At 29.7% G+C, this 71,178-nt stretch overlaps 8 protein-coding genes across 13 annotated transcripts; 3 read left to right on the plus strand and 5 right to left on the minus strand.

Moving 5' to 3' along the window:
- Window positions 1-849: 849 nt before the first annotated feature.
- On the plus strand, window positions 850-4,435 carry LOC113847187 (dof zinc finger protein DOF5.4). 2 transcript variants are annotated; one of them, XM_027476115.1, is made up of 2 exons: window positions 850-1,922; window positions 3,897-4,435. In XM_027476115.1, exons 1-2 carry the CDS (start codon window positions 1,091-1,093, stop codon window positions 4,016-4,018), a joined length of 954 nt encoding a protein of 317 aa, XP_027331916.1. In that variant the 5' UTR covers window positions 850-1,090; the 3' UTR covers window positions 4,019-4,435. The 2 variants fall into 2 exon arrangements, with proteins under 2 accessions (XP_027331916.1, XP_027331917.1); XM_027476116.1 differs by lacking the exon at window positions 3,897-4,435 and having other exon boundaries at window positions 850-2,111.
- Window positions 4,436-6,594: 2,159 nt separating this feature from the next.
- LOC113847700 (protein MICROTUBULE BINDING PROTEIN 2C) lies at window positions 6,595-10,679 on the plus strand. 2 transcript variants are annotated; one of them, XM_027476944.1, is made up of 5 exons: window positions 6,595-6,890; window positions 7,216-7,310; window positions 8,854-9,187; window positions 9,737-9,958; window positions 10,350-10,679. In XM_027476944.1, exons 1-5 carry the CDS (start codon window positions 6,702-6,704, stop codon window positions 10,518-10,520), a joined length of 1,011 nt encoding a protein of 336 aa, XP_027332745.1. In that variant the 5' UTR covers window positions 6,595-6,701; the 3' UTR covers window positions 10,521-10,679. The 2 variants fall into 2 exon arrangements, with proteins under 2 accessions (XP_027332745.1, XP_027332744.1); XM_027476943.1 differs by having other exon boundaries at window positions 7,216-7,299; window positions 8,837-9,187; window positions 9,737-9,955.
- Window positions 10,680-12,812: 2,133 nt separating this feature from the next.
- LOC113874798 (protein BREAKING OF ASYMMETRY IN THE STOMATAL LINEAGE) lies at window positions 12,813-14,316 on the minus strand. Its single transcript, XM_027513012.1, has 4 exons — window positions 14,247-14,316; window positions 13,754-14,088; window positions 13,342-13,652; window positions 12,813-12,921 (listed from the first exon to the last, which is right to left on the minus strand). Exons 1-4 carry the CDS (start codon window positions 14,314-14,316, stop codon window positions 12,813-12,815), a joined length of 825 nt encoding a protein of 274 aa, XP_027368813.1.
- A 2,573-nt stretch (window positions 14,317-16,889) lies between these two features.
- LOC113846972 (isoaspartyl peptidase/L-asparaginase-like) lies at window positions 16,890-18,730 on the plus strand. Of its 2 annotated transcripts, none has more exons than XM_027475772.1 (4): window positions 16,890-17,156; window positions 17,217-17,450; window positions 17,535-17,621; window positions 18,074-18,730. In XM_027475772.1, the coding sequence occupies exons 1-4, from the start codon at window positions 16,995-16,997 to the stop codon at window positions 18,557-18,559; spliced, it is 969 nt and encodes a 322-aa protein (XP_027331573.1). In that variant the 5' UTR covers window positions 16,890-16,994; the 3' UTR covers window positions 18,560-18,730. The 2 variants fall into 2 exon arrangements, with proteins under 2 accessions (XP_027331573.1, XP_027331574.1); XM_027475773.1 differs by having other exon boundaries at window positions 16,905-17,153; window positions 18,074-18,696.
- Window positions 18,731-21,530: 2,800 nt separating this feature from the next.
- Window positions 21,531-25,691, minus strand: LOC113846866 (probable galacturonosyltransferase 11). 2 transcript variants are annotated; one of them, XM_027475571.1, is made up of 2 exons: window positions 24,959-25,691; window positions 21,531-23,417 (listed from the first exon to the last, which is right to left on the minus strand). In XM_027475571.1, the coding sequence occupies exons 1-2, from the start codon at window positions 25,112-25,114 to the stop codon at window positions 21,963-21,965; spliced, it is 1,611 nt and encodes a 536-aa protein (XP_027331372.1). In that variant the 5' UTR covers window positions 25,115-25,691; the 3' UTR covers window positions 21,531-21,962. The 2 variants fall into 2 exon arrangements, with proteins under 2 accessions (XP_027331372.1, XP_027331373.1); XM_027475572.1 differs by having other exon boundaries at window positions 21,706-23,433; window positions 24,972-25,475.
- Window positions 25,692-26,661: 970 nt separating this feature from the next.
- On the minus strand, window positions 26,662-27,775 carry LOC113848348. Its single transcript, XM_027477815.1, has 3 exons — window positions 27,448-27,775; window positions 27,030-27,115; window positions 26,662-26,949 (listed from the first exon to the last, which is right to left on the minus strand). The coding sequence occupies exons 1-3, from the start codon at window positions 27,773-27,775 to the stop codon at window positions 26,662-26,664; spliced, it is 702 nt and encodes a 233-aa protein (XP_027333616.1).
- Window positions 27,776-30,810: 3,035 nt separating this feature from the next.
- Window positions 30,811-36,588, minus strand: LOC113848464 (truncated transcription factor CAULIFLOWER A). Of its 2 annotated transcripts, none has more exons than XM_027477985.1 (8): window positions 36,108-36,588; window positions 33,459-33,537; window positions 32,945-33,009; window positions 32,759-32,858; window positions 32,624-32,665; window positions 32,277-32,318; window positions 32,073-32,182; window positions 30,811-31,146 (listed from the first exon to the last, which is right to left on the minus strand). In XM_027477985.1, exons 1-8 carry the CDS (start codon window positions 36,290-36,292, stop codon window positions 31,068-31,070), a joined length of 702 nt encoding a protein of 233 aa, XP_027333786.1. In that variant the 5' UTR covers window positions 36,293-36,588; the 3' UTR covers window positions 30,811-31,067. The 2 variants fall into 2 exon arrangements, with proteins under 2 accessions (XP_027333786.1, XP_027333787.1); XM_027477986.1 differs by having other exon boundaries at window positions 30,875-31,146; window positions 32,624-32,688; window positions 36,108-36,528.
- Window positions 36,589-50,546: 13,958 nt separating this feature from the next.
- LOC113846391 (MADS-box protein EJ2-like) lies at window positions 50,547-56,357 on the minus strand. Its single transcript, XM_027474586.1, has 8 exons — window positions 56,127-56,357; window positions 52,637-52,715; window positions 51,960-52,018; window positions 51,734-51,833; window positions 51,502-51,543; window positions 51,375-51,416; window positions 50,804-50,943; window positions 50,547-50,664 (listed from the first exon to the last, which is right to left on the minus strand). Exons 1-8 carry the CDS (start codon window positions 56,309-56,311, stop codon window positions 50,589-50,591), a joined length of 723 nt encoding a protein of 240 aa, XP_027330387.1. The 5' UTR covers window positions 56,312-56,357; the 3' UTR covers window positions 50,547-50,588.
- Window positions 56,358-71,178: the final 14,821 nt, after the last annotated feature.

Consider the following 71,178-nt stretch of genomic DNA (forward strand, 5'->3'; position numbering starts at 1 on the left):
TAAAAATTACCAAATTTAAAAGATTAGGAATATATATAAAAATAAATAAAATTATATTTATTGATTATATTTTAGTGCATGATTTATAATACGTGCATTATTTAATTAAATGATATACGACAAACAAACGCAGTATTTAATTTATAGTTTTATAATGTACGTATTATTAAACTATTTCACGGTATATTATATACTTATGTCATAAATAAATAATGGATAAACCTTTACTACACTTTTTATTTATTTATTCAAAATACAATGAAAATAAGTTAACAATGATGTCACATTATATTTCACATCATGAAAACATAAAATAGTTATTTCTTAAAATCAAAATCAAGCTATTCTACTATTATTATTTTCATTAAACGAATAAAAAAATATTGTAAATGTTCAAAATTATAATTTATTATTTGAAATATAATTTTCATCTAAATAAAACGTGTATTCTAAAATAATCTTAACTAAACTATTTAAACAATAAATAAAACTATCAAACACTCGTAATGTGTACTATCTTTTAATAAATAAAATAATTATAAAAATAACAGTACACTCACGCTCATAATGTGTACTATCTTTCAATAAATTTTTTAATAAAAGTGATTTATTTATAATTAGTATTCGTAGAAAACTAATTAGCAGGAATTTAATTTTGAAGAGAAAAATAAAAAAAAAATGAAGCAACAAATTGAATATCCAGCAAGGTGGCAATAATAAAGGGAAGAGTTGGGAGAAAGAGGTAGGGATATTTTGGTATATTTAAAGAAATTGGGGGGTTTGGCTGCGAAAGTAGTTATGAGTATGTTAAAGGGCTGGTTGGGTCAATTCACTCAAAATCCAAAACCAAAACATTAGAAAATGGAAGATAGTGAAGTACGTTGGAGAAGGAAGGGATATTTGTCAGTCACACTCCTCAATTTCTAATTCCAGCGCTCTCTCTCTCTCTCTCTCTGTCCTTCGTTCTTCTCCACACTCTTCACACAGCACATGTTACTAACTTCTTAACACACTGACACAAACACCAGTCTCAGGTGCTCTTCACTCATCTCATATCATCATTCTCAACACACGCAAACCAACAGTTTCAATGCAGGAAATACATTCCATCGGAGGACCCACCTTTTTCGCCGCACCCGGAGACAGAAGGCTAAGACCCCACCACCACAACCACAACCACAACCACAACCACCAAGCCTTGAAGTGTCCACGCTGCGACTCTCTCAACACTAAGTTCTGTTACTACAACAACTACAACCTCTCCCAACCCCGCCACTTCTGCAAAAACTGCCGCCGCTATTGGACCAAAGGCGGCGTCCTCCGCAACGTCCCCGTCGGCGGAGGTTGCCGTAAATCCAAACGGGCAAACAAGATCTCCAAAAATTTAACCTCCTCCGATACCCCCGCCGCGACGACCACCGCGCCGCCGGCCGAGCCGGAGCTCAAGTCCAACTCTCATTCAAGCAGCGAGAGTTCAAGCCTCACCGCCGCGCCCACCGCGACGGAGGCGGTGTCGGCGCCGTCAACGTTGAAGACTGATTCCAACAATAGCATTCAAGAGTCGAAGTTGTTGATCCCTGTGGAGCCTGTTTTGGAACAGGGTTCTCTGGAACAAGGAACAGGGGACTGTGGTGGGATTTTCTCCGAGATTGGAACCTTTACGAGCTTGATCACTTCTGCTAACGAGGCATTGGCGTTTGGGTTCGGTAACGGTGTTCCTGATGCGTCATCGTTTCAGTGGCAGCAGCAGAAGGTGATGAGCATCAGTGGGGAGCCTCATCCACATGAAGAGGATTTGAAGTTGCCGGAGAGTCTCGCTGGTGGCTCTTTGCTTGATCATAGCGTTGATTTGTCGGGGTTGCACGGTAAGAGCGCTCACGGAGGATTTGGATCGCTGGATTGGAACGGCGGTGCAGATCAAGGTTTGTTTGATCTTCCTAACACCGTTGATCACGCTTACTGGAGTCACACTCACTGGTCTGACCAGGACAATTCTACTCTCTTTCATCTTCCCTGAAATGCCCTCAAACTTTCTCACCTTTTTTTTTTATAAATTTCTTATGAAATTAACTTTAAAGAAGATCAAAGAAAATTTGAAATCTAAGCCAAAGCAAAAAAAGAAAAAATGGGAAAGAGAAGGTGGAAGGGCTTGGTATAATTAATCAAGAGGTGTATATTGTTTTTTTTTTTTTAATTTATAAATTTGGGGGGTGATTGAGCTTGATTTTAATTAGTGATGTGCATGCACAACTAACATTCATGTTAGTTTCTATCTGATATTTCTTTTGTCTTCCGAGTTCCCGTTTTAATATATGTATGTGGAATTTGATTGATTAACAGAGAAAATATAGCAGTGTTTTAATATCGATCCATGATTGTTTATTTGGTCGGTTATTTAGGTTTGTAATCTTATTTTGCTTTATTGTGAGACATTAATATATACTCCCTCCATATTACTAACTAAGCGGGCATGATTATGGCAAAACGTATTATTATGTAATGGATTAAACAAGAAGAAGCTGTGGCGATGCGCTGAGGTAATGAGAAGACATATAATTGCTTGTGTTAAATTTAATTTAGTTGAATTTTAGAGGGAGTTTGAAAGTAAGAAAATTGGGAGGGAGAGGGTAGGTTGGGAAATGGGGAGTGGGGCTTACATAGTACAGTGACCTCTTGCATGCGCGATGATGAGTAGTAGGCGTGCGGAGAGGGTAAGGTTGTGAATGCAAAGGGGAGACACGTGGGTTAGTGTGACAAGACAACAATGTGATGTGAAGAGCCTGTTAGGTTTCTGTTGTCTTCTGGTTATGCCTTATTATTCTGGGCCTTTCTTGTTTATGCCATAGTCATTTAGCTAATAACCTATCATAAGGGCGAGCATGGAGTGGTGGTGGCGAAGATTTAGCAATCGCATTGATAGTGGAGCATCAACTCAACTGTTGTTATTTGGATTGCGTCGGTCTTGATCAGAAACCAGGAACAGTTGAATTGTGGGACGGTGGTGGTTGTTATTGTCTTCTTGATGATGCCAGGTGGGTGGGTCCCTTAAAGCCATTTGCAAGCGTGACTCGGAACACACCGTAACCGTGGCATGATATTCAAACATCACAGTTTCCGTTCGAATCTTGTTCACACTAGCTCATCGTGTTTCTCGTACGCATAACACCTAGTAAAATATATTAAGGCATGATTGCTTTGCTACTTAGGAATATCCCACTAAAATTACGTCGACAAAGCCAAATTAACAAATTGTGTATTAAAATTGATGTTATTGGGGCTAGAGGGAGTCATTGTCAGGACGGTGTGGTACAGTGTTACATGCACTTTGCAAGTTGCAACCTGACTCGAACAATTAACAGTTTGAAGTTATTAATTATTGCTGTCCGAAAGTCACCGTGAAATGATGCAAGGGGGTTGATCATTACAATTAATAGCGAAACGACCGACCAATTTGCCTGTATCTACACATTCAACGTCAATGTCGTGTTGTGGATGGTGTGAGTTAAATTTAGTATATATAGGAGTGGTAATAAACTTAACACGTACGTAGGAGGGGAACTGGGAGCAAAGGGATGGGCAAATGTATGATAATATGGGAAGCAATTGTTACGGGGTGTGCAGAGTGAGCCCATATTGTTGCCAAAAATGGTGAGCGAAAGATGGACTAAGACTAGGGACAACTGGTACATGGCGTGGCCTTTTAATGTGACAGAGCAGCGTGGATTACGACTGCACCCATGTTAGGGCCTCAGAACTAGGCACATGGTTTTCGTGGTCCATCTGTGTTGTCATAGGTGCCCCTATTCAACCTTGACGTCTGAACTTGTGCATCCTCAACATTATTGCATGCTTACGCCCACTTATCACACTCCAACTAATATTATTATATTCGACAGGGGAACTGAGTCGGAGTGAGTATATTACAAGACTCTATGTGTACAACTCTGGCGATGATGTTAATGTTCATTCTTTGATATTCTGCCAACATATTTGCCACGATCTTTGCCCTTTATATTAGTTACGTACCATTGCTCCTGCTTCTTTAGATGGATGTATCTGTGCTCTCCTTAATACCAATCAAGGAATGTTTTTACTCCACTGGAGTGCCATCATTTGGACTTGGACGAGGTTTTTATCTACTCCGGCCTCAACTGCAAATCCATATTCAGCAGAATCATCAAAGTCAAATGTTATTAATGCTCTAGTTGCTTCACCCTGTTGAGTATATATGCCTATGGTGTTGTATGGACTCTTACAATATATGCGTATTCTAAGTTAGGAACTAGAGTTTTTAAGTACTGCCCATCAATTGTGGTATGAAGACATGGATTTTATACGATGTGTATCAAGTGAAGGTATTCAGAGAATTTGTAAGCATATTTACTTCTGGCAGGGCACATGCTGATATACATCGATTTCAATTTCATGGATTACTTGGATACCCATTGGTGACTTAGACTAAGCATACATAACACTTAATGCAGACACAGCAAACGACTTCTCTATCTTTAAATAAATGGATGTGGGGCTAGTATTTGATCTCTTTTTTCCAAGTATAAAATATCTCTAAAATCCATATCTTGTTTTGGAGAGAGAAAATATCTTTTCAATTGGCTGTTTGCAAGAAAGAGTGGGGGGGAAAAAGTTGCACGACGAGCTCCAACCACATGCACAATTCTAACATGTACAGACCAGAGCATATCTATAAACTAGAGTAATAAGTATTGTATTTGTAATGGAAAAATAATTTATATGACCACTAGCACCCTATGATACCATGAAAATGAAACAAGGCACTGCAAAATTTTCTGCATGTCATACACTATACAAAAGATGTCCAGAGCAAAAGGATTATTGATTAGTGCACTCAAGAAAATGAAAGAAAGGATTGTCTAAATAGGGATCAGATCTCCGCATATTCAAAATCGAACATGAGAGTCATGTTGGTGTATTTTTATAATTTTGTTTAAGCGAAATTTTTTTCGCTCAAGCTTAAGCAAACTTACAAAAATACACCAACCCTATCTTCGGTTTTGAACATTAGAGATTTTTTTCCGTCTAAATAGCACACTGTTAATTGTTACTCCACTTCTTGAAAAAGATAGATACGTAAGGTTATAGAGTATTTGTTTGCACAAACGTTCTCAGTCTCTCTCTCGCACCCACTGAGATCGAGTCACATTCGCACTCAAGTATGATCAAGGCATGCTCTGAAGTACGATTTTTTTTTATTGGGAAACGATAAGAAACTTGAGAGATAATTGGAAAAACAAGGAAGAGACTTTGGAAGCTTTAATAGGATATTGTACATAAATTTGATTTCATTTAGCAAAAATAAAAGCAAGTCATGCGAAAAAAACTTGGTAATATGACTCGTTTCGACGCGCATTGACGAGTCAATGCAGGTTGACACATCGAGTCATTTTTAAAATTTAAAATAATTAAATAATCTTATTTATTTATTAACCATTACTAATTTAAATTTAGTTATTTTATATTATTTTTATGCGAACCGTTTTTAAATTTTTTTAACGGGCCAACCTGTTCTTCAAGCTTAAATAGGCCGAGCTAATATTTTGGCCCATTTTCAAAAATAAACTAACCCACGTTAATACAAATTATGTGCAAGTTGAGATAAGCCAACCTTATTTATTTATTTATTTTACTACCCCTAAATTGATATCTTTCAACAAATTCAATTGTCATCAGCATTTTATATTAACGAAGAAAAATATAAAAAGCCAATTGTAATCTACCTATCAACCCCAATTCCCAAATCAATGGATTCTAATTCCCTCTCCGTTTTTTAATGCTTCTCCCTCCATCTACTTCTAAACTCAAGAAAATGTTACAAATTCAAAAGATACTTCTAAATTTAAAAAAAGAGCGATGCACTTCATAATTTTTAGCGAACTATGTTCCATTGAAAGAATAAAATCCCACTTAATATATATATATATATAATAAATTAAAATGCTTATAGTCCTTAGACGTAGTTGAAGGGTCACCACAGTTTGGTGTTCCAAACAAGCCAGCAGTCGTTCACCTACACTCTAGTCTACAATGTTACTTACGTTATTTTGTGTTGTGGAGTCTAGCATGTCATAACAAGATGAAGTGAAATTAGAAAGGGGTTATATCAGTTTTTATTTTATTATGTTATCTATGTTATCATAAGCTTTTTTCTTTCTATTTTTTTTTCTTTTAAACGAAATGTTGTAAAAAGAAAATACAATTATCTACTTCTCATTAAAATTTACTTTGTTAATTAATATACTACCTTAATTTTTGTCACTTTTTAAGAAAAAATATTTTTATTTATCGATCACTTTTAAAAATTTAAAATGGAATTAGTAAATTTTAATATTACCCTTAAATTAAAATACATAAAAATAAATAAATAAATATAATAAAAACTATAAAATATTTTTAATAAAAATAAAAACATTAAACGTTAAAACAACAAGCAGAAGAAATGTTCAGTTGACGAATGGAAGACGGAGGGGCAGGGGCGTCATTTTCGAAGTTCGTGACCGAATAGGATATCCGTTGGTTTGTCTGCAAACGGGAATCCATTTTCAAAGTGCAGTCACTTCTGAGTCTCTCTCTCTCTCTCTCTCTCTCTCTCTAACTTTCTCTCTCCTCCGCCAGCAAAACACTTGGCTCTGCTTCTCTCTCCGATCCTCCGGCGAGGAAGCAAAATGCAGCATTTTGTGGATTTGCAAGAGAACTCGGAGTTCGGTGACCCGGATTCATGGCTTTCAGCGCAAGACCACTCCGTATCGTCGCTTGCTAACGCCTCCGCCACTGCATCGGCACCCAATGCCAATTTGGATCGCGTTCTCTTCAACGACCTCGTCGAGATTGTCCCTCTCGTTCAGTCACTCATCGTAATCCCTTTCCCTCTTTTCTCCACTTTTCCTTTACTCAACTCTTCTTTCATCCAAATTGAAGGTAACTGAAACAAATTTCTCAAAAAATAGGTAACTATAATGATTTTATGTGGAAGAATAAAAGGAAACAAGTTTGAAATAATGTAATTTGGACTTTACTGTATTTGCTTGTGTGTTGTGAATATACTGAATGCTAGTGAGTGACTTTTGAAACCAAAGCACGTTATAATTTTTCCCTTTTTATCATACGGTGATCCTGTGACAAGTGGTGCTCTTAATTGTGAATTTAATTAACTTAATTATGTGGTTTAATTATGATTAGGATCGCAAGGCAAGCCGTTCATTTACCCGTCGTGGTTCCATGATCTACACCAAGACACCTACAAGAGAATCATTGTCTAGAAGAGTAAGACCGGGGTGCTTTTTCCCCCTTTTGTGATTTGAATTTTCTCGAATCTTTTTCAAACTGTTCATTACTGTTAGGTTTACTGTAATGTTCATAAATCTTGCTCAATATGTTGAATCGTGCAAGCAATTAAGGATTTCCTTCAATTTGATATAATTTGCAAGTATATGAGATTCTCTAGTGTGGTATTTGGAGCGATGCAGTCTCTTTTCGTTGTTTTCCTCTTTCTCTTTGAACTCTCAGTTGAATCAGTAAGACTTGGGTTTTTAAAATAGGGTTGAAATGCACCTAATTTTGAGTCTCTGATATTAATATAAGTATCCTTGTGCGGTATAATTTTTCCTATTGTGATTTTGCTTATGAGTGGTAGCCAAATATGAAAAATTGTGGAACAAAGGTATTTCCTTGTCAAGCTCGGATACCATAAAAACCCCTGCATATTTCTGTCATACCACATTGAATACTTTCTTTTGCTCCTTTAATGCATGTTATGCTACATATGTGTCCATTATCATAAATTAATACCTAGTCACAGTTACTTGGGGAAACTATTAGTTTATATCATAGCTTATGTTGTAAATGACATTTTGTGAGGGACACATAACTTTTTTATGCTTTGTTTTGTCTCTTCAATCACTTGATTAGAAATAATAATGTTAGTACTGGACTCATGGTGATATACGGGGCATGGAATATGAAATATATTAGATTTTCAATTTTGTGTCTTGTGGAAAATATTACTGCATTGATGACTATCCTTTTTCTTTTTACCCTAATAACAATCTCAAGAATATTTTCATGTGTATTACCTTTTGCATACTTTATCACTTGATTAAAACACTTTGTTTGAATAGTAATCTCCCCAGCCACCCTTTTTATTTTGGTGAATCCATGAGGTATCCCTATTGGTTGTTTGGCCTTTTAAAATTGACCATGAGACTAATCCCTGTTTGACCATGGGAGCACAAAGGTTATGCTGCTTCCTTAAGAAGTTGAGATTCAAACTTATGTTCTCGTTTCATGTGGTTGAGAGACTGCATACCACCTTTGCTCTCTCATTGTGGGTTGAACCATTGAACAATAAAGTTCTTTAATTTAGACTGAAAAACGCTCAGCATGATGGTTTGCAGAAAGTTTTCTTTGTTTATAATGTGATTTTCCAATGTTATCTAACATTAGTGAAGGATTGCTAGGCCATTGGTATGATTCTGGAGGTGTAATGTTTTGTTATTCCAACCTGGAGTTTATCTGACTGACCATATAGTGTCTGTAACTTGTAGTGCAAGTACTCCGTACTTCAGTCCTACTTCCAGATGTTGAAGTTCAATTTTATTAATATCTGTATCTGTGTATCACTTTCTTGCCCAAAATTGGACTTTCTTATTATTATTGTGATAATATCTTCATTTTTTTCCCCTTTTTCTCCTTTGTCCTTCAAATGGCAATCTGTAACTATTCTTTCAAAAAAATAATTTCCCATGTAACTTAAATTTTCTGTGTTCAAATCGTTATGCCTGACATTTACATCCTCTGGTAGGCAACGGATTCCAAAAGTAGGAATGTTGCTCAATCTATTCCTGCCAAAAAGAAAAGGGACCATGGAGAAAAAGAGCAAGGAAAAAATGGTAGCAATGATGCTGATAGCTATTCTATGCTTTCATCAAGAGATTTGCCATCAGAAAAGGACAGAGAAGAGTTAGCTATATTTAAGGAGCAGGTAGAAGAACTTCAGAGGAAATTGTTAGAGAAAGATGAACTTTTGAAGTCAGCAGAAAACTCAAGAGACCAAGTGAATACTTTTAATGTAAAACTTGACGAACTGAAACACCAGGCTTCGGAAAAGGACACTTTACTGAAGTATACTCAACAGCAGCTCTCTGATGCTAAGGTACTGATTTACATTTTTCTTCATTAATAATTTTAGGAGTTTCTAAATCATTTACAATGTGAGCAGCATTCATCTCTTTCAATTAGCAATACCTATTCACTAAATACATACGCATCAGATGTCTCTGGAACATGATGCGCATGGCGTTTGATTGTTGTTAAAAGTTGGATTCTAAAGTTCTAGTGTATTTAAAAAGGTGCATGCTTAGAGAATGTTAGAAGGCTTTGTAATTGTAAATAGTTTAACTCTGTCAGTTTTCTTCTAGTTTGATTCTACTCAAGACTAGTGTTATTTTAGAAATTAGGGTAAAAAATTTGATGTGTTGCCCCGCTGAAATTGTTCCATTAGTTTTTTGGGATTTTATGAAGCCTTAATCAGAATGTGTTGAAATTATAATGTTGCATCCAGAATTCCAGATCTTATTGTGCTTTGTCCAATCTTAGGTTCTGATAAATAATATAGGGGGAGAAAATGCTCATTTCCTTTGGGGGGAAGTTTTAAATTTTAAATTAGTTCTTCTCAGACATTAACAGATCTCCTTTTCTACAGATAAAGCTTGCAGACAAGCAAGCTGCTCTTGAAAAGATACAATGGGAAGCAATGACATCCAACAAGAAAGTAGAGAAACTCCAAGACGAGCTAGATTCCATGCAAGCAGATATTTCTTCATTCACGTTATTACTTGAAGGATTGACAAAATCTGATACTTCTAAATATGCTGATGATTATGACATCAAGCCATATGATTTCAGTCACCTGCCTAGTATTATTGTAAGTTTATACGAATATTATTCAAATCAATGTGTGCAGCATATTTTTTATTTTGCTGCTTTATTTGGTGACAATTTCAACACAACACTATGATTTGGATTGTGTTCCTGGTTCAAGATACATGAATATCTTGTTTACCAATGCGCATGGCTTCCACTTCTGCATGCATGCAAATTCAGTTATTTAGCATTTGGGGATTCTATTCATACATCTTATAACTTTCTCTTAGTAGTAGCGGGTATCTGGTAAGATGTGCATCATGGAACGGCATATCACACTATACTTGTCTGATTAAAGGAGATCTTTGCTTTTAAGAATAGAATTGTGTCAGTATGCTGTAATACTTAATCCTTGAATGTTGACCTTCCCAATTAATCATCATTTTGAACAGGATAATTTGGACGAGATGGAATTGCAGAAAATGGAAGAAGCAAGAAAAGCTTATATTGCTGCAGTTGCTATTACCAAGGAAAAACGAGACGAGGAATCTATTACTGCTGCTGCCAATGCTCGGTTACATCTTCAGTCCTTTATTTTCAAATCTAAAAATTTTAACCTGTAAATCACTTGTTTTATTCAACGTGTTTACACTTTAGGGGCCCCTTTAGTCAAAATGGTAAAGCGCTTATCCTGTGTGTGAAGATTTGATTGATTTACATGTCTGTTTATGAACAAATATGTAAGTTTATGCCATTTTACGTGAAAAAGTGAAAAACTAGAGCATGTTCAATGCGTTCTCGCGAATTATATCAGACCTGTGCATCGGGTTTTGAAAAGGAGAAGAGTCAATTATGGTCTGAGGAGTATTAGTTTCCCTTTGAAGTGGCATTCAGCAAATTCTCTGGTAGCGGCTGATTCTGATTGGCAGTGTTATCATGTTGTACACCGCCGTTATTGTTCACACCAGCAAATCGTTACTGTTACGGCTGACTCTTCAAAAATACACGTGTGCACTTGCACGTGCGCTACCCCTAACACCCAGGGTGCCTTCCAGTTCCCTACTTCCGTATATGGTCCACATATTGTACCGACAAGGTGGATCTTGTACCATTTATGATACACGTTTTATGATGTGGGCAGGGTATATTTGTGCTTGTACAAATTCGAATAAGAAGTTGAAAAACCTATTCTTTAGTTGATAATATTATTTTTCTCTAATGAAAGAAATTAAATGCAACCTTGAAATATATGCACACCCTACATTTAAGCTGGGCACCTCATGTATAACGTGTGCGGGCATAGTAAACACTCGTGTAATATGGGCAATACAAGCTTAACTGGCATAAGCCCTTTCTTATGATCTTAAAAACATTGCTCATCTACCTACCAAACTCATTTAACAACAGTTATCATGCCTAATACAGTTTTGCTCTCCTTGTTGCGGTATTGCCCATGACTTGACTATGTGAATTACATAAAGTGTAGTCCCTCTGCCAAAATTAGTGAATGTGCCTATGATGTTTCTAATTCTGCCTATACCTATGGGGCTCACCAAGATCAATTACTATTATTGTCATCCTTGGTTCTTGTAAACACAACGGTCATGTACCTTGCTGATACCTCGGCTGAAGCATTATTTAAACTCAACAAGCCAAAAAAACAAAATAAACTCAACTAAGCCTTCGCCAAAACTTGATTTTGTCTAAGCTTCCATTCCTGAAGTCGTGAACGCAGATTGGGGTAACATCAAAATAATTTTCCTTAAGTGCCATTCATTTGCTTTGCGCCACTTAAATTTATTTTATACTAGAAAGTTAAACAGTCCTCCACTCCAATGAATACCTGTACTCGTGTGTTTTACTCGATCGTGAATTATATTCAAAATTTTCAAGTAGTATATTATATAGAGAATTTAATCATTCTAAGCTATTTCGCCAAAACTTAACTCGTAGCAGGAGTAACTGTGCATTCTTGTGATTTACTGAGTCTTACATGGTATGGTACTTAGTACACTCACTCTAGTTTAAATACCTGAAACATGGCTTAATATAAGTTTATCCTTCAAGCTTAAGGAAGGACAATGAATATATCACGTATGAAACAGTTATACCGGTTATAACTTACACCCTCTTTAATCCCTAAAATGACAATTACAATCTTTTAAACTCTTCAAATAGCCGTTTCCCAACATTTTAGCCCCCAAATTAATTTGAGATGGCAAAATCATAATGTCACCCATTAATAGACTATCATAAAGTTAATGTTAGAGATGTATGAAGGGGGCATCTTCACCTACTAGGGATTCCTTGATTTTGGCGTATGGTCAAGTACCTGATCATTAACTCTTACTTTCAAAATGAAATTCTTCTTTTCTTTTTTCAGTTCTTGTTAAATAGTTGTACTTTCTAATTCTGTAGTGTGTATATTTTGTGTTTTTTTATTTATAAATAAAATCAGTGAGTTGGAAAATTTTTACTTCGTAGTATACTTATCTGCACTGTGTTTTTGTATATTTACGTTTTACATTTGGAGAAAATATGTAAAAAAATTTGGAATCATAAATTTTTTTAAAAAAGAATGCAAAAGTACCCGTTAGTGTCATATCTATGGAATTAAATTTCTGCACTTTATAGTATTTTGAATTTGAAAAGAAAATTTCTGCCATAAAGAAAAATAAAGGAGGATTGAAATGAGTTAATGGTAATGATAATTGAAACAAAGATATAAATGGTAATGTAAGTACTAAATTTTTCAAGCAAACTAAAGATGAAAAGGAAACAATCTCTGAACAATATTTATTAGTCTTGACTTATTATTCTGTATTCAAGAATGGCATTCCTAGCTAACAACTATCTGGACAAAAGAATTCACTCTTGGGGAGTAAAAAAATAAGAAAGAAGAGAATGTGCAGGCATCAGAATCTAAAGCACTGAAGAGGCACAAATCGGGCCTTATGCTTCTTTAGATGCAAACCTTCTGACTTAGGCATTTGTACAGGGCTTCCAATCCATTCCCAAACCAACCTGCATTTTTTAAAAAACAAACCACCCAGTCCTTGACAACATTAGACAAGGACTCCCTTCCACATGGACCCTTGATATTATTTAACAGCACACTTCAATGAAAAAGTAAATGTTAAATATATTGATTAAAGAATTTGAAAAATGTAACATGGTTTTCAATAAAAAAATTATATTTGTTGGTGAAAAATGTTATATCCTCTTGCTACTTCAGCCTACAAGTTGTCTTACGAAAAATATTAACTTTTTTCTCTTTAGAGACACGCATCAATTTTATATGAATAGAAAAATCTGTAGGCTAAAATAGTATAAAGATATAACATTTCTCTTTCTTAATTCCTTAACCAACGTCCTAAAGGTACAAGTTAACAAGAGATTAATGAAAATACCAATCAAAATTAATCACTAACATGTTTAACTTACACGGGGAATGCAAAAGAACCTCTACTTCCTTCTTCAGATTCCCTTGATTCTGCAGACACCATCCTATGGTTTTCAATTCCTAAAACATGGCATGCCCTTCTTATGCTGTCCCTATGCTGCTGTGTGCTACTCGTGTGTGCCATCTCTTCTTTCTCTTCTTGCAAGGAAAGGTCAGGGTGGTGACAATGCACCTCTTTATAAGGGGCTACACAATCTTGATCTTGTTGATGATCACTATGGTGCTGATTTGCATGTGATCTCTTCTCATGAATGTTTAAGTCACTATCTTGTTCATCCTCACTATATTCCAACTGCTTTTCAGTCACATAAAGTAACAAAAAAATAATCCAATTTAGACAGTGAAATTTATCTAATAAACAAGCTTTCATGAAGAAACGGAAATGATAAGTACCTTACGATTCAGAGGCCTTGAATTTTTATGCATTCTATCGAGACCCTCAAACTTGACACCTTTGTTATCATTCACTACATCAAGTGCTCCATCCTCTCCAAAGCAGAACACTATATAATTTTCATCTGCGGAGAGTGACCAACTTGAATGGTTAAACCTGTTTGCAATTGGAACCCCATCATCTTTATCCTTTATTATTATTGGAGTGTTTAACTGTCTCTTGTTGTTGCATTTTTTGCATGGCCTTGACAAATTGTTGTTACATATACTATTAAAGCCTTGCTCGTTTTTCTTGTCAAATGCCACGTGAGGGGATGAAGTCAGTTCATGATCATCTACAAAGAGTTAAGAAAATCATGTGAGAATATGACATGGGATTGGTCATTAAAAGTGAAAAAAAGTGCTTTTTCTGATGTTCTCAAAATGTAAAGCTAGCAAATACTAATGAAGAAAAAATGAAAAGAAATTAGGCTTATCACTTGTGTAGATTTACCTAAGGGTAGCCTGCAAACAGAGAAACACGAAGCCCAGTCTCTAACACTCCATCTGACAAGCCATGCCATTGTGCTCATCTTTGTATGCTTTATTTGGCTTGGTCCCTTTGTTCTTTGTTAGGACACAGCTACAGAGAAAGGTTAAGTGATTCATTGGCACAGATTAAAAGAGGGGAATTTGGAAAGGCTCATTTAATACCAAGGGAGTTACAATATTCAACCCACAATGAGTAATGACTCGGGGTGAGAAATTTGTCACAAAAACCAGCTGCCTTTTTATTTGCCTATTGAAATTGAAAACAAAACTTAAAAAGGGCATTAATGCCATTACCATAAATTTACATAAATTACGGGTAAGGGTCTCATAATTTGGGTCTTAAATTCCGATTTGAATGCCCGTTTAGTAATAAATAATGAAATATGGTCTTATTTTTACAATTATTTTAATTTCATTGTGCGTTCGAATAAATGGTAAGCATATCACTGAGTATGTTGATTAGTTGAGAGGAATTGTTTTGATTTAACTTGTAATCTGGAGTTCAAGTTATAGTAAATACAATTATAGTAAATATTTAGAAAAAAAAATCACCTATAATGATCCTATCCAATTTGAATATAATTACTTTTAGCAGAAGATACCTGTTATGTAGAAAAAAAATATAAATATATAATTTTATAAATCCCTTACTAAATTATGTTATTTTGTAATAAATATATTGTGTTAAATACTTAAATGAAATTTTTTTTACTCATAATATTTTTGTAATGTAGGAAAAAAAACATAAATATTTAATTTATAGTTTTATGACTTCACATCCTTTACCAGATTATGTTATTTTGTATTTTTTAGACTATAAAATATTATTTAGAATATTTTTCATAAGTATTTAAAAGTTGCTAATTCTTTTAGCCGTAGTTGATAAAAAATATGACTAAAAGAGTTAAATTATATCTTTTATCTTAAAGTGAAAAAAACTTGAGAAATATTTATAATATATTTTTTTAAAGTGTTTTTATAAACAATTAATTTTTAAAAATAAATAATTCACAAATCATATAGTACATAAATATATGTATAAATATTGAGATTTTCATGCCTAGTAAAGAGTTTCTAAACACATCTATTGACATGAAGGAGTAATGTTTGTAAGTGGTGTGGTTCGGTATCTTGACAATTGTGTTTTTATTTTTTTAAGTATCTTTAACTAGAAACAATTTTGTTCAATGTATTTCAATTCTATTTATAAGAAATAATTATTAATATTTTTTTATCTTAATTAGGAAAAGTAAAAATATATTTTAAATATATTAATTATTAAATCCATTTTATATTATTATCTATCATAAAACTTATATTAGTGAGATATTGATATTTTATCTATTTAAGTAGATATACCTATTTATTTAATATATACGAAATAAATTAATAATATAAATATTTTTAAAATAAAATGTAAATTTATAATATATAATTACGTTTTATTAATTTTAATAAATTAAATATTTATTTCTCATAAATAACCCATATTTTAGTACGCTGAAGCAAACTTATGGATTTATTTGGATCACACTTAGAAAAGAAAAATCTCATCTGAATTACTTAGTTTCAAGTGAATGATAAAAAAGAAAAAAAGGGCAAAATGGAGAGCAAGCACAGGGATTATTGTGTTGAGTAGGATTGGAGGGTAGTGTTGATGTTGCATTGTTGCTGCTGCAGCTCTCTGTTTTTATCTTTTTCTATTTCCACTTCCAATTCCACCCACCACATCATCAAATCTTTGGTCCAGAATTTAAATATCATTCCATATATTATTTGCCTTTAATAATGTAGAGTTTTTATTTGAAAGTATACATTCTTTATAAAAAATAATTTTATTTGAGTTCAAAATATGAAATTAGTTATTCTAACAGTTTTTTCATATACAAAATTCAAACTTATTTTCTTATTTAAAAAAACAAACATATATTATTTAAATTAATTATTCATTGATACTTTAATGATTTAAATATGTATATTTATTTTTTAAATGATTTCTTATTTTTAACATCTTAAATAATAATAAAAAAAACAATTATTTTCCTTAAAATAATGATAATAACCAAACAAAAACAGAATCCAGAAAGAATCCAAATCTGCAATCAAGCTAATAATGAAAGGGACAGGCAAAATATCTGAAACTCATTTTTTTACATTATTCGTTTAATATATATTTTTTAATATTGGTTAAAATTTATAAAAATTATAAAAATTATAAAAATATAAAAAATTACTAAATTTAAAATATAATTTGCATATTTTTTTATTTTTAATAAATTTTAATTTATTACATTTTAATATATTGAATAATGTTAAGGTTAAATATTTTAAATATGAAAGTTGATAAAACAATACATAGAAATATGAAATTTTGAGGTAAAGATAAAACAGTTGAATTAGAAAAAAAGAAGAAGATAAAACAGTTGAAATTATAAAAAATTTAAAATATTAAAATTGTCATCCACAATTCTTTAAAAACATTATAAATTATTTTAGAGTTTTATAGTACTTTTTTATATTTCCTAATTTTTTTCTAAAATTTTATTTTAATATTAATATTTTTTTTCATATTAAATAAAAAAGCCTAATGTTTGTGCCATTGGGTATGGAAAGTATGGGAGTGGATGGGTGACAGTGAGAGAGTTGAATTGAGGGTTTGTTGCCATTTGAGTTGGTGTTACTGATACACAACACCCATTTCTAGAGAGAGATGGGTTGGGCCATAGCTCTGCACGGCGGCGCCGGCGATATTCCCCGTTCGCTGCCACCGGAACGCCGTGAACCCCGCGAGGAAGCCCTCCGCCACTGCCTCCAAATGGGCGTGGAAGCTCTGAAAGCCAAAGTGGCTCCTGTGGACGTGGTTGAGATTGTGGTACGTATATGTGATTCCTAACACTATATACTGAGAATTCTGACTTATATTTCATCGCAGGTTCGCGAGTTGGAGAACATTCCGCACTTCAACGCGGGAAGAGGTTCCGTTCTGACCTCGAACGGCACCGTTGAAATGGAAGCTTCTATAATGGACGGCACCACCATGAACTGTGGAGCTGTTTCTGGCCTTACTACGGTTCTCAACGCCGTTTCTTTGGCTCGACTGGTTATGGAGAAAACTCCTCACATTTATTTAGCATTTGAGGGAGCAGAGGAATTTGCAAGAGAACAAGTCTTTCTCATCCTTTTCATCTCTTTCGTTAACTTTTTTTATTTCTACGTGCATCCCACATTATAATACATGTTTTTTCTATAGGGTGTTCAAACTGCAGATTCAAGCCATTTTATTACTGCAGAAAATATTGAAAGGCTTAAACAGGCAAAAGAAGCCAATAGGGTCCAGGTACGTTTTATTCTTTGCCCAACTTCTGCACGCCCGTTTCATTAGGCTTTGTTCAGATGTTTTCTATGGAAGAAGAGTATGCCCACTTTTAAATTTTTTTATAAAACTTAAACAAACTTTATTCTATTAAAATTAAGTAAGTTTAATTTTTTAGTATAATATCAGAATCTATTCAATTTGAACGTTGAGTCATCTGCAAAAGTTAAAATATTAGTGCCTAGTCAGTCTGCAAAATTAATGTATCAAATGTTCAAGCCTGAGTGAAGTGTGTTAAACTATGACTAAAATATTTGTTTATAAAACTTCAACATATCTTACCTTATGATATGAATTAGTTTTTGTGAGCGAGTTAAACCAAGCTTTGTAATTGGCTTGACCATATATGTCTTATGTGAAATTCTTTTTATTTCCTCCTAAGATGTTGATAACTATTGTTTTTCACTAATGTATAGATTGACTATACCCAACCCATAAAAAATGATACTAAGAAGGAAGCAGCGATTGCTAATGGTGATAGTCAAATTGGAACTGTTGGGTGTGTGGCAGTTGACGAGCATGGAAATCTAGCTTCTGCAACATCTACTGGTGGATTAGTGAACAAAATGGTTGGTCGAATTGGTGACACGCCCGTAATTGGTGCCGGGACCTATGCGGACGAACGTTGTGCAGTTTCTGCAACAGGCAAAGGTGAATCAATAATACGTGGGACAGTGGCAAGAGATGTGGCTGCTCTGATGGAGTTCAAAGGTCTTTCTCTGGAGGAAGCTGCTACTTGTGTTGTTCATGAGCGTACACCAAAAGGCACTGTTGGTTTGGTTGCTGTGTCTGCTAAAGGAGAACTTGTAATGCCATTTAACACAACAGGAATGTTCCGAGCATGTGCTACTGAAGATGGGTATTCAGAGCTTGCAATTTGGCCTGCTGCCAAAATTGAATGATCTAGCACCTCCTTTTCTGATTTTCAAGCTTAATGTGTTCTGACATAAACATCTGCATGGTTATATCATAAGAAAATCTATCTGCTTTTCAAGGTACAAAATGTGCAAGTTGTTTATATAGCTTGTCCTACATTTTGAATGCAATCACATTATTATCATGGGTTTTATAGCCATCACCTTGTTTAGTGCTCCATAAATGCTGAGGAGAGAACAACCATCCATTAATCTATGGTCTTGAGCTATGATAAATAACTGTCAATTAGGGTGTAACTTTTGTTAGTGCGCCAGATCAAACCTCAATTTAAATCTCACCTCAGATCCCATGTGGACTTTGTCAAGGCAAAATATTAACTAAAACTTCCTATTTGTTGGGATGGAATTGGAGGATTATTATATATTTTTCAGGCAAGGAAAGGGTTAAAGACTCGAATTAATTTATCACCGATGAGGTAATCAAGCACCTTCTTCAAATCACATAGCAAAAACTGTCTGGTCCAATAGTGTCAGTGATGTGTGCTTCCTCGTTGTTTTCCTCTATTTTATTTAGGTGTGTTGGGAAAGGGGGATGACGGCATTCATTCTTTGTATATTAAAAGTTCATTGCGTGTCACTATCGTATTGTTGTCCATTCTATGATAAAATTAGGCAAAGTTTAGCAGTTAAAGCTAAGTTCAGATAAAAAATCTAGTTACGTAAATTTTTTGCTAATGTGATAAAACGTCAGCTTTCGTGTGGTAAGATGAAGTAATAAACTTATCTGCCGTGGGTATTATTATTTCTCCAACCACTTGTTAATTTTGGAATGATGAGAAAGAATCAGATTAATTTAATAAAGGGTGAAAGTACTTTTTGAGTTAAGAGTTTTACCTGATTAACGTCTGTTAATCTTTAATGTTGATTTGGTTACTTTTAATGTAAACTTTTATTAGGTAAATTATTAAGATAAAACTCCAACTCTAATAGTAGGATAATACTAACAATATTTATGATATTTAACCTAAGTTTTGTTTTTTAATGTATCGGTTATTGGCAAGAAAAAAAATGTAAAAAATCACTTTTGTCTAAAATTCTTAGTCACACAAACTTCTATTATGACTACTACTACGATATTTATTATTTTTATCTTTTGTATATCTACTCTCTAGGTCTGACACCTAAAGAGATATCAATAAAATATTTTTCAAAAAAATAATATTTCATGCGCTGCCTTAAAGTAAAAGAACTCCTGTATTTAATTATATTAATTATGTACTATAGTATTTAAAATTAAAAAAAAAATCTTCTTACATCAATGTAAATTTAAAATTTTTTATACTTAATTTAAGATTTTTATTTAACTTAAATTTAATAGCTAATGAAATAATAAATTATAACTGTTAAATTTAAATTAAATAAAAAATTCAGATTGAGTTTAAGAGTTTTTAAATTTACACCTGTGTAAGAAATTTCTGCCTCATATATTACTAAAAAATGGCATTTGGCACTAGGTTAAAGGATAAAAGACTATCATGAAATTTAGAGTAATTAGTTCAATTTAATCTCATTAAAAAGACAGAGAAATATAAAATAAAATAAAATATTTTATATAAACAATTATGAAAATATGGATATGAATATATCATTTATATAGACATGTAATTTGTCAACTTTTATATTATTATCACAATATTTCAGTTTAAGGTTATTTTGGTGCACAATATGACAAATTTGGTATGGATGCAGAGTTGTTCAGCAAAAATGCTAATATATGTTGCAATGATAGCCTTTATAAAAGAGTCATAATTTAAGATAGAATATTTTGATTAAATTTGAAAGATTTTGTCATCTGTGAGTTTAATGTTTTGCTAACGATGAAATTTAGAATTTTTTTAATTTTAAGTGAAATAGAATACCTTGATTGATGGATTTTGACTGAAAAAGGGTTAAAAATGGCTTAGTCAGTTGAATTCATGGATATTTTAGAAAAGATAATTTTAGTTTTTAACAACAGAAAAGTTATAAAATTTAATTATAGCAGTTTAAAAAGATGAAGAAGTTTGCAGTAGGTTTGTTTGGTTTTTAGAAACATTTTTATTTTCTTTATTTAAATTATATAATTTTATTTTTTTTATTTTGCTTCTTGTTTTAAAAAACTTGTATAGGAAACAATTAAAAACATAAAAAGATGTTTCTAATATTTCACGTACAATTATTTAACAATAAGAAATAAAATGAAAATAGAGTAACGAATTTGTAATTAAAAGTAAAAGTAAAAAAAAAATTCTTAAATTCAAATAACCCCTTAAAAATTCAGGGTCTAAATTCAAGTAAAAATATAGACAAACTAAAATTATGCTTTAATTACAGTCGTGAGATCAAAATTACAATAAACTTATATTAAATTGACTATAAAGCACAAGAGAGTTAAGATCGAGTATTTAGTTTAGAGGTAGATATATGGATCTCCTTGCAATGTCCCTCCATGTAGGCGCAACATGTTGAGTCCACCTGATCCTACGTTCTACATAGGCTTATATCTTTCGGGAGTGCATATGACCTATGGGTTTACATGCTAGTTTGCATACACTTTCTTTTTCCAAACTTTGAGGACTTTCCAATCAACAATAAAACATGTAAAAACAATATATTAAATTTTAAAAAAACGACTAATGATGGTCTTTTCACAAACTAAAAGTGATTTTGTTTTTAAATTTAAATATCATAAATATTACACCATTAATACAAAATAAACATGAAAACACTACATAAAAGTAAGGAGATTTGCTGTTCAGTTTGACTATTTTTTAGACCAAAAAAAAAAAAACAAAACTGATTTAACAATAAACAAAAACTTCACTGTAAATCAATTTGAGAATGATATAGAAGCTGAACTACTCTAATTCGATTTTTTAGTTAGATTTTTATTTTCCCTAACAAATGATACTAAGCTCTTAGAGGACTACAACGCGCACAACAAATTACTGTCTGTTTAGCAAACAAAGATGGCAACAGGGAGTTGCTATAAGATTCCTTCAACGCATAACACGAGGGAAAAGGAAAAAAATGTTTTCATTCGATTACATTGCTATGAGCTGATAAATTATTACAAGAATTACTAAAGAACAATCATTCTATTACTTGCAGAAGGGGAAAAGATAGCCCCACCGGCCAAAAATGGATTCTCCCACATCTCTTCACCTAGCGCATATTAACTTTGTAATGTATAAGAATTCATTCTGTTCTGTTTCAAGACTGACTCGAAAAGAAAAATTGGGGAAAAGAGAATGAAAAAAAAAAAAAAAAACAAAATTCCTAGCAAAGTCAAAATTTTCTACTTCTGACTCCACATTTAGGCAACCACAGATCAAGAGTTTAAAATAATCTGAGATTGCATAATCCATCAGCAATCAAGAAGTAGCGCATTTCAACTTGTGACACAATCTTGGAGATGAGGGTGACTTTGATTTATGTACTTGTCCCATAAAGGCTTATACCTGCTTATAGCTAACTTCAACCACGGCTTCATGTTTCCATTGTAGTGAATAACTGCCGCACTTTCAATGAGGCGGTTGTCAATATTTAGGTCATAACCCAATCCTAAAACGTGCCATCTTCTGTCAAGTGGCTCTGTCAAACCATAAAAACATAAAAGAGCAGGTGGAAGTGTCCCCATCTTCCAGAGTGTCCCATCAGCATTCTGCTCTTGCCAGTAATGATATCTTGCAGTAACATTTGCCTTCCTCCAGGCAACCAAGTCAAAAATGTTCATACCAAATGCCCATGCACATGCCTGTGGATCAAACCTTGAGCTAATAATTGAGTTTGAGAAGTTGAGATACTTGTAGTACCGATGAAATGCTTCAAGACATGTTTCAACAGCACCATTCACATTCCCATGCAAATCCAGAGAGAAAAGAGGGGTCAGATCTTTCTGGACAACAAGATCATCATCCAGGAAGACAACCTTCTCAAGTTGTGGATAAATCTCAGGGATGTAAAACCGAAGATGATTCAATAAAGACAAATACTTGGGGTTCCGCATTTTGGGCTCAACATTTAAATCTTGATATGCTCCAAAATAGAAGGTCCGTGAATCAGGATTGAGGAGCTGCTTAACAATTGGAGAATAAGATGCATTCAACCAATGAAACTCCTCAATATTCTGTACCTCTATGGTTGCTCCATTAAAGTCATTACTAAGTAACCATGCTTGCATTGCCCCATAATTGACTCCATTAGTGACAATGTGAAAGACCAACTGCTTCGGATGGTCAGCATTGGAGACAGTTGAGTTTACAACCACAGATGTTGCCAATACATTATCTGAAAATATGCAGAAATGATATAGGTTGTTGTCCATGAGCCGCGGGGAGTTTTTCATCTCATCTGAGAGTTCTTGCAGGGATGGCATCTTTAGCCAATCAGACATGAGTTTCACATTTAGGCAATGAAGACTCTTAGGTACTGCTTCGGCTGCTATTTGACCAAACACAGTGCTTTGAACTGTTGCTGCATTGGCACGCTCTTCAAGAGCTTGAATATGTGATTTCATAGTCACTATTGTGGTTGCAATGTCATAATGGATATCTTGTGCCTTGAAAATTAGAAATGAAAGGCTTTTAATAATTGGCTCTGCCTCCTCCAGTGTGACTGGCTCACCAGTCATGGCAGCTTTTGAAAGCAAAAGCTGGCAACTTCTGATCTTTGAGCTAAGCTGCCAGGCAAGGTGAAGATTATTGTGTTCTTTAGCAATAACCACATAAGCCTTGGCTAGAGTCATTTGTTGTGCTAACTGCCGAGAAAATGATGCTACACTTAAAATCTCTTCAGTAAAATTCAATCTCTCCTTAGCAAAATGTTCAACTCTTGCACTTCTCTCCTGAAAAGGAAAGTCACTTGCTCTGTAAGTATCCACAGAAGGGGCAGATATGGGAATACTTGTAAAAACAAAAGGTGATATCAACTAAAGAGTAACAACAGTAAATCATATGGGCCTCAAAACATAACTGTCACAACAGTGTCAATAATTGTAGCATTAACAGCTACAATGTATCTCTTCTTGTGATTTAAAGAAATGGATTAGTAGTCTGAGACTCTAAGGTAAGGTCCATGTCTTTCACTTTCTATAGCTGTTTTCACATGCATCAGTAATCTTCAAGACCTACTCTTTTACACTATCAAGGCATACTTAATTACATTTACTACTTCACACTGATGATCAATCACTCAACTTTCGCTTTTGATATCATGATTATCATCCAGAGATTTGAGTGTGCAATTCATATTTTGATATCCTTTATGCATATCTGTATAATTACCATGATATTCAGGATGAAATTTCGTGACAAGCAAGTAATGGTTTTAAATATTTTCCTGAATGCTCATTCACTTGCAGTAACTTGAGATAAATATCAAAATAATGGATGAAAAAAATGAATATAATAATGTTAAAACTGCTACAGAATGATGAAAAGGTCATCATCTTTCTGAAGCAGCAAGATATCTGGAAACAGGTCAAATGAACAAGAGATACCTAATAAACACGAGGCAGTGAAGTGAAATGGGTAATAGATTACTGTTGAAAAGAAGAATGATTCCAAAACAAGTCACAGTATTTGGTGACATGAGAAACTAAGGGAGGATCCTACATCGACCTGACAATTGTTAATGGTATAACAATTTCTGAAGGTTGGGTTGCGTGTAGGTACTAGCTGCACAGTTGCAAGTGCAATGATGTGCAAGTAATACTGAACAGTTTCCAAACCCAGTAATTGGTGCCTGTTTCCCATTTTAGTAGCAAATGACTTCCACTCAGAGTATCAATTAAAGACCAAAAAGTGATTAAAAAACATTGTGTCATCATCCTTGTCATCAACCTTTCTACTTGAAAACCAGTATCTTGGCTAATTTAACCACAACCATTTTCCTTTACGTCTCACTTGAAACAGAAGTAAACAGATTCAGACCATAAGAACAGAGTCGTGAAGGTTCCCCAGCAACACCCCAAACCCCCCAAAGTGGAATCCATCTTTGATTTGATTCAAAGTCCATTGTGAACTTAACCTATTAAAATTCAAGAATAGATACAGCCTTTACACACTTAAAAATCATAAAAACTGACGCCAATGGCGTGAAGCCATCGAAAAACCAAAAACACACAATTAAAATTAGGATCTAACAACGCAATAAGCTGCACAAATATTCAAAGAACAAACACAAGACATCACTCAAACTTCATAAACACTACGTCAGCATCGATTATAAGCCAAAATTACAGAAAGAAAAATAAAAACACATACTCAGGTCAAGTAAACAGAACAAAAACGCAAAGATAATGATAAAAAAAAAGAGGTTTACAATCAGAGGCAACAGATACGAATGAAAAATAAAAATGGATCGGATTGGGAAGAAGATACGAACCAGCGAAGGATACTGAAGCGGATCTTGGTGGTGGTGATTGTGTTGAACAACGAAGAGAATCAATCCGAGGATAGAGGAGAAGGCGAGGAGAAGCCAGATCCAATATGAAAACCTCCGTCGAACCGGGCGCCGATACTCGGCAGCCCGTCGCCGCATCTTTCACGGATTCACCACCAAATCCACATTCAATTTCCCTCTCTTCTCTCTTCTCACTTGCAATTTCGAATTCGCAATCCTCACAGCCACCTCAAACAAATGCTATTCCTCCACTCACAGTGAAATAAATAAGACCCACAAAATTTAATTCAATAAATGATAGAGAGAGAATTGAAGGTTATTTGGGAAGGAAGCATAAGCATGCACAATTGCAAGTGTTTCCTTTCCTGTGGATTCATTCATTTCCTTTTCCTCTCAAATTATTAATTAATTAATTGTAAAATACCTCAAGAAACCTACACCCGCACATGATCGCACGTGACTCACGTCTCATGCCATCCTAATTCTTAGCGGAAACTCAACACTTCCTTTCTTCTTCTTCTTTTTTAATTTTAATTTAATCTTAGCTATGGATCTCTTTTTTTTCAACGTTGGGAATATATGTTAAAGGGAAAGTGAAAAGAGAAAAAGAAGAAGATGAACGTGAGTTCAACCAAGCCAAGCCAAGCCTGCCCACAGTTAAAGGTAAGGGAAGAAAAAGAATGCTCTTCGGTTCCAAATCCTTAACTCATTCCATCCTTGTTCGTATACCCATATGCTTTTTCTGGTCCAATTTGTTGACATTGGGCCTCATTCCACCATATTTTTGGTCATAGGGCCTCGCTCCACTAAATGTATGATAAATCGTGATCCTGCTGCGCTAGGCCTCTTTTTACCCTGAAAAGCCCATAGCATATTAATTGTAACGTTGAAAACTGAAAACAAACAAGCCTCTAGCATTGCTGTTCAACGTCAAAGTTCATTTATAAAGTCTATTAGCTGGCCAGCTGAAGACTATTTTTTATATTAAAAAATTAACAACTAATAGTTGTTTCTTATAAATAAGACAAAGGTAGTACGTTGATAAATAATAAAGTCTCAGTGAAGTAATAATAAATTAAATGATACACAAAGTAGTAATGAGTTTAAATAATCATTTTCTTAGCTAAATAGATTATTCAAACTTAAAATACATGTCCAAATTAAAATGCAAAACATAATTAGAATAAAACTATTTAAACTTGAAAAGAAATGTTAAATAATAAAAAGAATTATACTAATAAGTTAATAAAAAATACTTTTTTTTACAAAAAGACAATTTAAAAAATGTTGGATTTGGCACACGTTGAAATCTTAATATATTTCGAAAAATGTGGTTCAGTGTTTCACTGAAAAAAAAAAGGTTGAGTGTTTCGCTATTGTATTGCATTAAACAACATTCTCCTTTTCTACCAGAACAGAGAAAAGGACAGTAGAAAGCCACCAACTAATATCATGAGCTGCTGAATGACTTTCAAGAGCATCCATTTTAATTTCAGTGACTTGCGACACCGACAATTAGGAAAAATAAATGCTAATGCTCCTCCTAATTTTTTTGTCTCTGAAATGCACGAGCAAGTGTATAATTATGTTTAGTTTAATTTAAAGTACATTACGATTTTCCATAACCAATTCAAAAGGGTATAATACACTTTTACTTGCACAATCTAGAGAAGAGAAAGGTGATACTAAGCCAAGAGCCAAAAATTTTTATGGCGTTTGGTAGTAATCAAATAGCCTCCGAGTTTCTTATTCTTCCTCCTAACCGCAATGGTCATGCAAGGCGAGTTCTGTATACAATACTGAACAACTCCAGCTCTTGTTCCCTTTCGTACCCACCACCTCCTCGTTAAGCACCACAACGTGGATCGCTTTCTTTGTCCCACAACCAACAATGACACCCTCTGTTGCTTTGCTTCTTCCACTAGAGCAGCACCCTTTTCTTCTCCTTCAACCATTACTACATTCACTTTCACCTTCAACAAAGATACCCAACCATTACACGTTACCACATGTTTAATTCATGAGGACAGAATCACATTTTTTTCAAACTTACCCCGGGTCTCTTCGTTTCGCACATACTTTTCATATCAAGGAGAAGTTGATACGCCTTCACATTAAATTTAGTAGCTCTCTCTGCACCTAGGAATCCAAACATAATTGAACTTTTCTTTTAAGGAACATTTGGATCAATTTATACAAATTTTATGAGAACAATTTGACTTTTGCATTTTCAATTTACTTAAGCTTCCTACAACCTTGAGTTAATGACAAAATACGTGGTATAAACTCTTATTAGATAAGAATTTAATTAAGTTATTGATTTTATTAAAGTTTACTCGATTGAATTAAACAACTAAAAATAATAAATATTTTTTAAAAAAATATAATTTTTAAATACTTAAATTTAGAACTAAAAATTGAAGTGCTAAGATATAAACAGAAAAGTAGAGACTAGTAATATAATCGCTCACCTTCCCTGATGGGTTTGGCTACATGAACAAGAACAACAGTGTCTTGGCTCTGAACGGTGTGTGAGAGTGCCCAATCAAGCGCCCCTTTAGCTTCAAAGCTAGAATCCACAACAACCATTATCTTATTACCAGTTTCAGCCCCCTTATCAGGCTTGCCTCTACCAGTATCATGGCCACCGTTGCTTGAAAACTCAGTTCTGTTAGCATATTTGATAGAAGCAGAGGAAGAGGTCTTGGATCGAAAAGAAGATAATAAAGAACAGGCACGAACACGAGGCATGGCGTGACCAATGCACAAACCGTGCAACCTAATACGTGGCCTTCCCATGTCTTGGTAGTTCCCGAGGACTTAAACCGTGTCTATGAGATTTGTCATTATATACACACATTGGGGAACAGAATTAATGAAGCCCAGTTTCTTTGTCACACCCTTTGACTTTTATCTTATTTCTTTTATCTTTTTTATGATTCTATCTTTCAAAAGTTAATTAATGATTTCTTTGTTTGTTTTTGGGTGATTTCTTCGTTGTGGGGCTGTCCTTGAACGTGCGAGCCATCAAGATTTTCTATGATGGACAAGCGTTGACAATGTTGACACTGATTCTTTAATGCCTTCTACACGCATGGAAGAATAATTCTGAAGAAATCAGGCAGTGAGAGAAAGAATGAATAAGTTTCTAAACTTGTACGCACTAATGATTAAAGCAAATGAGCTTTGAATTTGAGGAGTGATGGAGATCACGTTGATTTAGAATTTCAGAGATTGAAAACATGGAGCCACGTCATCTCAAGGAGTCTAGTGATTCCTTTATGACAAAAGTCACGAAACGTCCTTAGACATTCTTGAATTTGACGATGTTCTATGTAAGGAAACCATGAAGAAGATAAAATAGCAGGAAATCATGCGGTGATGAAATTCGACGTAGTTAGTAGACTAAGGTAACCGTGGTAAGTGGTAATTAGGCTCTACAAAATTAATAGATTTTTTCCCTTATATGTAACACAATTTTGTGTGTGATTTATATATATATGTATGTAATTAGTCCCTTTTCATGAGACTAAATTATCCTTTGCATAGGGACTAATTTTAATTGAAAGTTTGCTAATTTCGGGTGTTTTATAAAAAATATATTACACATAAAGAAAACAATGAAAAATATATTATATTTAGAAAATAAATAAATAAAGTGTTATTTATAGGAAACAAAATGAAATTCACATTACGAATAGCTTAAAAAATGTTATGATCATTCATGTCTGATTGTAAAAGGTATTTTACTAGCTTTAAAAAACGTAATTATGAAAATATGGAGTTTGAAAGTTAGATTAAAAAAGATTTTAATTTTTCTCATTGTTTACATGGTCAGTTTTTTTAGATTGACTTTAACACTTTAAAGACTAGTAAAATTAAAACACATTCTATCCAAAAATCAAATAACATCAAACTTTTATTGAAAAAATAAATTAAAAAACTAAATCAAGTGCTTCGTTGATATCAAAAAATAAAAAAAAATATAAGAAGATATAATATTGCTTATTTATTATATACTTATTGATATGTACCATGATTTTCGTGGGTTATTCATACGAAAGTAATTTTTAAAATAAAACGGTCCGGCTAATTAATTCTTTGAAATTATTTGTTAAAAAATATTAATAATTTTTTTAAATAATTTCTCAAATTGCTAAAACTCTTCGGCATACAAACATACGTCTTTTTGAGCTGTTGGCCCCTGGCTGTCTTTTCAGCTTACTTGTAAATCAACTTTTCGTACGTTAAAAATTTCGTTTAAATAGTTTATTTCATATTTACAAGTTTTTTTAACATATTTTAAAATACACACTTAATGTGATATTTTCCCAACCTGTGGCCGCTGGGAACGTGGATTCCTTTCCTTTGTGGACCCAAAACGGGAGAGAGTAATGTCTGGCCCAACTCGCTAGCATACCCATATGTTAAAAGGGAGTAATATTTGACCAATTAATTTTTTAATATTAAATAAAAAATACATTTATATTTAAAATTAATATTCATTTAAAAGCTAAAATGAAATTATATATATGTATATGTATATCTCTATCTATGGATACGTATAAATCAAAGAATAGAAACAATTATAGATTTGACAAAAATCAAGAGAAAAAAACACTGTTAAATTGATTTGTCACTTGTTTGTTTCATACAATTCAACAATTTTCTTAATTCATTAATAATTGAGTCGCATGCTGTTTGATTAAAACAGTAGGAATATCTGAATTAACTTTTTTTTTTTTTTTTATTGAGACGAGTTAACTAAGATTATAGAGACACAGAGTCCTACACAGCTTTGCTCTTTACTCCCAGTTGTAAAACCACTAAATTGGTTCATATTTAACTCTGACATAAAATTCAAACAGCTATGAATAGATCTATTAGACATCTTATATCATTTTCAGGATTATATAGATTAAAATTTATATAATTTAAGCATTTATAGATATATTATTTATTTTTTAATTTTTATATTTTAAAAATATATTACTTATTAAAATAAAGTAATATAATGAATTACTTATTAATTTTATTTTTGACTCGGTATTACAATTATAAATTTTTTTGTTCCGAAAGTTAAATGTAACTATGGACAATTAAAAGTGTAGCTTTATTATTTAAACACAAAATATTGAACGCATATATTATATAATTGTTATCTTTTATTTAATTTTTATAACACATTTTTAGAATGTTTATTTTAAATTTTAAAATCATACTTTTTTATGTTTAAATAAAATTCTGGTCTTCTAAAAATTTATGATTTTTTATTATTCTCTATCTTGCAGTCTAGTCCCTCAAAAATTATATTTTTATTTGATGTTTTAGTAATTTGTTAACTTATTTTTTTATTTGTTTATAAAATATCTAAACCTACTTATATAATTTGACTAAAACATAACATAAACAATATATGTCATTAACAATATCATATATTTTATATTTTTAAATAAAATTTTAGTTATAAAAATTAAATTTGAAAAATTATATCATCATTCGTGTTAATGAGTAAAGTTCGATGTTACAAAAGTAAACACTAGAAAAAAGTTATAAATTACAAATAAAATAACTTTATAAAGAAAATACTTTTGAGAAGCATTGTTTGAAGAAAGATGAAAACGATGAATTAAAAAAATAGAAAATAATATAAATGCACTCATAATGCAATATATGTTTATGTCCTTGTATAAAAAATGTTAAATTTTATGACAATTAATATAAATTAAAATCATATTTAAGATGTATTTTTAATTTTAAGTGCATAGCAAAATAACTTTTCAACTGTTCTATAATAGGAATATTATTTATAATATTTTAAATAGGCACGATAAATAATTTGAGTTATATTATTCACAATTTCTAAAGAAATGAAAAATGTACATTGAATATTTCATTAAAACAGAATTTTATATCTGTATCTTTTAAAAAGAAACAGAACTTTAATTAATATACTGGACAGCATTGAAATGAAGTGAGTCATGTTACATACAGATTAAAATCCAACTTGTATAGGCAGAAATTCATATTGATGATGTATGATAGGCTTTAATTTATAAAAATTGTATTGATATTGAATAAGAATAAGCTTCTATTCAGTTGTAGGACGAGGCAACCAAGGGGGAAGAATTGTGTTAGCTCGAGTTGGCGTTGGAGTTTCTTCATTACATCTGGTGTCACCAAGGAAACTTAATAAGTATCATAGTATTTTACAATAAAAAGAGAGGAAAATAAACTTAAGTAATAAAAACTTACGTAAAAAAAATTAGGACTCTATAGAAAATGTGCATAATTTTTTTTAAAAATATAATACTTATACGCTTCTTATTAATATTTTTTATTTTTTATTTTTACATCATTCTATCTATCACATCGTTCTATTTCTTTTCTTTTAATTATTTTTCACTGGTGCATGCACCTAATACCCTATTTTTACTCATGTAAACATTTTAAAATGTGAAGTCATGTTAACATATGATGAGAAAATAAAAAAGAAATCAACATCGGTATAAAATGAGTGTGAAAATTAAAGTGAAAATCGGTACTCATCCTATTCATTGACCATGAGTCAATTTGATATGCATAAATTAGAAAAAAGATTAAAAAAGAGAGAGAAAATAAACATTATAAAAACTAGTAAGAAATTATGGAACATATAGTAAGACCTCTTTATTCATGTTAGGTGAAGAATTTGAAAAAAAGAAGAAGGTTGATATACATCTATTATTCGCTCCTTATACAAATAATTTAAAAAGTATAACTGGTGACCATATTTTTTGCTGTATTTTATAATTTTTAATTTAAAGAACGTTGCACTGTTAAGGGTGTTTTAAGGATTCATGCAAATACATAAAGGATAAAATTTATGTATAATTTTTTTTATTTTTTTGTTGTTATTTTTTAAGTTAAAACTTCGATAATCTACAATAATAATAAATGTTTGCTTTTTTATTAAAGTAAATTTTTTATTTTAATTAAATAATAATAAGAACAATACTTAAAAAAAACTGTAACTAATTTTAATCCATACATATATACCCGCTAAGAACAGAGATTTGGGAGCTTTTCAGATATACATGAAAGAAAAGACACTAACCCAATATTCAAGTACTCCAGCGGCTGAGTTACAAGAACAGAGTTCATATCCGCGTTATTATGAACCCCCCTTTGCTCCTGTTGGGCCAGCGCCTTCTCTTTTTCCTTAATCTGTTTTTCACTCAAACCATGTTGTTATGTACTGTGAGATGTGAAATCTAAGTAGTACAAACTGCATGAACAGTTACAAGAAAAACGTTATCACCTTCTTGGCGAGCAAATTGTTATGTTCCTGCAGTGCCTTATCCTGCATAATAAAAAACTAGTACTTTATGTTACACAAATAAAATCACGATTCATATCGGATGGCGGACACAGATGCAAAACTTTTGGCCAACCAAAACAGTGTGTGCATATCTCTACTGAAAATTATTAAAGTTAGAAATATATACATCAATTTACTGAATTTACAATACACATAAACAATTAATGATTATCCAATGTTCATCCCCACGAAATTCAAGGAAAAAAAAAAAGAAAGACACATTGTTCCATATCATACGTGATTATGTTACCATTTTCAGTAACAAGATGTGGGCAAGAAAGGGTCACCTTTTTCTGAAGCTCTGAAATAGATTCATACATGACTTGGTTCTGCACGTGAACACCCAGAAAGACTACCACATTCAGTTTAGACTTCAAATTACATCGCAAAAACTCTCCACTCTCTGGGTTGCATAGTCTTACCTTTCGTGATCTGATGCGTTTGATAGCGGAATCAAGTTGTTGTTCCAAATTCTGAAGCTCTTTGATACTTAAGCTATCCAGCTCTTCTCCCTTAAAATTCCTGAAACAAAACAATAAATCCTGCCATTGCATATATAATTTATTACACAACACCACAAGCAGCTTTTGTTACTAAAATTTTAATACCTTTGATTTCTCTGTAGAACTTCCATTCTAGCCTTCAGCTTCGCGTGTTCTATAACCCAGTTTTCCTAACAATACATCCAGATAATTAAATTAGTATATCTTCCAATTTATTGTAACAGTGGCAACTAACTATCCATACACTGGAAAAAATTTATTTATTATTGGAATAAACGTGTATATATGTGTGCGTGTGTCCGTACATAATACTAGCTATAATGATATACTATGTCAAGAAAGAGTTGTATAAAGATAAATGGAAATTTCTCAAAGAACGCATGAGTTGCACACAATAAAGTATGGATACAAGTATGCGATAAACAACTAAAATATGAATGAATAAATTGGTTTCGCTATTAAAATATTTTAAAATTGAGGCAGGGACAAATGATCATAAAATTATACTCCTCCCTGGGAGAGGGTTTAGAGAAAGTATAGAACAATCTCCAATTTATATCAATTAAAAAACCAACAGAAGAAAGAGTTCAAGGTTCATCGAGAGGAGCTAAAGCCATACATTTGGGGCCTGATCATCTCCTACAAGCTGCCTCTCCGCATACGAATACCTCTCATACCGTTCAATAACTCTTTCCATACTGTTGACAAAAGAAAGTAACGGTGAGTAAAGTTTTTATATTTTGATTGCTTCACACCTTGAAACCAGCAACAAACACAAAAACTTCATTTAACTCTTGAAGTAACAAGGCAACTGAGGAAGGAATAACCTATTTTTCTCTAACACGCTAAGTAGCATTTTACATGCAAGCAAAAGAGATAATTGCTGGGTCTTACACTTTCCCGCCAACATTAAATTCACGCAAAAAAATGCATAAAAAATTCACATGCCTATGTACTGTAAATAATTAGATATATGTATAGGCTCATACAGTCACACATATTCAGCCTTGACAGGAATTTTAAAATCTTTTTGTCCAAACTAAGGGTTTTACAATTAACAAATTTGAAATTAACATCCTACAGCATATCGTAATTTTTTGCTGTCTCAATTTATTCATCTGTGCTCCTGAAAAAATTTAGCAAAAGGGTTTTAATTATTGATTAATTAAGAGAATATAAGGAATAATATAAAGAATATTGGACTAAATTAAAATTAGAATGAGCAGACTACGCAATAAAATTTAGAAACTCAATCACAGTTTAAATTAAAATAAATTGCATAGTAAAACAATTGAGGTAATTTTATGTTAATGATATGTTCATGTATGCACGATGTGCTTACATCTATCTACTGTCAAGTTTATATATTCTCAACTATAGCAACCACAAGCCCACAAATTGAAAGCTATATACAAGGAATATATAGTTTTTCTACTGTTAAAAATTAATTAAGAAAAAAAAACATTTTTGGGTTATTTAGAACATTTGCAAAACCAGTTTAGTGATATTTTAAAAAATGTATAAATATTTCTAGAATAAATAACTTTAACTGTAACACACACACACACACACACACACACATATATATATATATATATATATATATATATATATATATCGTAAATAATTTGTTCAGGTTAACCCCCTTCCCTTTTAAAAAATTATTTGACTTCTCTGAACAACAAGGATGCATTTTCCACAATAAGGATGCTTATATAAATAACAATTATGATTTTAATAAATTATAATATATTACAACTTTATTAAAATCTTAATTGTTAATTATACCTACTTTTAGCTTCAAAGGTGCAGATGATTGGTTTCAAGAATAAAATACCGCGAGTAGCGACAAATGAATACTAGAAAGTCAATTGTGCCTTCCCTGCACACAGTACGGTTACTGTACCCATTCCTCGAGCTTGAAGCTTGATATTAATTTTCGTCTATAAATATGATTGGCAACTATAATAACACGGGTTTGCGATGGTTTCCTGTTCTTAAGTTTCCAGTAGTACACTAACTTGAAAATTTGTATTTCACACCCCGTTTAGGAATGTGAATTAGATGAAGGAACGAGGGAGTTACTAAAAAAATTGAAAATATGAAAAATAATATAAAAAATTATAAAAATAAATTTAAGAGAAAGAGACATAAAATTGTAAGAGTGTATTGCATTGGCATTACATGCATTTTAGTTTTTACAGTGCAATGCCCCTTTCCTCAGGGTGGTGTCTGGCTATTTATGTCAGTGAAGATGCCTCCCCCTCCCCTCGAAAGAGCAAAACGCGTACATATTATATGCTAGTGAGGGAGAACATTGGACTTCTTTATGTTAGATATTTCATATAAAATCATTATCTGTCTTTATCATTATTTAAGTTTTCTAGATAATTATCTTTATCATTAATTGCCTGTGTTTTTTCTTCAGATAATTAGTTTATAACATAATATCAGATTTTTTAAAATTAATTGTGGGTTAAATTTCTTTTCTTCTCATTAAGTAATACTATGGTATGGCTTTATCCAAAAACATAGATATTCAAATTAACATAATAACCATCCTCCCCATAAAAAGAAGGAAAAAGAAAAAAGATACTCTAAGACACAGTGGTTGTTGTTCCTTTTTAATATCAAGTTTAACGAAACAAGAAATGTAAACCTATGCTCCTGCATGCTGACAATCTTTTGAGGAGTAAGACAACGAATAACTATATATATCAGAAAATATATGTATGAAGAGTGCACGGTGAGATCCTACTGAGAAATTGAGAATCGTACATTACATCAAACACGTTACTAATTAACTAACTAAACAAAATATGTAAACGATAAATGAATACCTAAGGAAAAAGAGAGAACACTGGAGCAATATTAGTGCAATCATAAACAAGAAATACACTAAGTGCATATTTGGGGGTAAGCCAGAAGAATACCGTACGATAAAGGATAATGGGAGAGAAATTTAAAACGGAGCGTATGTGAAAAGAGGCATATATGTGTGCATGTATAGTGTAAATAATTGACTAATTAAGATCTATAAGCTAGCTAGCTAAGAAATGAAGGTTGATTTCAGATACGAGGGAATTAAGAAAAGAGGTAGGAGGATTGGGAAGATTGAGATGGAGAATTGAAAAAAGTTAAATAAATAAAGATATGTACAGTCATGTATGTATATATAAGTATACGAGACTAAGATCGGTGTAAAATAAGAAAGAGAAGAATAAAGGAAAGAGAGGATATGGTTATTGTAGGAACGGAAGAGACGTACCAAGGGTCACTGGAGTACTCGAAAAGCTTGCCTTTAGTGGAGAAGATTATGAGAGCCACTTCTGCATCACAAAGCACAGAGATCTCGTTGGCTTTCTTAAGCAAACCAGACCTTCTCTTTGAGAAGGTTACTTGCCTATTGATCTTGTTCTCGATTCTCTTCAACTGAACTCTTCCTCTTCCCATACTTGTCACTGTATATAATATGTTTCAATCTTCTCCACTCTTCTCTCGCAACATATATATCTCCGCACTAAAACAATATGCACTTTAATTTACTCAAACACATGGGAGTCACCACATGAGATGGTGGTACAATTTAATTTTCTCTCTGTGTGATTTCTTCCTGTGCTCTCAGAATTTGTAGAAGCGGCGAAGGAAGAATGAGTGAGAACGAGACAGAGGAAAGAGGAATCTGGAGTATGAAGTCAAGGCATGGAACATACCATAAAATCTTATCATTATTTTTTTTATTGTAAGAGGAAAATATCATTGGTCAGTATTTAGTATATAAAAATATATTCGGCGGGGTAGAAAAGAAAAGAAAAACCGCTGATAGGATCCGCATGGTGGTTTTGGAAAACCTGCCTGGTTTCGTCAATTACGCTGTCTCGTTACGATTGGCTAGAGAGACTGTCCTTGTTGCCTGGGCCCCACATCTCCTTGTACGCACTCGTCCCGTTCTTAGATTCTTACATGACATCTCTTTAAAAATATTATATTAACCGCTCCCACAAAATTGTACTGTCACGTTACCGTTTAACTGTACATACCATTACTTTATTAATTTTAATTAAATCAAATTTAGCTAAGGGATATATATTTTAAAAGATTAAAACATTAAAATTTAATTTAAAATAAACTAAATCAAATATACACTTAAATAAGTGTTGAATCTTTTGCCATTATCTCATTTGCTCAAGTTAGAGGTAGATATATGAATTTTATCCTGCCGCTTTAACCATAAAACCTGCATTTGTTATAGCTTTAGAGTGAAAAATAAAAAGACTTATTTAATTGCGAGCTTATGAAAATTGAACTGCATTGTTTGCGGGTTAAATAGGTTATATTTGTGGGTTAACTCAATAAACTGTATAATATATTTATTTATTTATTTTTATTAGTTAATTGATAAATAAAATTTGGATATCGTAAAAGTTTAGAAGAAAATTTACTTTTAATTTTTCAAAAACTATTACTGAATATTTTTAGTTTTTAATGTAATACACTTTTGAAAATAGGTTTTATCATTTATAAAAAGGGTAAGAATATATATAAAAATGTATAATAATACAAATTCAGAAGCCATACATGGGCTTAACATACTTAAGCTCATATAGAATTTATTATTCAAGTAAAATCATGTATAAACTTTTGTAATATGAATAAGGGAAACAAAAATAGTTATAAAATCAAATTTAATTTGTTATCCAAATTTATTTTTAAGATACATTAGATTCAAAATTAAAATTATATGTTATTTTGTAATATTCTGAACTGCTATTGTGCTTCACAACCGTTGGATGGGGATGAAATATGTAGTGGGTGGGATGCCGACTCCAAGCTGGCCTTTCTCGCAATTCCACCAAACTATATAGTAACTGCATCATCTTCAGATACTTTTATTCTTTCCATAGACATTTGATTGTCATTTGAATTTCAACCTTTATTGATATAATATATTTGTAACCGGGAGTTATGAATTAAAATTTGAAAAGCCGCTTTATACAACAAAAGGTAGTAATGACTTGACAGATATTACAATAAATATAAATATTAGCTCTATTGACCTAACACATTAATTTTACTGTATTTTTCTTTTTCTATTATTACTTTTTTATTTTTATCATTACACCACAGAGTATAATTTCATTATCTACCGTTTTTTACATTTAATTCAATTAATGAACAGTCGTAATTCATTAAGAGATTATGAGTCGATCTTCATCAAGGGTAAGTGTGGCTAAATTAAGACTATTTTTAAACCCTAATTAGATTAAAAAAATGTTAAGCTTTGAAATATTAAAATATTTTGTATAGGCCTAACATGTTGACCTGTTTAAATAATTAATAACAACAATAAAATATTGTGTATTTATTTTATTTAAAAGTTTATATTCATTAATTTACAATTAATTTTAGGTTTATTAACTTATTTAAAATTAAATTTTTCCATCTATTTTTTTAAAAATAACATTATTAGTAAGATTATAAGAAAAAAAAAGACAAGTCATAAAATATAATTAACTTTTATATTATAAATGAAAGTCTATTTTTTAGTAAATAAAATGTTAATAAAATTATTTTTCTTCACATTTTATTACGTATATATTTGACGATTAAAAATAATATATAAATTATATTTTTTTCTGCTGCAATTTAATTTTACTGTTTACCTGTATTTTTATTAATTTTATTTTAAAGTTTGAAAATTATGATTTTTAGTTAATTTTTTTTATTAATTTATATAATTTTATTGTAGTTTTGTAAATAATTATTTTAAAAATTATATTTTTTTAAATTTAAAATATAAATTTAAGAGTCTTAAATCTTATAATTATTAACGTTATACAATAAAATTATTATTTTAATTTAATTAAATATTTATTATTTCATATTTTTTATAGTTATAAAATAAAATAAAAATATTTTTAAAAAAATTATTGTTTAAAATAATTTTACTATATATAAAAATTGATCTCCAACATTAGGGCTCATAAATGTCAACCTATTTTTACTCTAGTTATACTAGTAAATGTTTACGTGCGTGCTCACAGGAATACATTGACGTAATTATAATTTTTAAAAATGAGTGCTCGTTTTCTTTATTTTTTTGACACCTGCCTAAAATTTCGTACCTAACAATGTCGAAGGTATTTAATAACGTCTCAATCAATTCCGATCAGCAGATCAGCCAAAATGGCGGAATAAAAACTCCAGTCATTCAATTATAATAAGACTCTGCCTCTGCCTGAAAGTTATATAAAAACAACAAACTTTATTATGTTTATTTTAACTTAGATTATATGTAATTTTAATTCTATTTTAAAATTAATTAGACATATTTAATTTTTTTTATCAACCAGCGTAAAATTATTCTGTCTGACTTAATATAATTACCTATTATGAAAGATACTCGAATTCTAAAAAAATTCATTAATTAAAATATCAAATTTCATTGAAAGCATGAAATTAAAAATAATGCTAATACAAAAAGTAGGGGTGGCGTGTACTTTCATATTTCTCGATTTCGTTTGAATAGGATTTTTATGGGTAATATTTTATTTGGAATATTTAATTTGAGAAGGGAATAGAAAGAAGCATCGTTATGAATGAAAAAAATGTTGTGGATGGCATCTTCAGCTTTCCACCGCCCTTCTCATCTTATTTGACTTTTGACTGGGATATACTCTTGTCTCGATTAGATCCACAAGCCTTTTTCTACTTTTATTTAGATAGGCAAAAGTAACGCACTTATAATTTAAAGGTAACTTGAATATCCATTTATCAATAAAATATATAAAAGAAATGTAAAATATGGATCCAGCTTCTCTATAGTTGAGAAGAAACTGTAACCTTCCATTTAAATTTGTTTAACCGAAACAAAATTTGTTTAAGTAAATTTAACAAAAAATAATTTTTTCTTAAGTTAAAAAAATTTACTTAAACAAATTTAGTAAAAAAGTGACTTTTACTTAAAACAAAAAATTGTTTAAGCTAAAATTGAGAAAAATTTTAAAACTTTATCTTTCTCTTTTCTAAAGTGTATAAAATTTGAGAAATCTTTACCTTTTTATTAATAACTATCTAGTTATCAAAGATTTTTACATATTTCATCCCACTAAACATTCCAAATATATTATCTAGTGTTGTAACATCTTTATCTTAAAATCCGTACAAGTACAATGTACGGATTTTTCTTAATCATTTAAAATAAATTATTATTTGCAAGAACTAAGTATATTGAATTTATGAAAACTTTTATAAGATATAGTAATTTATACAAATAATTCAATATAAATCAATACAAATTATACGACATTAATTCTAAAAGGTTGAAATTAAAAAATACCAAATAATTCTAATAAAAAAATTGAACATGCATTCCATAAAATGAGTATATTAATTTAAAATCATTTGTCAAAATATAAAGGACTTGAGATAATAATTACATAATCCAAAATATGTACAACACATAAAATATACAAGTCTAGAGTAGTTTCTTCAAAATCAACTCCTAAAGATCAGTCCTACTCATCCACTTCGTGCCAACTTTCTAGCTCAGCTAAGTCTTTTGAATATAGATTCTTATCTGATCCTAGGTAACGATCACCTGAATCAGCTCTAACCTCTATGCTGGTGACACGCTCAAAGGTCCATCTAGACAGTCTTCCGAGAGAGTCATGATTGTGGTAGGTAAAAAGATAGGTGAGGACTTCTGAAGTTCTAACTGTACCTCGATACATATATATATAGTGTTTGGTGTATTCTATTTCTAGGGAAATCAAAAAGGATACTACGAGAGTAATCTATTTCTATCATAAAAAAAAATCTTAGGTTCATCTTCTACCAGAACAATGAATTTAAAATAACATACTTGTTGATATTCATTAAATACATAATTCAAACTATTATGTACTGAACTATCTATTAACCTAACTCTTTCCTTAGGCTCCGTCATCCTGATTTTCTAAAAATATTAGTAAGGATGAGCATCTATTATATTCTTTTTCAAACATTATATCATCAAATCATAATTTATATTATAATGGCAGCATATTCACTCTCCCACAAACATTACATTACAAACATGTTCATATATACATCAATCATAATTCACTGTCTATCATTCAATTTCTTATATCAATACGCACTCCCAGTACACTGTGATCACAAATATCAATGTCTCAAGCACTTCTCGATATCTTACTCAACTAGATAAATAGTCACCGGTTAGCCCATGCACATGGATACAACGTGTATAATAGTCGAACCCCTTAGCAAAGGCATAATCAGGAGTCTAATCAGGAAATGAGTGTGAGGCAATGTGACGCATTTGCTCTCAGAAAGAGTGTGTACACAGACGCGAATGTCGCTTACCACTGTACGTTTCCCCATATTCTCATTGTCTCCGGACTTTATACCCCAGTGTATCTCTGTAACTATTCACACTAGATCCAATCCAAATCCGACTCTTATAGTCATTCTCAGAATTATTCTCTTTCTCACTCATAAAATCGTGCTTAGTAAAGTATTTCCAGACTAATTCCATTCCAGTCCATTTCATATCAATGTCATTCCAACATACCATTTTACTTATAATAATCATTCAACAAATTTAATCATCTTCCACGGTAAGTACTCATCATGTAATACATACACATATATCAACCACTTAACCAAGCAACTAAACATTTCAAACAATCAAACATGCATCTTTTCAACCATACTCAACACAACATATATCAGCCTCATCTATTTTCATACCATATTCACATAACAGTACTCTATGAGCACACATAAATACTATAATAGAAACATAAAATAGAGCTCTCTTTACCTCGAAGATAAGCTCAAAGAGATCTATTGGAAAGGTAGAGAGTCAACTATTGAAAGTTCTCCTGAACACGAAGAGATATCCACAAGAAACAAGAATAGGAAAAATGATAAAAAAAAACTCAAGTTTAATTTGAAGAAACTTACTTAAAATCACATAGCTTTGTCGCCCAAGCGCGATTGTGAAGAGAAATCAGAGTAGTTTCTGGGGCTTTTATCTGAGTGAAAGGAAGAGAGAGTTTAGAAAAAACTTGAGAGAAGTACGTGAGTTGAAATAGAATGAATTTCTCATGCGAAAAATCTCTTAAATATCCCTTAGGTCCGCGCGTTCTCGCTTGAACGATAAACATCTCGCTTGAGCGACGAGCATCTCGCCTGAGCGAAATATGCAGGCAGTGGTCTCGCCCCTATTTTCTGATATACTCGCTTGAGCGAGCTTCATTTCCCTAAGCGAGATGGTGTCAAAAGAGTGTGTCATTTCTCATGTGGGTCCTCGCCTGAGCGAGGTGACACTTTTGGGCAACATTTATCTTATCTCGCTTGAACGAGAATTCTCTCACTTGAGGGAGATAACTCTGCAACCAGATATTCTTGCACGCTCAATCTCACCTGAGCAATATCTACTATACCAAAATCCTTCCAAAAATTCTCTATATTCTCTTCTAAATACACTCTAATACTACTTAACATTAAATAAACATAAATTAGTAAATTATCAAAAAATGAAAAAAAGGATATTAGAAGTGTGCTACTTGTGTTAAACATTAATGAGATAATCTATTTGGAATCTAGTTAAATTGTTGAGAAAGATAATAAGTATTATAGAAATGATAACTTTGAGAAATAACTGTATTATTATATATTTTGAAACACTTAAGTTTTTGTGGTATGATCATAAAGTATGACCATATGTTCTTGCACAAATATTTTCAAATGTATTTTTTAGTGTGCTACTTGTACTAAACATTAGTGAGGTAGAATCATTTGTAATCAAGTTAAATTATTAAGAACGATGATAAGAATTTTATGAATGATAACTTTGACAAATTAGTTGAGAAATAATTACATTATTACATGTTTTGAAACACTTAAGTTTTTGTTGTATGATTATAAACACTACGTCAAAAATGAGATAAGAGAGCGGTTCTGTTTTAAATTAGAAAGCGTTTAGAACTGTTTTAAAATCTCGTGCTATCCAATATATTACATTTACGAGAGCAGTTAAATAACCGCTCTCAAATGTTAAGATTAGAGAGCGATTTCGCGTGGAACCGCTCTCCAAAGTATGGGTGTAAGATTAGATAGCAGTTCCACGCAGAACCGCTCTCCAAAATATGAATTTAAACTGCGAATTTGAAATTTAAAATTTATTTATTTGTGAGTTTTCTGTACCAAACTAAAATTAATTTATTGTTACGTTTAAATTTTAATTTACAAGTCTGACAATAAAAATTTCTTCATTTTTATCACAAATCAAAATTGAATCTTGAGTTCATACGTTATGTTAATCAAACTGCTATATCTGCACAAATCAAACAGTAAACAGCGAAAAAGAGAACAAATTAATAAGATAATTCACCGTTAACAAAAAGAAAATGAAAGAAAGAGTGAATGAATGATTTACCGTTGATAAAGAGAAAAAGAAAGAAAGAAAAAATGGGAAAAACTGTGAAAAAAGGTACATACAAATATGAATGGAGAATTGTGAAAACATAAAAGATGAAGAGAACCTACAAACGTGAAAAAGAACAAATACACCAACTTTGTTAACGCATAAAAGATGAAAAGAACTTACAGAAGTAAAAGAGATTACCTTTGTTAGGAAGACAAAGAGATTCATGAGTTGAGCGTGAGCGTGTTTCATTTATAAAAGTTAAAGACTTTAGAGAACGGTTCTTTATTAACCGCTCTCTAGTATATAACTTTTATAAAAGTAAATTTTAATTTTATTTTATTAAAATATTTAATGTTAATTAATAAATATCTTAATGTACTTAATGTTCATTGATAAAATCAAATAAAAACTTAACCAATTAACTAAAAATACTTTAATTGGATATTAAATTTTAAAAAACTAAATAATGCCATAAAAATAGAAAATATTTATCAAAAAGTGACAAAAATAATTTATACAAAAGTACGATGAAGCGTGAAATTAAGGGTGTTTGATTAAAAATAATTAAAACAAGAAAATCAAAATAAAAAAAAAATCTTCATATTCTAAATTAGTTTAAATTTTGTTTTCATTATTGAAATTAGATTGAGCCACACCAATAATAAATTATATTATTTTTATTAAAAATGATTTTTTCTCAATTTTATCATTATATTGAATAAATATACATTCCACTGTTTTTATTTATTTTAAATTTTTATTTTTTAAATAGAGTATCTTTTTCTTTTTCAATAATTTATCGATTTTCATAATTTTATTCTTTTAATCAATGTTTGTTTCTTTATTTTTTTTAACAAATCATTCTAATTTTTGGACTACTACTGAATGTAAATTTAAAATTAGATTGAAATTCATATATAATAAATAAAAGTTTGAAAATAAACAATAATAATAAATGAATAAACGCACAAAAAATTCAAACCAAACTACGAAATATTAATTTAGTTTAATTTGGTTTTCATATTATGTTTAAACTACACTTAACTACATGTTATTTATATGTTTGGTTTAGTTTAATATGATTTTTAAAATTACTATAATATCAAATAATTTTAATTTATATTTAATTATTAATTATTAAATTTTAATTTTTGACATAACATATAAACAAAGATGACATTGCCTAATTTTAATAGTTTAATTTAAAGCTCAATTTTAATAATTTATTTTTAAATTTTAGAAAAACTATCTATTTAACATAACCATTTCTGATAAATTAACATATTTATTATTAAGAATAAAATTCTATTAATCTCTTTAATTTTTATTTAAAAATTATTTAAATTTAAAAATGTTTGTACAATGCTTTAAAAAGGCTACTAATTAATATCCACGACTCAATCAAAACATATACATTGAGTGTCAGGAAAAAAGGTCATTTATTAACCCGAAAATTATCATGAATTAGGTTTAGCTTTTGTTTATACATGTTTTCTTATTTAATGATATTTTTCTTTTTTGAGTTGAGGAATTTACTTTTTAAGAACAAAAGTTAAGATTTATAATGTGTTTAAATAATGCGTGCACATATATTTCATCATAGTCTCAGTCATTAATTGTTGAACAAATCATTATAATTCTTTACTTTTCATTAAAATATAAATTTATTTTAGAAAATTAAATCCTAATTTAGCCATGCATAATCAAATAAATAATAGACATACAAATGATAAATTGATTAATCAAATTAACCAAAATTTAAAAAAATCTTAAGTATACTTTATTTGTAATCAATAGAGAACAATCCTTTCCAATTAATAAAAGAAACTGTTGTTTCAGCCATCATATTTTGACAGAGAAAGAAAATAAAGAGACAGTTTCAATTTGAAGATTAAAATTTATTATTCTGTAGCAAAATAATTGTAAGCTGCGGGCCTTTGAACATACAAAAGCATTGTCGTGTCTGAAACAGGAAAGAGGTCAGTCAAATACAGCGTAATAGCAGAAGTAAACAGTGGACAAATTACACAAAAATGTTAAAGACATGGTTACAACTTACGTATGTGTTGAGCTATTTTAGTGAGTTGAAGTTTCTTCGACTCTGCTTAGCACAATGACATTCATCCAACAAGAAACAGGAAATTTAAAAAAGAAATGGTATTTTAATTCATGCATCTATCATTGCAAGCGCGAAAGGAAAACCTTTCAGAGAAAAGGGATAGCTCTCACCCTCTCATGATGTCGTCTGATTAGGTTTGATTGGCTAAAGTAGGCATTAAAAGAGAAATCAAAAGCGAAAGGCTTGTACCTTGTATTGTTGTGTGCACGAAACTAGTAATCAACTTTAATTAACTTTCTCTAACTCCATTAAGCCTTGATTAGTAAAATGGCATATGCTATTCCAGAACTAATAAATAACTAAATAAAACAAGAATAAAAGTGCGACAGAGCAAGAAAATTGTCCTTTTGTTATATTTATATATAAATCACCGTGAAAGAAGGTTGGAAGACGTATAATTTCAATGGCCAAAACTAAGAGCCGATGGCGGGGATAATTACCTTCTTTAAAACTATTTTAAAATGATAATATTTTTAAGACTTAATTATCTTTTTATTTTTGTTATATAGCTTTTTTATACTAAGTAGTTATTTTTTAAATTAATTTTTTATGTTTTATTTTTATTTTGAAACTTTATCTCTTTAATTTAAACTTATTTAATATGATAAAATATTTATTATTAATTATTGAAAACTATAAATAATCATATACTATTTCTTTTATTTTACAAAATATTTTGACATTCTAATACTCGGAAGAATAATGTACAAAATTTGACCATCAATAATAACAATATAAACCCATCATATAAAATTATACAAGCTTTATAACAAAAAGTAACTCTTCTAAACTTCTAATCCTCAACTTTTTGTTCATAGCAAAATTCTTAATAAAAAGAGAGAAAGTTAGGATATATTAATATCAAATATTAAATTAGAATACTTATACATCTTAATAATTTTTCATAAAATACAAAATTAACAATATAATTACTGATATATACTTAACTTAATATTGTACTATAAATAAAATATTGTGTTTTTTTATAGTTTAAATTTTTTATTTTGTTCATTCCATTACAATTGTATATGTATATTAATTTAATTTATTTATAAGATTTTAGAATTTATTTTTAATAAATATCTATGGATATGAAATAAATATCCGTATAGATATGAAATGACAAATTATTACCATATATAACCTATTATCCGCAACCATTTTATCACATTGACAACCCCATTAATCCTTATGTAGTTTTGGTCCCTTTGACAGCTCACTTCATACTTAAACCCTAAACACAAGTGATTTTATTGTTGAAAAATATAAATATTATATTCTAAAATATTTTTATAAATTTTGTTAATTTTGGTATTCAATATAATTTTAATGAATAAAAGTAATTTTTAATTGAAAAAGAAATTATCTTTTATATTTTATCATAGTTAATTTTTAAGGCTCTCTACAAGTTATTTTACATGCTAAATATTTTTTTTAATAAAGATATGAAATTTTCGTAGAGATAAAGTAATTAATTAGATAAAATAGAATAAAAAATAAATTCTAATAAATTTAATGACACTTTAAAAATTAATAAAATTCATATCATTAAAAAAATTAGATATATTTCATAATTCATGTAAAGTAATTAACACAATATTATATTGTTAACAAAATCTTTTTTATTTAATGAGTAAACTCAATTTAGTCTTAGATTTTAACTCACTTTAGTTATAGATTTTACAAAATTTTATTTTAATTTTATAAAATGACATTTTAGTTTTTTAACGTAAAATAAAAATTTAAAATAACTAAAATAAATGATTTCTTATAAAGTAAATGAATAAAGTGATTTTTGTAATAAAATTGTGGGTTAAATTAATGTGATTAAATTTTATAATTTTAAGAACTAAATAAAAAATATTTTTACATATTTTTATTATTAATTAAAATTTATTGAAAGTTATAAAATATGTCAACTTCACCTATTTCTTAAATAAGATCATATTATATTAAATTTTGACAAATATTAAATAAAATAATATATTAAAAAAGTGTGATTGTTTTTGAGTGAAATAAGGTAAAATTTCGTATTTGATTAGTTATAAATTTTAGTTTTTACTTATCTTTTCAAGAGGTACACGTACCCTTGCTGTTTGAATTTTGTCAATCTAGTCGAGAGAGAGATAATGTGTACTGCCATTTTCATCATCAACTAATTCTAAGGATAGCTTTGACCTAAGTGATATACACAATCTTTATTCTCTTAACATATTCTTTTCCAATCTTAATAACTGTTGGAGATGTTTGGCTTGTAGTGTCTCAATCTAATTTCATCTTATTGAAGCTGCTTATTTCATGCTCTACTATTATAGAATTGATTCTTTCATCCTTTTCCACAAAGATGCACAGTTTATTTAATGCATAGCAGCCCCTGCAAGAAGCAAATTTGTTATATTAAAATTATCAACATAATAACTGCACATTTTTAATAAAATATTATTATTATTAGCTATTTAAACTCAACTAACAGAAATAATTAAGATAAACATTGTGTATCCATCTTTACCAATTTAAAATGAAACAACTCAATCTCTCTCACTTAGCATGAGCATCTTCGAAAGTTGGAATGTGGTTAGCCAGATTAACCCATTTTTTTGTTTCGATAAAAATGTGAAAGGGATAAATGGAATGGAAATTGATCATTTCACTTGATTAGTAGGGTGAAGAGATTGACAAGAAAAGAATAAAAAAAAAAAGTTTTGTTAATTTCAGTCTTTAGAGTTAAAAATAAGGAATTAATAATAATAAAATTTTATTAAAAAATATTTATTATATTTTTATAATTTCAATATAATAATCATGTATTATTTTTTATAAAAAAATTTATTTATAAATATTTAAACTCAGCTCTAAAGAACTAGGTTAACAAAATTTTAGAAAAAGTTATTAAACTGTGGGTTCTTCTTTACTGTCTATGACATTTTTTTTTCAAATTATAAAAGAAATTTGATTGTTATATTAAAAGAAAGGATATAAAAAAATATAATTGGCTGTATAATTTACTAATTAATTAAATTTAATAAAAAGATTATTTTTTAAATACAATCATACCATGTTACTTAAAAAGGTGACAGAATGTATATCTATGCAAAAGAATTATAAGAAAAGTGTTTAACGATCATTTTTCACCTAATAATTATATTTTTTTTACAAAAATATATTTATCTTTATGAAGTGATACTTTATTTTGTATATATTTTTATTTATTTAAATAAATGGATTTTTTTATTCATTTAAGTAATAGATAATTTTTTCTATTACATGTACATCTTTAAAAAAATTATATTTGAGTTAAATAAAATCACTGTAAAATAATACATTCATATACAATAAATATTACTTCTTTTAAATACATCAAAATTTGTGCTAGTATATTCCTTACTATAACTTAAACGTGCACAGTACCTTTTTAGTATGTTTGAGGTTTGGTTATTTTTAAATTATGAAAAATTAATTATATAATATCAATATAATTGAGACTTATGTATGTTTAAGTTAATTTCAATGGTTACATTAAATATGTATTTTTTTAGCAAAAAATATTATAACTTTTTTTAACACCACCGACGCAAATATGAGCTTGACAGCTTGTCTGGAAATCATTCATCCTTCCAAAAGCACATTAATTTGGAATAAATAGATATTTACTTGTAAGTTAACGTGTTTATTTTATTTAGATTGCAATTATTTTACACACACACACACATATATATATATATATATATATATATATATATATATATATATAAGATTAAAATTTCATTTTTTTTAATTTTCTGAACAATATTCACAAAATATTGGATAGCAAAACTATTGGTAAAGTATTACGTCTGATGCTATATAGATGTGATCTCTTTAAGCGCTACATAAAAATTAAATAATTTAATTAATTTAAAGGTATTTTTAATTCCTCACACTAGATGTGTGGAGAGATGATAGTCTATTTGGCGATGTTTACGCAAAGGTACGCATTAACTGAGATAACTTATGCTTTAAATTTAGACTTTGAATTGAAGATTTTAGGACATAAAAGATGGACAGATACCAACCGACAACGTGGAATCATTTTCTATAATCACAGATAAAATGAAAAAAAAAGGAATAAAGGGAGAGGAGAATTCCATTCGCCAAAATTCAATGGCCAGCCCAAATAACAATTGGAAAATTCACCACCGTCCACATTTTATTTGCCTATTATCCTACTAATTCTTTGTTACTTTTTATCCTTCTATCCTCACAAAGATTCCTAGCCCTAATCTTTCTAGGGTCGGTGGACACAAGACAAACGTAAAAGATGGCTTCGATTTGACCCTAAAAAATAATACAGCATACATCTGTCACCATTCAGAACTAAATTCCATATATAGTTTACCAAAAATTAAATAAGGGCTTTAACTCCCTTATTTCACTTAAAAAGAGATAACTAAATTATTTTTACTCCTTTATTATATAGAAGGAAAATTGTAACAGAAAATAGATAATTTTATAAATTATACTCTATTTACATTTGCTGTACTTATTCTTTTTCTTTGATTTATCACTAAAATCTCTTACCGTTCAGGTTAAAAACAAAACTGTAATTAAATAATGCAAATAAGAAATAAAGAGATTTATTGATTTAAATTCATATGATTTAAGAATCAATTAATACTTAATATTCAATTTTATTTTAATAAATATTACACTTTTAAAAATCCATGTAAATGTCAACAACTTAACATACCTACATGTAATACACAATTTAACAGATATTTATTATGTCCATATTCTATAAAAAAACTTATGGAATGGAGAAAGTGTTAAGCACTTACTCTAAAGTAAATGAATCTCTACCGACAAAAGATATATAAAAGTGAAGTAAGAAAGTATAAAATTTTATAAAGATGAAGGTTGTAATTTACTCTAGGGAAAAAAACGATAACAGATATGAACCTAATCATATAAATCATACATTATGATGCTTATCTCAAGCACAGAGGCTCAAACTTGAATACAATTGTACAGCGTTTTAGGTTCATAAATTTTTATGACAATATACTACTCACAATTTTTATTTATTTAAACATTGATAAATAATGCACAACGAAACGAAACGAAACAAAAATATAAATATTCAGGGCATATTGGACACATTCATGATAATTTTATTTTTCTTTTGTCTTTATCGCATGCAAATTCGGAGTCGTACGTCAAAGCATCCACCCAGAGGCGAATCCATGCATATTTAAGGATGAAGCTCCGTCGTCAGGACCAGTTGGGTTGTATCTGTTATCAATTAAAAAAAAATGCACTGTGTAGACAGAATATTATAAAGTGGGAAAAATGTAATAAAGCAGATAAAAGTTTTTAAAAAAAGTTTATGTAGAAAATAAATTTTGGTATTTTTATGAAGTGATAACCATACCCAATTTGCAAGTTGGGATTCACTCCCACAGGCTGGAAAAACCCCTCTGTTTGCGATGGAAAATTGGTGTAATGGATGTTAGGCCCTCCACCTTCCAAAGCCCCTCCTGCTGGAACCTGTGAATTATTTGTTTCTTCCAACTGTTTCAACCCAGAGATAATTAGGAAATTAACTGCTTCTACTAAACCTAATTACTGTAGGTTTATCATAATGATTTTAGAGCATAATTTACCTTCTAGTTAGCTTACTCTATATCCTAATTAAGAAATCTGCTTTTAGGAATTTGTTTTCACTTATTGTTATTTGTAGCCATAATAGCTCCAATAAAAGCGTAAAAAAAAAAACTAATATTACGTCACACCCCTCAAAATAGTTTATAATATATGGATAAAAAAAATGCTAATCCCCTCATCATATCCATGCAAGGATAGCCAATAAAAAGAGGAGAACTTTTCATCAAATAATTGGAGCTTATTAATCAGAACACCTATGCATGAGTACAAAAAATAATCTAATTTAAAGTTTAATCTTTAATTAAAATATTTGAAATGTAATTGCAAATAATTGTTACCTTACTCCTTAACACGTTATTAGTTTCAACAAGCACTGTTTCCTGCGTAGAATCGCAAGAGCGAAGGTTACACCAATGAATAAGACGATATCGGAGTCCACTAAGGAAAAAAAGAACCCGCACATACCCGGTTGTGAAGATCAGCAAGCTGGTCAAGCATGAATTGAGTCTGCAGAAATTGTAAAATATGCGTCAAAATCTATCCAAGAAATTAGAGATGTGATAGCATTGGGAAAGAGAAAGAACACTAATCAAAGCTACAAGTGCAAAGAGATATAACAGTAATATGTGTAAGTGTATACCATATATACCTATAATTAATAACACTAATAGTTGAAATTGAAATTGCCCAATGTTACCTTTGTTGACCTAATATTCCTCAGTGCTGCCTCCAGTTGATTCTCAAGCTGCTCGAGCTCAGTTGTGTTCATTTGTGCAAGATCTTCCCCGAGCAGGTTCCTGCATCATTTATATTCAATGACACAAAATATTCATGAAACTTAATATTCAACGGAGTTTAGAGACATATATAGGTAGTAACCAAGTGTGTTAATTGTTTATGGAGTCCCTTTTTAAGTTAATTACCTTTGCGAACGTTGCAGGACTTCAACCTTTGCTTTTAATCTCAAATATTCCTGGTAGTTCTGCCAAATGACATATTTGTTATTAGATATTTTATTTGTATTTTCAAGCAGCATGCTTCTCTCTCTCGTTACAAAAGTTGGTAGAAAGGGGATGAAAATGGGTACGAAGTAAATGGTACAACTCATAAGATTATTACACAAGCTTAAACCCTAATTTTATTCAACAGCAATTAATATCAAACTCTCTCACAAGTGCAAGGGATCTCTTTTATTGTAGTGAAAAGTTTAAGTGTAAGTCTAAAAATTTTTATATTTAATTTAACTTATATTTAATGGTTAATGAAATAATAAATTATAATTTAAATATAATAAATTATAACTCATTAGATTAAGTTAAATAAAAAATTTAAATTTAATATAAGAATTTTTAGACTTATAATAATCTTAAAAAATCCTATCTTTTTACTGTATATATGAAATACACAAAAATGTTGACAATTTAAAAAGGAACTATAACAAGATTTTATAAATGCATGTTTAATTTAAATTATTTTATTTTAATAAAATAGTCATTTATTTTTATTTTTTTTAAAAAAAATTAATTATTTCTTTCAAATTAATCGCAACTAAACATACATCAGGTGACAAAATTATATCTGGTAATAACTGAAGGATTACCTGAATGTCATTAATTGGTCGGGTGGTCTCCAATGCACTGTAGCTGTACTTCTGGTACTTCTCCAGTGTTTTCATCATACTGTGCCGCAAACAAATGTCTCAATTCAAATGTCGGATCATTTTCATTTGTAAACGAGAAATTTTATAACCTCTTGAAAAAAAAAAATGCAAAACACTTATATGTGGCAATTTCTACACTTTTCTTACCTTCAATATATATTTTTTCACAAGGTGCATTAAACTGCATTTTGTAATAATCTTCATAAAATACTACAATATGTGGTAAGCATGATTACGGGCGTGTCAACATAACTGCAAACCATCTATAGATTTCTAAATATTCTGTCATACGATATAATATGTTCAAAACAATTTATTATAATTGTTGAGCTCTCTCTCTCTCAATTTATCAATCTATTGGATTAGCTAAATTTCTTTCTTTCATCCCTCATGTTTTCAGAAAATGTAAACCAATGAGTTGATCAAAAGTAAGCAACGCAAATCACGATAATTAAATTAGTTGGCAGAAATATATTCGCAGAACAAGTGAACAAATGCCGTGATACTAGCTAGTGTTACAATATCATACGGTTTCAACTTTATGTTCCCTTTAAGTAGCTTTATCTGGAAGAGACATTGTTTGAAACGTATAGTATCACTTTTATATATGAGCTAAAACATTGTTGAATTATTTCCTTCCATTAAACTTGTTGATATACTTTTAGTTAATCAACTAAAATTGCTTATACTTGGTCGTACTTTGAATGTTTTCTTGATTTGATTCTGGTATGGTTGTCATAGAGGATTTCATTTTTCGAAATTATAACTTGAAGACAAGGAAGAATTTCATGCATCCGATAGTTCTTATACTATTTATCCAAATGATAGCTTGATTTGTATGTGTACATTTGATTAAATAGACACTGTTGATCACATTATAAACTCATAACAATTGTACACTGCTTCAGTATTTTTCTTTTCTCTTTTCTTTCAACCAACAACCTCTACCTTCAAAATCCAAATTATTCAACATGAAGGTATATTATTAAATAGGGAAAAAAACAAATCATATGCTATTAATTACATTGTTAAGAGAGTTTAATATTTCAAATAATTAGTATCACAATTATGTTCTTCAAATATTGTGATTAATTTTATTGTAATAATATAATATTTATCAAGTTACACTTAAGGTGAAATTTATGGCAATATTTACTTCTACATGAAAATGATATCACGGGACTTTATGCAAAAACTTTATTGTAATTCTGGATTGGAAGAGGATAAAAGAAAAAGCTTTTTTTCAAGTAAATTTCAAGCAAATTCTTTTGACAGGACGCATTATAACCAAGAACATATATTCAATATCTCGGGAATCTAAACCGTAAATGCAATTATTTGCATTGAAATTTCTCCTCGTCACTGCCAGACACAATAATTAATTTTTTTTAAAAATAATAATGTTTTCAATCCTTTATTTTAAATTATTTATAATTTAAATAATATTACTTTATTTAATCATTTCTCTTTATTTAAAAAAATAAATTGTTTTTATTGATTTTTTATCTACAATTTTTTTTTTACTTTTTACTTAAAATATTTACAAGCTAAAGCATTTAAATTGTTATTTTTTTTTACTCAATATAAAAATTACGAACCAAATATTATATTTCACTAAAACAATTTTTTCGTTCAAATTATATTCTCATATTAAATAAAATCTTTTAAATTTTATCGAAATTTAACATAATTTTTATTTATATGCTTTTAAATTTATTTTGCATTTCAAAGTACACTATAAATCTCAAATTATTGAGATTGAAAATGAAGATTTGAAGATTTTGGATAATAAAAATTAACTAATGAACTAAAATTATGATTTTAATAGTAGAATGATTTAACTAATAAAAAAATTGAAAGAACTAAAATAACACATAAATTAAACTAAATAATCATCAGTTTCCGGCAATAGTACCAATTAATCTTAGTTTACGTTCGTGAGAGGCCATGTAATGATCCAATGGTAAGTTTTACGATGAATCTAGTGAAATTTTGGAGACATTAACTATTATAAAAACAATGATGCATCTAGATAGAACACTAACAACATCATTCACTAGTAATCTTCAGAGATCACCTAAGACATAAAACCTAAGACAAGACTTTCTAACAACCAGCCAAAACTAACTACATATAATACAAGCACCAAACGCTTTCCAGTGTAGTGAAGATTTCTATTAAATGAAAAGAAGAAGAAAGTTTGATTTACAAAGTCATTGATTGAAGAAACAGGAAGCGGGTAAGTCTTTTAAGTTACTGACGAGGTCAAGACAGTCTAAAACTTAGCAGTTTTTGTTGAAGTTACTTCTTATTTGCATGGATTAATCTTGTATTTAAGTCATTAACCACTATATAGTTATTTTAATTACTGAAAGACGAAAATATCTTTACTTCTTAATTGTTTCTGCAAATAGTGAGACCAATGTTTTTGTTTTTTAGTCTTTGTTGTAGATTAAACCAGCTATTCCACAGCGGTTTTAAGGATAGACGTTTACAGCCTTTAGAAGCTAAAGGACACCATTTTCCTCTCTCTCTCTCTCTCTTTCTCCCTCTCTCTCCTTAATTGTAATGCAAAGTAAAACAGATTTGCACATCAAACATCCCATCTCTGACACCAAATCATAACAGTAAATCCTGGCCTGGACTGTTAATGCTCTATCTCTAATAAGAAAATTAAAAAAGAAAAAAAACGAAAGCTCAAATCAGAAGGTTATTATACATTAGAGCCAGTAAATGGTTTAATCTACATGATCAGAAATTACCCAAGTTAAATAAATTTACTAAATTTCAGCAAATTCAAGAGGACTAATAGGAAAACAATCATCACTTGCTCACATAATTTTTTTAAAACAAAAAATTATTACCTTTTACACTCATCTATTTCAGAAATTATCTTGCCCTAGTCCAGGAGGGTATGACCCAGCTGAAATAGACGCATCAAAGCTTTTTCAAATCAAGTTCTGAAAACAGAAAAACAAAATTCCCATTTTGACACTCTTTTGTCACATAGAAGTGTAAAAAGATAGAGTTTCAGATCTTGACATGAAGGGTAGAAATTAAATGAAACAATTTCGTTCGTTGTATATAAAATTCTGGAATACAAACATAGTGGAAAGATCCGAGCTTTACATTTCCCACAAATCAAGGAAATGAAAAGGATGAAATATTTTTATGGGGAAAAAAGGGCATTTTTTGGGAGGGTTGTTTTTTTAAGCTACTGAAAGCTTAATTATATGTAGGTAATATGTACTTTATTGTATCAATAGGTAAATATTTAGGTTGAGGAGAAGAACCACTGAACACAGATCTTGCCCAAAAAATGCCCAAACGTAAACATTTGTGCACAAAAGGCATATCATTGGCATCATGTTTGCACTTATGCACACATTCACACATGAGACACACAGAAGCAGATACTGTTTATGTATACCTTGAGGTGCTGCTGAACTCATAGAGCTTGCCACGGTTGGAGAAGATGATGAGGGCAACCTCAGCATCACAAAGGACTGAGAGCTCATAGGCCTTCTTGAGCAATCCATTTCTTCTCTTAGCAAATGTTACTTGCCTGTTAATTTTGTTCTCTATCCTCTTCAGTTCAACCCTCCCCCTTCCCATCTTTTTGTTTCTCTCTCTCTCTCTTTCTTAAGAACACACCCCACACACTCTTGCAACTCCCTTTCCTGTATTGGTTAAGAGATGAGAGTGCTTTCTTAAATGGTCTCTTTGCTTAGGGTACCAAAAGAGATAAAACAATAGTGCAAGAGAGGAAATAAAAGTGGAAGCCTGAAAAAGGTTGCCTTATGTTTTGTTTCCATCTTTCTACTGTTATAGCAACAATAATATATGACAAAAAAATGGAAAATTTTTATGATTGTATACTAAATTGACATTTTTCTCACATATCTTGTTTGTACATTATCTTAGTACCCCAAAAGTTGAGCTTAATAGTTCTTTGTTTAGTGTTAGGCTAACTAAAGGGTTATATATATTCTTAACTGTCCATAATTCCTCTCCATCATCCATCACATTTGGCTACATCTGAAACTAAGTCACCTGAAAATTTAACTGTTTGACATCTTTACTATTACATTAAACTTTTGTTACGCTTGGATAGGAAATAGAGTTACTAGGTTATTTTCAGCAAGAAGATATCATTAATTCTTACTTTCTTTTCAGGGAAACTATGGGCATTCTTAGGCACAGGACATAATGAAGTTTGAAGTACCAAGGCTTAATTGAATCGGTTAGATGCATTAAACCCGTGTTTCCATGACTTTTCGTTCAGTGTATGAAAGTCTATGTATGTAAACTATTTCAAATCAATAACTACTGAATGAATTGAAAAATCAAAATCGACCTGCTTATGTATTTGTTTTAAAACATTGAGCGTATTTGTCATGATAAATAAGTTAGCTTCTGTTTTATTTAATTAGTTTTTTCAATAATAAAAAATACTTTAATTTATAGCATTTAAAAAAAAAAGATTACTTTAAGTAGTGTTTTGGCTTATAAACTCTAAATTTATTTATTTTCCAATTTTACTATAATATCTCTTTAATCCTTTTAATATTAGGAAATCTTAAACAAAATCTTTTACTCTCATCAAGTATCATTTATTCAGAGATTTACTTTTGGTAAAGTGCTTATCGTATCCGCCATTAGAGACTTACTTTTTATTAAAGCATTTTAGATAAGTAAAGAAAATTATTTTAAATTACTAAAACAATGGAGCTAAATATGCACTTAAACCTTTAAATTGAATAAAAATACAATTTCAAATATTATATTAAAATGAAAACTTTATTAAATGACAAAATTTCACATATTCACCTAATATTAATTACAGTGAAATGATATAAATTTATATTTAATATGATTTTATTTATCAACTTTTTTAAATGAATAATTAAGAATGAAAATTATTTATAATTTTCTTTGTCCTGATTTCTTTATTTAAATAATAAAAGAAAATTTCGATTGATTCATTTTTTCCCTTATCTTTATTTTTTTATGTTTTAAATATTTTTTTAAATATAATGTTTTTTTTTATCAGAAACAATTATGTTTCAGTTAAATAAGAGCACTACAGACAATAAATATTTCTTTTAAATATTTAATATATTTATATTTATTGAGACTTAAATTTAAAATTATAAGCTAAATCAGAACAACCTCTTACTAATTAATTTTTATGTTTTATGGTTTTAGGCACATTTAAACATAGGTAATATATACACGTTGAATTCTTGATAATAGAGTGATAATATTAAATAGTTGCATAAACATGTTTTTGTTTAGAACATGTTAAAAAAATAAGAATAATTAATTATTAGCTATTAAAAATATAAGTAACATATTTTTAAAATATATTATTTGATATAATTAAATATTTTAAAAATTAATTTATGAAATAAATATTTTAAATTTTTTAAAATGTTAAGCAATTACAAAAGTATAATTAAAAATGTTTAAAAATTATTTTACTAATATTTATTTTATTAAAAAAATATATACCAGCTAGTGCTAAACCTTGAGGGAAAGGGATTCAAGTGCAATTACAAAATTTAAGTTAAATTAAATAAAAAATGAAAAATTACATTATCAAATATGATGTTACTTCAATTTAACCCCCTAATTGAAAATTTCTATTGCCAGAAAAGATATAAAAAAATTATATATGAATGATCATTGCATAAATGTATAAAAGTTTAGAATATCTCGCAATGAATATATAGAAAAATTATTAAAAATAATAATTTACATAGGGTTTAAGTTGAAATTATTCATCTTTTAATAATAACCTCATGAAGTGAAAAGAGCAATTACGAAAAGAGATCACATATAAATCAATTCTATGCCAATGAATTGTTGTTCCAAAGTTTTGTTCCCACAACTCTTAAATCCAATTCAACCTCTTACTTCTCTGAATTATCCACCAAAAAATAGTTAATTCTGTTAATTATTCTTATTTATAATTGTTGGAAAATTTCAGGCATGGAAATAATAGTTTCTGGGCATTTGTACATGCAGCAAATAGAAAGGAGGATTTAGAGTCTCAAAACGTTGGGTATTGGAGATTCAATTATGTATTAAACTAATGTTGAGTTCAACAATTCAAACTAAGAGCATTCAGAATATAAGTTCCTCCACTTTATGATGACTAATATTTTTACAACTCATTTCCTCTTTATCCTTTATGCATGGATTTCAACTTTACATTCTATTTTTTGCGAGTCATTCCTGTACATATAAATCTGAGCAAAAACATCAGCTTGACATGAAATGTCTTAGAAACTCAAGTCAATTATATATGCACACAAAATATATTTGTGTTATCTAAGATTTCAACCAAAACAAAATCTAATTAGAAAGAAAACTTCAGCTAAAAAGTTTCTTCTAGGTCCACCATAAATATTGTTCATTAACTTTTCCTGTATAATTATATAAAAACAATACATATTAAATTTGAATAAAATTACTAACATTTTTTATATAATTTTATAGTTAAAATTAATTATTATATTTGTTGTACTTTTAACCGATATACTCTCTGTCTCCGGGCTCCCTCTCTCTTTCACATATAAGTTCAAATTTACTGTATTTTATCATTTTGAAGTAACAAAAATTGGCAACTCATCATATTAAATATCACTATAAAAAATATTATTTGTTAATAACTTAATGTTAGATCAGTTATTAATATTACAAATTTTTAATAAAAATGTTAGGATAAATATTACTAGTTAATATTAAAAATATTATGTATTATACCAACAGATAATTTTATTAGTAAAATATTAATAAATATTATCAATATTTTAAACTTAAATAATACATTATTTATTAATAAAAAATTAAAATTGACACTGACAAAATATTTTTATTAAAAAATATTAATAAGTATTATCTTAATACTTCAAAAATTTTATTTGTTAGTAAATGATAATATTTTTTAGTGCATACTAAATAAAATAACTAATGTTTGAAAGCTTTTTTTTTTTTTAAGTCTATGATATAAGCATTTTTTTATTAGAAAAATTATATTTAAATTTAATAAAATTATTATGAACGATAAAGTTAAATTAAATTTTAGATCATAAATTAAATTAAAACAATTCTCTATCAATTGGTTGTGAATTAATCTACATGTTTCAGGATGTTAGGAACCTTTTATATATTAAATCTTTTAAATAATTTTACTTTGTGAATCATCGATCTGTATTCAAGATGTGAAAAGTGACAACAAGTATTCCCGATTAGAAGTTTGGTATTATGTCTAATAAGCATATTGTGGATAAGCTAGTTTTGATATGTCTAATAAAAATAGTTTTCCTTTACCAATATATTTTGGTTCAAGTAGGAGGCTTCGGATTCCTACAAATAAATTGTACTGGTGATGTGTACGAGTCTGTCTGCATAAAAGATTATTTAGAGCACAAGTTTCTGTTTTAATGCTTAATTATACTTTGGGAGATTTGTCTCTAATTAACTACAGGGATTAGGGAGGGGGAAGCTTTACCATAAAACGACAAAAATATTGTTTTCTTTGTCACTCATGAATAGGGCATAGAAAGGTGTTCAAAGGTCATAAGTCATAGTTTGATTAGTACGACTTCATCAAAATCAGATTATTATTTCTTATGCAGCTAGTGAAAATGTTGATCAAGTTCTCCGCTTAGTTATAAGAGGATCACCAAAACTGGACTAATAATGTATTAGTAAGATCAAGCATGAGAAACATTAATTTCTTATAAATGCTTAAGATTAATCTTTTCATCATTTAATAAAGTTTTAGCATATGATTTTTTATGTGAAATAAAAACTTGTTTTTAAAATTTATGCAAGATTATTAATTTTTCATTTTAATAATTTTTTAACTTTATGTTTGATTAAAAAAATTAAATTGTTAGAATAAAGTTCTTTTAAAATTAAATTATCGTCAAAAGTTTTTTTAAAAAAAAAAAGCAAAATAAGTGAGAATATATTTACAATCGGTAAATGTCTTAAAATATTTTTAAAAAAAATTAAAAACATATTTTTATTTTCTCACTTGAAAAGCAAAAACTGTTTATATTATTATTACTTTAGGTCAACAAAAACAGACATTTTAAGATAAATCTATAAAAATGCAACGAAACAGATGGATCCAAATGGATGGCACCTTAAAACTGTCATCGCAGAAGTCACAGTGAGATGTGACGTGTCGACTTTTGAGTGGGCAGGTTCTAATAACTTGCAGTCCACAGAGAAAAAAGTACCGTACACGATTAACGGCTGTGTCGACAAGACACAAGTACTGTGCAATGGGACACGTGTCAATAGGAACGCAGATTATAAACCAAAGGTTAGTGATAGATTCCTCGTCGTTTCGCCTGCTTCACGCTTTTTAAAGAACAGAACATTGTATTGTCCTCCGAGGAAACATCTTTTCCTTCATGGAAAAATTATTATTATGTTCTTACAGTGAGTCTTGTATCCGTATCTTAACACTTTTTATTATTTAATAATTTTGAAACTAATAAGGCTTGTATCAATTAATTATTGTGTTCACGGTATTTGTTATTGTTGTGAAAAATAATACACTGAATCTTAACTCACGAGTTAAATTAATTTTATTGAAGATTATTTAAACAAATACATATACATTTGTTTGGAATTAACTTTACTTATTTAACAAAGTTAAACTTTAAATTAAAATATTTTTATTAAAACTTAGATATAAAAGTTTCAATAAGTTAATTCTTAAAAGACGTAGGCTCTAATTATTATTTTTTTAAGAATTTAATTCGTTAGTTCTCTAACATTTTGGTCTTCAACTTAGACTTTTATCATACTTTAGTCCTAAGGATTAATTTAGTAAAATTTTAACTTTATTTAAAGATTAAATTTATCATTAAGCTAAATTACTAAAGTTTTATTTTTCTTCTTTACCTCCGTAATTTGTTTTAAGGATCAAAATTTTTTAAACATTAGTTCCATGATAAAATATTTGAAGAATTGATGCGGCAACATTCTAAATCTTTGAAAGATTAATTTGAAAATGGATGGTATTTAGAAGACATATCGAATAATTTTGTATGTATTTATAATTCATTGAAATATGCATAATAACTCATTTTTTTTCACCTTAATTGATAAGTTTTTTATATGATTTATTTCACTAGACTTTTTTATTAATTTGTTTTGTGATTATGGCATTATTATAAGGCTACATATGTAAGTTTGTTAAATAAATATTTGATTAAATTATTTAATCTGTGATTAAAATGATTTGATTTCAATTCAAATTAATACATTATTAGTGTTTATCTATATAAATTCTTAATTTTGTTAAAATATTGTCCATCTTTAGTAAAATGTTTAGTTATGTTTTAAAAAAACTTAACTCATAGTTGGTAGATTATTGAATTACTTGAGTTTGTTGACAGGGGTTTAATTTCTTATTGTGTGTACGAACGATATTTTTTACAAGAGTGGTTATATGCACTTTGCTAATCCTTCTACTTTAAAGGTGAAATAATAGAGTTATTTAATGAATAAAAAATAAAAAATAATACATACAACTTTTAATTGAAAGCTAATATTAATATTTTATATTATTACTTTCTATCACTTTATTTAAATTATCATATAAATTGTAATTTTTATTAAAGATAATTCTGTTAAAGAATTCTAATTTAAAATCATAGTTTAAATTAGAATGACTCTTTCTCAGTCAATTGATACACGTGCTCGATCTTTTTTTATTATTTATTATCAATTAATTAGTCGATGTTAAAAATATTTTATTAAATAATTGATTTTAAATAAACAAATAAAATACTAATAATTAATTTTAATATTATACTATAATAATATTGCATACTATTTTAATTATTCAATATATTTTAATTAATTATACGGTAGAGTTAACAAAATTGTTTTTTTATAAAGTGAAAGACTAAATAAAAAAAATCGAAACTAAACACTAATAGAATCTCAAATGTTAAGCCAAGGTTTAGTCATTTATTAAAAGTTGGAACAATGCTTGAGTTTGAGTTTGGGTGTTGGTACGAAAGGTGTCCCAATTGGATGTCCCTCTATGGACTATAGACCCTTCAATCTTCATCAACAACCATTAGAGTTCAGAAGTAGGGGTCCCCCTACAGCTAATGACGCAGGATCTGTGTCTCCAATAAGAAGAAAAATAATGCTAGTGCTTTTCATCAGTCCAATAGTACTCATGACAGAGATATATACGGCTACGTTTATTGTCATTATCCATCTGGGTCGGCCATGTGAGCTCCTCCAATTTATGATCATCTTCAACATCCACTATGCTCAATTCAATGCTTCTCCTCACTCTCCTATCCTATGCTTAATCCATTTAATTAACACCACCACGTGCACTCATTTCTTGCAAATACTTTTCATCAACTTGCCAAGGCAATAGATTTTTGCTAGTAGGCCCCTACTATTTATGCCCAAGCAATCCATATGCACCTTCTTCGCTTCGCACATGAAGAAATAGTTAATATCTACCGCCCTTTAAATTGTACTAAGTAAAATTTGTATTTTATTTTTGGATATACAAGTAAAGTAAATTCCACAGTTATATTCTTTTAGAAATTTTTCTTTTGAACTATATAAAATTTTAAATAAAACTCAAGAATCAAATAGAAATAGAAAATTTTAAAAATATTTTAATCTATTGACGTTGATCGAACATTACAGCGAAATAGCCTTTTGGTAAAATGATTTTCTTCAATTAAAATTACTAATTCTTTAAAAATATTTGATATTTCTCTTATAATATAGAGACACAGAAATATTTTTTATTTTAGTATATTGAAAATTATGACCAATTCTATGATTTTAAACCTATTAAAATTTTTATCAATCTTTAGTAGGTTAAATCTAATTTTTAGTTATTGATTTCATATTTCTTTATTTATATCAATTATTTTTAATTAATAATAAATTAGATCACTTTTATTGAGCCTAATAAAATATAAATAACTAATATAAATACTATATATAATATGTACTGTTTATGTTAACTATTAGAAATGAAATTTTTAACATATTCTTCAACAACTTATATATTAAAATCATTGTATAATTAATGTTTTTTCCTTTGCTAGAAACTAGTTAGTATCATTCACTTTGTAATTGTAAATTATACATATCTTTAATTATCTAAACAACAACTTATAAATTGCATGTATAACATCTTTTCCTATACTTCAAAGTGGTGTTTAGAACCTATATGTTTGCGGTTAAGGACATCCATTGTAGATTGGATAAAACAAAAAGCATAAATAATGGTGTTTATTTGGCTAGTCAGACATGTTAGTCAACAAAGAGTGCATTTTCTCTAGTTTAAGCAAAGGCCCACGTACATCATGTGTATATATATATGTGTGTCAAATCTCCTCGAATATGTTGATCAAAATGGCTAACGCTTTTCGCAAGGCTACTTGATCATGAGGCATTACCTCAAGTGGAAGCCGAAGCTTGTGAAACAATATTAGTCAACTCATAATTAAATTAGAAACGTCCTATTTGGGTATGAAGAATTGCACTCGTATTTTCCATTACCAGCTAAGACACCCTTCGGCAAAAGATGAGAATAAATCATAGTTTTCTTGTTTTTCTTTATCTCGCTAAGAGACCCTTTACCCAAAATTAAACTTCTTCTGTTAATGCACCAATGCAATAATCTAACATTGATTCTACATGTAATATAAAACAAGAAACATAGTATTTACCAGAATAGCGTTTCTTTTGATTTCTTTCGTTTTTTTTTTTTCCCTTTTCTCTTTTGGTGGTCTTAACCTTTGTCATTTTCGTTATTTGAGGTAATTTTATTTCTCCATTCTCTAACTTATTTCTCTCACTGAATTTTCCTTATTTGCATCACATCTATATGTACTGTATACTCACCATCTCCATAAGTTCTTTGGACACGTTTGACTACACTCGACTAATGAAACTTCTTTTATCATCAAACAATATTTGTCATCACTAATATATCCCCCATCTATCCCAGACACTAGTTTATCATTTTACATTTATAGCATTTTATGCTCACAAGATAACTGAGATGATTGCCGTGTCTTTCATGTTTTTCCTAATTAAGCCACCGATGATTGTATTTAGTTAATCAGTTAATGTACTCCGATCAGGCATTCATTGTCCAAGATTGGTTCTATTATTTATTTTAGATCATATAAATAAAATATTGTATATAATATTTTTTATCTTTTCTATTTATACGAATAAAGTTAAGTTGTTCTTTCTTGTAAGAAAGAGGTTACGATTAGTCGATTAACTATCCTCGGAATGAAGGATTTTTAACATTTTTTTTTTCAATTATTTGGACAAACTCACGTAACTCTGAACTCGTATTCTAATAAGTTATTTATACACTGCAACAAGAAATGCACATACTAATGACTTAATTGGTATTATATATTTGTCACTACTTGGATATTTTTTGTCCAACAAGATAAAATTAAACGGTTAATATAAATATATCGTGACTATATATATGTGTGTTAAAAAAAATTCTGTTAATATAAAAAAATAATATATTAATATAAACTCACAATATTTATTTATATTAACCCAGTTTTATCTAGTAAATAAACGTACAAACGGATATAATCTTAATACTTTACATAATCTTTTGTTAGGCTGTGTCTTTTCTCTGTTCAGTGAGGCTTTTTTTTTTTTTTTTTTTTTTAGTTTTAAGTAAAGTGTATTTGCAATTATTTCGTTTTAAAAGAAATTTCTGTTAAATTTATGTTTGTAAATCAAAAACTATTTTGAAATTTTTTTTCATAAACTAAAAATAATGACATTTAAAAAAAACTATAAACACCGAAAGTAGTCAACAAATAAAAGCATAAGAAAATATGCGGGGTTCTACTTAGTTCAAACTCATCAATATAATTCAAGCAAGCTGATATTTAATTCAACCAAGTAAACCATTCAAATACCTCTAAAAATTCAGGAGAAAGTTCATTTGCATAAAATATTTTTGTTTATAAAATACTAAAAAAATTATCTACTAACTGACATGAAATATTAAGAGTCAAGATGGTTTCTATTAATATAATTTTTAATAAAAAAAATAGTAATATAAATATTGTAAATCATATTCAAGTTAAGTAAGTTTACTATGAGTAATAAAATTCCCCTTCAAGTATTTAACATAACTATATTGATTGAAATTCAAACTCAACATCACATTTTAAGATAGAATATTTCCTTACTATACATGGTCAATGGTATAAATACTGTAAATTGATATTACTTTTTAATATATTAGTAGTATATAATATTTTATTGTACCCAACAGTTTAATTGTTTTGTTAAAGAATATATTAGTAGAAATGAATTACATTTCCGTTGGTAAACAAATATAATTCTAGTGAAATATACCAATAAATGTAATTTAATGAGCATATATGCGATGATTGTGTCGAACTACTTTTAAAATTGCTATTTCTTCGACTACCTATATATTTATATACTTTTGTTTTATCTTAATGATTTGAAAAAATAAACATAATATTGCTCACTCAGCAAAGAGCTAGCTAAAGGTGGTGGTAAGCTTTAATTGGTCAGCAAAATTGTGGCGTGAAAATGGCAATTTGTGGTGGTGATGGCTAATGGCCACTGCGTGTGAGTATCATTTCTCTGTGAGTGCATGAGATAGATCGATGACATACCGGGGCAGACAAGAAATTGACGCACGATTTTGACAATATAAAAGAAATCACATTCACAATAACAACTTTCGTACTCGTTCGGCTGTCATGGATGTCCAAAGTGTTAAGGAGACGTGTTTCAAACGATTTACGTAGGACTCATGCTAACCACCTTAACACCTACATCTTCAAAAATTATACCTTGCACTTGAATGGGCTTTTATCATTGCTCTAATCTCTTTTGGGCTATCAGGCCCAAATCATGGGCATTGATGGTTTTTCTCAACCATGGGCTTTTGTTAAAAGTTGTTGCAATTACAGGTAAGGATGGGTTCACTAGTGGAGATTCTGATATGAGCAAGTGAAGCCTGGGACTTTTTGACCTTTATAGGCAAAACGTTATAATAAAATACTATAATAATATATTTTTAAAATAATTTATCGAAGTAAGTAAAATGAGCAATAAAATATTATAAAATTCTTTTTGAAAATGTGTCAACAAATAGGAAAACGACAATTAAGTGAAACTTGTTTAATAGAAGTCATTATCAGTTTATTAGAAATTACTATCCTGTTTTGCCATGTGTCACTTTCTTATTTAGTGATGTCTCTTTTTAAGAAGAACTTTGTTATATTTTTATTCTTTATTTAGCTACTCCAATAAATTATTTTAAAAGTATACTATAATGGTATTTTGATATAAGTTAAAAAAGTCTGGCCTGTCCACTTGAAAACCTAAGGTGATATCATACCAAATCAAAGAGAACATGGCCTATACTAAAGAATAATGAAGTAACTTGCAGTTAGACACTTAGACATTGGAATTAAAAGATTTTTAAAAGATATTTGAGTTCTTTTTTTTAATTTGTATGAGAACATGAACATGAGATTCATATTTGTGCTTCGGACACATAAAAAATTGTACTTCCCTCTCGTTATAGCAAGGAGATCACGATCTTCTACAGTTCAGAACGCAGTATTGATAATCACCACCATCCAAATTAGTTTTTGGAGTAATAAAAATATCATTGAATGTGAATAATTGATCTTGAGCTGCACCGGTTCTAATCCAACAACTAGGCATTCTCATCGTTTATAAGAAGATTCCGATAATTGGTTTGGACAGGGTGATTACTGATTCCTGCAAGTATGAAAAATTCTTGCAAGAATAAAATTAGATTATTAAACTGAGAATTACTAAATTTCAAGTTCAAAGTACTCATATAAGGTAATTGTTTAAGGAATTAGCTAGACATGTTACAATTTAGCGTTCCAAAAATTTAGAAACATTGGCCAATGATGTTTGGGCTTGAGTGAAAATGGAATGAACTCATAAAATTCTTGCTAAGAGTATTGGAAAAAAAACAAAGGCCAATTTAAAAAACTTCTCTCAAACATTGTAGCGTCCATTTCAGCAACGTGAAAACATGGGATGCTTTGGGTGCGGCAATGGAGTGGTTTGGTAAAGGAAACGTTATCCCATCTTAGCATGCTATGGGTTGTACATTTCCGGCGACAATGGCTTTTGATGGCACAGTTTCGTTTACACTCAGTTCGGTGGAGATTTATGGTTCACAATTTGTCATGCTAGCTTGGTGGCATGGCATGTGATGGCCACTTCCATTTCAATCGATATAATTTTTGTAATTTTTTATATATTTTAATTAATAGTTAAAAGTGTGTTATTAGTATTATTGACGTAAAAAACAACATGATGATTCTTCAAGGCTATTACACTTTATTTTTTGAAAGATTTTGGGAGAAAAGAGAGGAAGGGACAACCTATTTATGGTTATTAAAGGAGTGAAGCAGAGATTGATGGTTAGGTTTTGGAAAGGAGTCAAATCGAGAGGAAGATTGGAGGGAAATCAAAGAGAGAAAGGAACAAAAATTTTGCCAGTATCGTTTATGTGATTTCTTTTGTACAGGGCAACAGTATCTAAATATTACATTGGACTATTAACTATTTAATTATTCTAGATTGAGACAAGTAGATAGAATCAGCATAGGGAATTCTGAAATTTTTTTATCCTAATGAGTCAAGTTAATGTATTTTTTGGCTATTTAATTAAGATTAGTTCGTTTAATGTATTTTTTGTTTTTGTTTTTAATTATAAGTGTATGATAATTATATTCGAGTCAATTAATATCATGGTGAACAATAATTTTTTAACTAAATTTATTGAAACTCAAATTTAAAATTAAAGGTTAAATTAAAACAACTTCTTATTATTTAATTCGTTTTTATTTTACTTATTATTATTGCACCATTTTTTATTTTATAGCCATTCCTTTGATTTCTGGTTTTCTGAAAAGTATCACTTCCTGATTGCACTGCCAATTACTTTCATACTTTGAGTTCTTTTTTTCTTTTCTAATGTGGTGTGGGTCCACCGTTTTGGATTTTCAGGAACACAGATTAGAAGTATTTTATTTAGGCTCAAAACCCATTTATGTTATTCTTTCTTTCACTGCTATTAATGTTATATAGGTCAAGTCTACCTTTTTAAGAAAGTGTTAGGTCAAGCTTCATGAATAAAATTTTCAGTTGTTGGGTTGGGCCTCTAGTTTAGTTAAAGTTTGGTCTTTAAAAATTATGGCCAAAATTTAGTGATTAGTTGGGAATTGGATTCTTTCTAATATAAAGGTTAACTTGGCCGCGTGTCAAAGTTTGGTATCACTTCTTTAAAACGTATTTTTCTTCTTTAATACTAGATTATGCAAATAAAAAATGTATAAAAAAAGGAAGGAAAATAGAAGAAATATAAAATATGAAAAGAAAACAAAAATAAATGAAGCAGGCTTTAACTTTTCCTTTTGTTTAGCTTTATTAAAGTTTATTTTTATTTTGTTTAGACGTTGGTCTGTTGCGTCGTTTTAATTAATTTACCATTGTTTAATTTTTAAAATTATAATTAACTAATTTATTATTAATTTAAAAATATCATATAAATTGGAGTTTTTGTATTGTTCTAAGGACTAATAATTAAGACGTACTAGGTCGTACCTTGTCAGGTTAAAATAAAATTTGTATGTTTTATTTGTTTCTTGTCATTTATTTTGATTTCATAAAGGTTAAAATGAAATTAAGATAAATGTTTTTAGAGATACTAAAAGTACGATGTTCACTTGGGATAATTGTTCTACGCTGGCACATAAGGGATACATGCTTCCCTATACACAATCAACTTTAGAATTTCTGTCAGTTTATGGATACTATATTTAGACTTTTCAAAATTCAATAAAATTACTCACAACACTTAACAGCTATTGATGCATCAGGCATGGTAGGATATATTGGCCCAATTTAGATCAAAATTGTTACAAGAGAAAAAAAGTTATAAAAAACAGATCAAAATTCTTTCCTACGATAAAAATATTTAGGTTTGATCTGTGAAAATGTATTTGATCCTATTAAAAACACCACAGTATTTTTCATTATTACTGACATCATAATAACCTGCAGTGTCTTAACTCAATTGCCTCATCTTTTTTAGTGCATACTATAGGATGTCAAATCTGATGACAGCTGCAGGTACTTTCATGATTTGGCATATGCTAATATAAATGTAGTTAGGTTGTCTTTGTAGGAGGGATATTATAATATTTTTGAATGATAAATTGTTACAAATCAGCTAAGCTTGGCCTCAACTGAAAGGTCTATGCTAATTGGAATACATACATGGTGAGCAAGAGTTTGTAGCATAATATAATGTAATTGATCTTTTACATGACACCTGCTACACTGTGAAGCACATATGAACCATACACGAATACATCTATGTTTTAAGGTAAGGACCACTGACAGCACAGGAAAGGGTCCAAGGACAAATCTGTCTTGCACCAAAGTATTTCTCCTTGCAACAACTATTTCTTCAAGTTCAATAAATAATATGCCCAAAGTTTTTGGAGTGGTGGATGATTATTGACTTGTACATAGAAGCACAGTTACACGCAAGTTGAACATCAAATTTTTGAACTTTGTAATAATGATTCAACTAGTCCACCAAACCCATGGGCTCACCATTAATTAAAACCTTGCCATTTTGTGTATGTTTGTGCAGGTGCATGGGCCAAGCAACCATCCCCCTCTTTACGTTGGCAAAATTTGTGGTGCTGTTGACAAACATTGAATCTGCTCGCCCTTCCTGCTGCTTAATTTGCAAAGGATTTCCTTTTCCATGTCAGAATTGGGTTACTATTTAATTCATGAAAATGTATTTAAAGCTTGTTGGGAAGTTACAACTAAATTAAATTTATTGTTTTGAAATTCTAATCAATTCGTCGAGGGAGACACTCGAGCTTTTGACTGTTGGGATACAAGAGCTCCAAATCCATATGCAGGTGCAATTTTTTTCAATTTATTAACCAATTAAAGTTAGATTTTTATCCTAATAATTGACATGATATTAAATAAAAACATTTTATTAAAGTAAAATTCTAGTTTTTATTGATACACACAACATCATCAACACTTTGAAAAACCCACATATTTCAAATTCCATGCAAATTGTCCAATAACTCCTACTTTTTCACACATAAAATACAACATACTTTAAATTTTTTAAATGCATGCAATATTATATTTCAAACTTTTATACAAAAAATACAACTTAATTATTAGAGTTGATTGCACAGTATTTTTGTGTGTACTTCGAAGTTATGCGTGTGTGAATTATTGAAAAGGGAAGGTTAAAAGAATATGAAAATGAAAAGTGGGTGGACGCTGGAAAAATTGCTGGAATTAATATATAAATGAAACATGAAAATTTGAAATGTGGAGGC

Source organism: Abrus precatorius, unplaced genomic scaffold (genome assembly GCF_003935025.1).
Source record: "Abrus precatorius isolate BTA unplaced genomic scaffold, Abrus_2018 Scaffold8, whole genome shotgun sequence".
Lineage (NCBI taxonomy): Eukaryota > Viridiplantae > Streptophyta > Magnoliopsida > Fabales > Fabaceae > Abrus > Abrus precatorius.

Excerpts from the sequence above, each read along its gene's own strand:
- LOC113847187 (XM_027476115.1), top strand. The coding sequence starts at position 1,091 with ATGCAGGAAATACATTCCATCGGAGGACCCACCTTTTTCGCCGCACCC. Across the intron at positions 1,923-3,896 it reads GAACGGCGGTGCAGATCAAG|GGGAACTGAGTCGGAGTGAG; the intron begins GTTTGTTTGATC and ends TATATTCGACAG.
- LOC113847700 (XM_027476943.1), top strand. The coding sequence starts at position 6,702 with ATGCAGCATTTTGTGGATTTGCAAGAGAACTCGGAGTTCGGTGACCCG. Across the intron at positions 6,891-7,215 it reads CTCTCGTTCAGTCACTCATC|GATCGCAAGGCAAGCCGTTC; the intron begins GTAATCCCTTTC and ends AATTATGATTAG. Across the intron at positions 7,300-8,836 it reads GAGAATCATTGTCTAGAAGA|GCAACGGATTCCAAAAGTAG; the intron begins GTAAGACCGGGG and ends ATCCTCTGGTAG.
- LOC113874798 (XM_027513012.1), bottom strand. The coding sequence starts at position 14,316 with ATGGCATGGCTTGTCAGATGGAGTGTTAGAGACTGGGCTTCGTGTTTC. Across the intron at positions 13,653-13,753 it reads CAAGGCCTCTGAATCGTAAG|TTGGAATATAGTGAGGATGA; the intron begins GTACTTATCATT and ends ACTGAAAAGCAG. Across the intron at positions 12,922-13,341 it reads GGTTCTTTTGCATTCCCCGT|GTTGGTTTGGGAATGGATTG; the intron begins GTAAGTTAAACA and ends TAAAAAATGCAG.
- LOC113846972 (XM_027475772.1), top strand. The coding sequence starts at position 16,995 with ATGGGTTGGGCCATAGCTCTGCACGGCGGCGCCGGCGATATTCCCCGT. Across the intron at positions 17,157-17,216 it reads TGGACGTGGTTGAGATTGTG|GTTCGCGAGTTGGAGAACAT; the intron begins GTACGTATATGT and ends ATTTCATCGCAG. Across the intron at positions 17,622-18,073 it reads AAGAAGCCAATAGGGTCCAG|ATTGACTATACCCAACCCAT; the intron begins GTACGTTTTATT and ends ACTAATGTATAG.
- LOC113846866 (XM_027475572.1), bottom strand. The coding sequence starts at position 25,114 with ATGCGGCGACGGGCTGCCGAGTATCGGCGCCCGGTTCGACGGAGGTTT. Across the intron at positions 23,434-24,971 it reads CACCACCAAGATCCGCTTCA|TGACTTTCCTTTTCAGGAGA; the intron begins GTATCCTTCGCT and ends TTACAGAGCAAG.
- LOC113848348 (XM_027477815.1), bottom strand. The coding sequence starts at position 27,775 with ATGGGAAGGCCACGTATTAGGTTGCACGGTTTGTGCATTGGTCACGCC. Across the intron at positions 27,116-27,447 it reads AGCCAAACCCATCAGGGAAG|GTGCAGAGAGAGCTACTAAA; the intron begins GTGAGCGATTAT and ends TTGGATTCCTAG. Across the intron at positions 26,950-27,029 it reads GCGAAACGAAGAGACCCGGG|GTGAAAGTGAATGTAGTAAT; the intron begins GTAAGTTTGAAA and ends TCTTTGTTGAAG.
- LOC113848464 (XM_027477985.1), bottom strand. The coding sequence starts at position 36,292 with ATGGGAAGAGGAAGAGTTCAGTTGAAGAGAATCGAGAACAAGATCAAT. Across the intron at positions 33,010-33,458 it reads GAGATGATCAGGCCCCAAAT|GAAAACTGGGTTATAGAACA; the intron begins GTATGGCTTTAG and ends ATGTATTGTTAG. Across the intron at positions 32,183-32,276 it reads ACAATTTGCTCGCCAAGAAG|ATTAAGGAAAAAGAGAAGGC; the intron begins GTGATAACGTTT and ends AGTGAAAAACAG.
- LOC113846391 (XM_027474586.1), bottom strand. The coding sequence starts at position 56,311 with ATGGGAAGGGGGAGGGTTGAACTGAAGAGGATAGAGAACAAAATTAAC. Across the intron at positions 52,019-52,636 it reads GACCAATTAATGACATTCAG|AACTACCAGGAATATTTGAG; the intron begins GTAATCCTTCAG and ends GTCATTTGGCAG. Across the intron at positions 51,834-51,959 it reads GTCCTGCAACGTTCGCAAAG|GAACCTGCTCGGGGAAGATC; the intron begins GTAATTAACTTA and ends TAAATGATGCAG.